The sequence below is a fragment of the Miscanthus floridulus genome, chromosome 1, assembly GCF_019320115.1.
Source record: "Miscanthus floridulus cultivar M001 chromosome 1, ASM1932011v1, whole genome shotgun sequence".
NCBI lineage: Eukaryota > Viridiplantae > Streptophyta > Magnoliopsida > Poales > Poaceae > Miscanthus > Miscanthus floridulus.
The window spans coordinates 50,286,073-50,358,161 of NC_089580.1; the positions used below are offsets into that span (position 1 = coordinate 50,286,073).

At 46.3% G+C, this 72,089-nt stretch overlaps 2 protein-coding genes, 2 long non-coding RNA genes and 1 pseudogene across 4 annotated transcripts; 2 read left to right on the forward strand and 3 right to left on the reverse strand.

Annotated features, from left to right (window-relative positions):
• Positions 1–7,569: 7,569 nt before the first annotated feature.
• Positions 7,570–10,586, reverse strand: LOC136483302 (uncharacterized). The gene is made up of 7 exons (XM_066480322.1): positions 9,891–10,586; positions 9,644–9,784; positions 9,422–9,535; positions 8,836–9,009; positions 7,976–8,091; positions 7,820–7,883; positions 7,570–7,725 (listed from the first exon to the last, which is right to left on the reverse strand). Exons 1-7 carry the CDS (start codon positions 10,353–10,355, stop codon positions 7,711–7,713), a joined length of 1,089 nt encoding a protein of 362 aa, XP_066336419.1. The 5' UTR covers positions 10,356–10,586; the 3' UTR covers positions 7,570–7,710.
• A 3,591-nt stretch (positions 10,587–14,177) lies between these two features.
• LOC136456496 (ABC transporter B family member 15-like) lies at positions 14,178–19,796 on the forward strand (annotated as a pseudogene).
• A 2,251-nt stretch (positions 19,797–22,047) lies between these two features.
• LOC136456507 (uncharacterized) lies at positions 22,048–23,214 on the reverse strand. The gene has a single exon (XM_066456411.1). The coding sequence runs from the start codon at positions 23,212–23,214 to the stop codon at positions 22,048–22,050; it is 1,167 nt and encodes a 388-aa protein (XP_066312508.1).
• A 30,167-nt stretch (positions 23,215–53,381) lies between these two features.
• LOC136483312 (uncharacterized) lies at positions 53,382–57,348 on the forward strand. Its single transcript, XR_010765407.1, has 3 exons — positions 53,382–53,536; positions 56,816–56,888; positions 57,002–57,348. It is a non-coding gene; the product is annotated as an uncharacterized lncRNA (long non-coding RNA).
• A 3,886-nt stretch (positions 57,349–61,234) lies between these two features.
• LOC136483317 (uncharacterized) lies at positions 61,235–62,403 on the reverse strand. The gene is made up of 3 exons (XR_010765408.1): positions 62,200–62,403; positions 61,849–62,089; positions 61,235–61,366 (listed from the first exon to the last, which is right to left on the reverse strand). It is a non-coding gene; the product is annotated as an uncharacterized lncRNA (long non-coding RNA).
• Between the last annotated feature and the right edge of the window lie 9,686 nt (positions 62,404–72,089).

Here is a 72,089-nt window from a genome sequence, read left to right on the forward strand (position 1 = left end):
CATGGCCTGCATGACAGCTGCATCTAATTGAGTTATTCGCAAAATGGGGTCGGCCCTATACAACCTAAGGCGCCATTCCCACGCATACTGCAAAAGGCTGAGGTTGCAATCTTCTAGGTCGACTAGAAATCATGCGCCGCGTTGCCACGCCCTGCCTGTGTCTGGGCCAATCTGCATACTGTTGTGTGAGTCTATTTGGAGACTATATGTTGTCTTCGCCACGTAGTAATAGAACGGATTGCATACGTACTGACGTGTACGTGTACAACCTGATTAAGGAGATCATTCTAAAAAAAACAGGTATGATGTGCCTAACTGCCTATATGAACTTGAAGAGAGGAAAAAGAAGTTCAAAATATACGATAAGATAGTGTAGTGATTCAGAAAAACAAGTCAAGAACTCAGTGATAACCAAAACAGACGTGTCAACATCTCATGAATCTGATTTTGTATATGTTGCAGCATATACTCGATCGATACCACAAGGTACCACATGGACATACACAAAGAAGTTGCTAGAACTCCTATAATGACTGCAGCATATGCAATGGCTACATAATTCTTCTCTTCCAATTCTGTCTTTTGTTTAGAAATTGTGTAAGACGGGAAAAATCAGAACGTGCTCTTTTGGGTATGTATCCCTATACTAAGTTTCGGAACTATGGAGATTAGAGAATAGGATAAGCATGATACAGGGAACTGCAGCAAGAGGTACTATTTTTATTTTTGCTTGTATTTTTTTTTTCAATTGTTAGTTTAGCATATTGGAAGGTTTCAATTAAATATGAAATGAGTTCCAATTGGTTAAATTTTGGTAGGTCTTGGTGCACTTTTTTTCTTATATAGAGATAAGCAATTTTAAAAAGCTTCTCTTACTGTTGCCCTATTTCTACAGCCGAGAAGGAAATTTTGGAACTGTTCACGTGGCTGGAGTTGTAGAAAACAAAAGGATCATGCCTATAGGCTATAGCAGTGGGCAGTGGCTGCAGTTCTGAAGCTTTTAAAACAAAGTAAAAAAATTAACTACACAGATTAGCCAAATCATTTACAGAAGGAGAGAGATAGTAGCCCAGCTAAAATCCAAATTAGGAGAAGTCGATGAGTTAAGAAAGTTATGTGGAGAGCTTTAGCAATCAGCACCAAATATAGCAAAAGAAAGATGGAGGTATAGTAGACTTGCCTGCCTTATAGTTCAGAGTCAGTATGTTGCAATGGAAGAGAATGTCTGAAATAGTATATAAGGCAAATATTACATGCTGTTTGAGTTTAAATTCAAAGCTTTCAGCAGAGCCAAATATGGTTGTATTAAATTGCTCAAGTAAAAGATGTTTTTTTTTTCACTGATATGACCCATTTTTCTCTGCTTTGATAGTTATTAGAGCTGAGTTGGACATGATAACTTAGGTCCCTTTAGCATGATTCAGGATAACATCTAGTACCAAATGAACTTTGCTCCTCAGGATATACATCTGCACAGATTAACCAAATCTTTGCTACACATAAGCAGTGTTAAATTGGAGTATCTACTTGTATGGATTTCAGCAGTACCTTTTTATCTTTAGAAAATAAATAGCCAACCCAAGAGGAATAGGGATAGAGAAAATTATGGTGAGCACTGTAACTGTAAAGAGATAGAAAACTAAAAGGTTTTGTTGTGATAGTCTAGGATTTACTCTCAAATAATCCTAGATGTAGCTGGCTCCGTAATCTCTTTAGAGGTATTTTGTCAAACACATGTTGTGCATAGTAAGAGAGAAGAAATAGGCAAATAACCAAAAGCGATAGGCAGAGACCGTGTGTGTGCGTCTGTGCGAGAGAGAGCTTACCAACGCCCCCGTCCTCACATGAACAACACCTGCCCAAGGGCCTGCAAAGGTAGGAGTGGCCTGAAGCCATCTCGGCGTGGTCACGCTCCTTGTTGAAAGCCCTGCGCCAGCGCTCGTACAGGGCCGACACGGCTTCGTCCGACTCGACGTCCCTATCCGTTGAGGTCTTGGCGTCGTCCGGCGAGTGTGCGTAGTCGGTGGCGCGGGCGAAGCGGCTGGGAGGATCGGCGCGTGAGTGGTGGGCCGCTGTGGCTACGGCACCGACCGCACACGCGGAGCGGGAGGCCACCGCGGCTAGGGGCGGATCCAACGGTGGGGCGGGGGCTCGAGCCCCCCTACCCATACCGCAACAGTGGAACCCCTGTGGAGCACCCATAAATTTTTAGGCAAAGTTCTATAGCGTAGGGAGGGCTGAAACTTAAGATCAAATAGCAGTGTTGTTCAGCCCCCCTGAAATATTTCCTGGATCCGCTGCTGGCTGCGGCGGCGCGAGACGCGAGTGAGGCGCCTGCAGGGCCGCGGTGGTGGGTGCATCCGGCTGCAGGGCCGCGCTCGGCTCGCCCGCGGCCGTGGGGCTACGCCGCCTCGCTGGTGGCTGGCGCCCGTGCCGCCGCTCGGTGAGATGGATGAGCCCGAGTGAGAGGAGACCAGGACTGCGGGTTGATTCAACTAAAGTTCGAGGGTTTTTTGAAAAATGACCGTGGCTGGCCTGATCTGGGCCGTCCCCGCGCCCGATCGAACGGCCAGGAAAAGCAGGCGACGTGGCCACGCTGCCTGGCCGGCCAGCTTTTGGAGGCAGGATTCATATGTAAAAGATGTGGCCTGTTCTGGAATTAGAAGTAAATAACCGAACATGTAGTGTTTGCAGGAATAAACTAAAGTGGCAGTTTTGTGAGACGTACAGTCCTAAGTACCATGAATGTGAGTATAAAGAACCAGCTGTTGTTAGCAGCAACATGTACAGGAGGATTGAGCAGTGAAGCAATTACCTAGATTGGGTGAGCTTAAGGTCTGTCCTGAGCAGCATCGTTTGCCTGATGCTTGGAGCCAGTGGATCTTTGTCGGTGATTTGTATGTACATCTTTGTGACCAATTGTATAGAAGCGAATAAATTTTCTGTATATTTCTTTTATCATTTTAGCTGGTGGGTCCTGGACCTCTTAGCTTTTGGCTGCAGCAACGTTCTGTTATCCTGTGTTTTTTTCTTAATAGGCTGTTAAATGAGCATACACATCGCTATCCATATTTCTATTGTGTTTCATCGGGCATATTTGTCTGCTAATTTTAGCTGCAATAGTGTACGGAAGCCTGAGAAGGAGGTGCTGAACCTCTGATTTCTTCCAGCACACTCATTCATTACATTGTATGTCAGAATGTACACAAAACCAAAAGCAAGTGGTTACTTTTTAATAGGCTGTTAAATGAGCATACACATCGCTATCCATATTTCTATTGTGTTTCATCGGGCATATTTGTCTGCTAATTTTAGCTGCAATAGTGTACGGAAGCCTGAGAAGGAGGTGCTGAACCTCTGATTTCTTCCAGCACACTCATTCATTACACTGTATGTCAGAATGTATACAAAACTAAAAGCAAACTCTTTAGTACACAGCAAAACCTTAGATCGATGATTCCTCCATTTCTATCCAAAGATGTTTGGTGCAACAGGTACACTGAACTATTAGACGGCTCCTGAAGTAGTTCACATACCTGACGCAGATACAATGAGGACGGAGCAATGCAGATCTCTGACAAGGACAACCGAACTGAAGAGAGAGCCTGAAACAAGACACCACCAAATAAAGTACTGAAAACAAACCAACATGGGAGAACACTCCCGGACACACCGAAGGAGGGAGAGAAAACAGGGGAGTCACCTAGACCAAATGCAGCACGGTGCCAAGTAAGCCGAGCAGGAGATAATTGCTATTATAGGACGCGAAACAACGGGCTTCGTTATTATAGGACTCCAATCGTCGACTTCGCTAAAACGACATTTGAAACGTTGGCACTTTGTTTTAGATGACATTTGGTCCTTTTAATCACTTTTCTTATTTCAAATACATGTATTTTGTCATGGGAGGACCGTATTGCCCTTGTGCGTGGGCTGCCTGGCTGCTGTCGCCGCCGCCTGGCCTGGGCAGGCTGGCTGGCTACTGCCCAGCGTGTGAGAGCGCGACGAGCACCCGCGGCGGCCTGCGCGCTAGCGGGGTGGCGCCGAGCACGCCATGCCGGACAGCGCGACGAGCACCCGCGGCGGTACGCGCTCGTTGCCGCTCTTCCTCCTCGCCGTGGCCACAAGCTCGTCTTGCTTGACTCCGATGACGATGCTTTCGATGGTGACTCCGACGAGGAGGAGGTGGCGGTGCAGCTCGCCGCACAGCGCCGGCAAGCTCTGGCTGAGAGCCTGAGCGCGGCTGAGCCGAAGCCGCCACGTGCTCCGTGCCCTGCCCTGCTGTTAGCTTGATGACAGCATCATGACATCGTGCCTATGTCATATACTTCATTTTTCCTCTTCAAATATAAAACCAAAAATACATAAATACCTTTACTCATCCTCGTCACCACGGCCAATGCTCGTCACCATGTTTCGTTTCATCTTCGTCTACGCACCGTTTCGTCTGACCGGTGGGCAAGCTGGCTGGCTGCCGCCGCCGCCGCCTGGGCTGGCTGGCTGGCTGGCTGGCAGGCTTGCCGCCGCCGCCGGGTATATCACACATTATTAAAATTCACAAAAATACAATAAAATTTCTAAAAAAAATTAGAGTAAAATTCTGGACATATAACATAATATTAAGTACACATGTGAGATGAATTTATGTGTACTTAATATTGTGTTATATGTCCAGAATTTTACTCTAATTTTTTTAGAATTTTTATTGTATTTTTGTGAATTTTAATAATGTGTGACATACCCGGCGGTGGCGGCAAGCGTGCCAGCCAGCCTGCCCAGGCAACGGCTGCAGCAAGCCTGCCAGCCGGGCGGCGGCGGTAACAGCCAGCCAGCCTGCCCACCGGTCAGACGAAACGGTGCGTCAGACGAAGATGAAACGAAACGTGGTGATGAGCATCGGCCATGGTGACGATGATGAGTAAAGGTATTCATGTATTTTTGGTTTTATATTTGAAGAGGAAAAAGGAAGTATATGACATAGGCACGATGTTATGATGCCGTCATCAAGCTAACAGTAGGCAGGGCACGGAGCACGCAGCGGCTTCGGCTCAGCTGCGCTTAGGCTCTCAGCCAGAGCTTGCCGGCGCTGTGCGGCGAGCTGCACCGCCACCTCCTCCTCGTCGGAGTCACCATCGAAAGCATCGTCGTCGGAGTCAAGCGAGACGAGCTTGTGGCCACGGCGAGGAGGAAGAGCGGCAACGAGCGCGTACCGCCGCGGGTGCTCGTCGCGCTGTCCGGCATGGCGTGCTCGGCGCCACCCCGCTAGCGCGCAGGCCGCCGCGGGTGCTCGTCACGCTCTCGCGCGTCGGGCAGCAGCCAGCCAGCCTGCCCAGGCCAGGCGGCGGTGGCAGCATTTGCCAGGCAGCCCACGCACAAGGGCAATATGGTCCTCCCATGGCAAAATATATGTATTTGAAATAAGAAAAGTGATTAAAAGGACCAAATGTCATCTAAAACAAAGTGCCAACGTTTTAAGTGTCGTTTTAGCGAAATCGACGATTGAAGTCCTATAATAACGAAGCACATTGTTTCGCGTCCTATAATAACAATTTTCTCGCCGAGCAGAGGTGGTGCAATAACGATGCAGACAGCCGCGGATGATGACCGAAACAAGCTCGGCGGGCGACGGAAAAAAAAAAAGGCACACACTGCAAAGAACAGGAAGCACAGACACATAAGATTCGACGGCCCCAAGCACACAGCAGCGCAAATCTGTTGCTCCCAAAAAAACAGGAAACGAAGACGTACCAGGCACAGGCGACCGCTGTATGACCAGAAAGATGAGGCAAACCCTAGATGTGGGCGGTCAAGACGCAACGGCGGCAGCTGGGGAGGGGGAAAGGGAAGACCGGAGGGAGAGGCGTGCGGGAGCACAGGACCAACCCCCCTCCACAGCCTCAACAACACAAGCCCAAGGCAACGAACAAAGAAAAGGACGTAAGAGGCGGGGGCAAGAAGACGAGGTACAGCACCGGCAATGTGAGCGACGACGGGGTCAGACAGGGTGCAGCGGGAGGAAATCAGGGCGTCGCTGCAAGAGCAAAGCGACGGAGCAAACACGGAGATGCGAAGACCCGGCGACGTCGCCGAGAGTCCGACGAAGGCAAACACGGAGATGCGAAGACCCGGAGGAGCAAACACGGAGAAAAATACTATTTATTAATTGAAGCGAACAGACGTATACGTGGACCAACATTCCCTGTAGAGAAGCAGAGCAGGAGCAACCGCAGTATCTGGAATTGTTTGAAGAATCTGCAGAGGTAGTTAAGCAAGTTTGGGAATCGCCACAGTACAAACGGGAGCCGTCGCTGTCAGAATCTTGGGCTCTAGAGCACAGCCACAGGATGGGAGGATCCAACGGCGTAAGCAATTTTGGCCGACGTGGCTGTGGGTTCTGGTTGAGGAGCTGACGCAGTTTATAGGAGTAAATAAATTATTATTATTATTACAAGGAGGCCGTTTACATCCTACTTCCTCTGTCAAAAAAAAAAATAGCTCTAAATTTAGACACACGTCGTGTCTAGGTTCATAGTTAGAGTTGTATTTTTTTTTCTAGACGGAGGGAGTAGCTATGCATAGGCTAGCCAAGAAGGAACTTTGGAGCAATTATGTCATCTGGATGTAATGGCCCGAGACGAATGAGACTTTATCTGGAAAAAAAAATATCTCATACTGGTGTTCAGGTGCTCGTACTGAGGTTTTTGCTGCCTGTTCAGTTGTACAGGAAAGTTTTGTTTTGGGCGAAAGGAAAGCTTGAATTAAGTGAAAGCAAACCATCATACCTCCCGAACTGTTTACCATATCAATGCTCGTCTTTCTTTTGCAAAAATCCTGCATTACTAAGGCCCTGTTTAGTTTTTAATTTTTTTTTTTTTGCCTCCTATGGTAAAAGAGCACGTTTTCACACATGCATGTAATACTAAATGTAGACGAAAAAAAACTAATTGCACAGTTCTCGACGAAATCACGAGACGAATCTTTTAAACCTAATTAGTCCATGAAAAGCCGTAAGTGCTACAGTAAGCCACATATGCTAATGACCGATTAATTAGTATCATTAGATTCGTCTCGCTGTCTTCTGATGGGTTCTATAATTTGTTTTTTTATTAGTATCCAAAAACCCCTTCCAACATCCTTCCGACACCTCCGATATCACACCCAAATATTTTTCAACTCCGCAGTTAAACACAGCCTAATGTAGCGACCAGCGCTTCAAATTTGAACAAGTCGGTGTTTGTTCCAAGGCTTCTCTGGCTCGTGCTCAAGGCCCAGCACTTTTCTGACACTGCAAACCAGCGGAGTGCAGTGTGCAGAACCAGTAAAAAATTGGACCTCGCGCCAATAATTGCTACCACCCTCATCCCAAATTATAGGTCGTGTTTGGTGTTGGCTTTTTCTAGGTGCTTAGCTTTTATCATTCACCTATAATAAAATTTAAGTATCTAGAAAAATAAAAAAAGACTTATAAATTGGAACGGAGAGAGTAGTTTGCTACACCGACCAACTCCGATTCCATCAGCTATTGTAGTTGTAGAGTAAGCTAATTTCTTCCTGACATCCTATGGCACATGCTGCACAATTCATGTTTCATGAATATATATCTACAAAAAAATTGTTACACCCGCAGAGTTGCTGCAGCTAATTGTACAATTTACATAAACCCCTGGAGTGATGGATGGGCAAAGCAGCTTTGCAAGGTCTATGGGGTTGCTATCTGGAGTTGTCCTGAAAGGAAGTCAGGAAGTTATCAGTGTTTACACGATAATACAAGAATGGCAAATGTTGAAATGGTTCGGACTTAATGCTTGATATATTTTACCTTCGAAGCAGCTGGTGTGGAGGTACTATCAGAATTCCTTGCCTCTGACTTTTCGTTTGAGTAACTGGCAAGAAGCCAACAGATTACACGTAAAGTTCGAACGATAAGTTTAGTCACAATAATTAAGGGATATTAGAAAAAGATGATGATACTCACGTCGACAGTATTGTAACCCAGACAAGCTCCACACAGTCGACCCATAGAAGTCTTTGCTCAACAGGAACCACACCATATGTAATTAAGTGCGCAAAAGGCCACAATTTCCATCCAGCCTGCAACAATCCAAACAATGTTTCAACTTTGTCGGAACAGGAAATATGACAGATAAAATAGCTAGTAGTGGTATTACAAATATTTGCAACAACATCATCAAGAGACAGGTATGTTATTGTTATGCCCTGCTGTGTATTCAGTTGAAAACCTCCATAATAATGAAGTGAGGGAGGGTAGTAGCACAGGCATAGAATGATGAAGAGTTACTAAATGTAGTGCTAAAACATTGGAAAAGCAATAAGGATGGTTCAGTACACATGGTTATGCTATTCGCACTTTATAAGCCGTACTTTTTCAGCCAACGAACAGTATTTTTCTCTCACGCCAAATCAGCCAACAGTACTTTCAGCCATGTCTTATCAGCCAAACAAGTCCAAACGAACAGGGCGATCGTTCACCATGATCTATTTAAGTTCTGTTATAGCTATGAGTTATTATGCTACATGTTATGTCTATAAAAGTCATCATTCTTTGCCTAGAGCCAGGCGCAAATATAGGAGTATACACGTACCACTATCAATGGAGCAGACTTTCAAAGGTCCGACAATTAATGCCAAGGATATGGATAGTCTCAAATGAATAATTCATGTAATTAAGACTCAAGTTGCCAATATGTATAACAGTATGCCCGTGGGTTGTTCATAATGACAGTGAAAATAAGAAGCAGAACTCTTATGTTTAATGCTTGCCCAATTCCTACCCTGCGAACTGATTAAACTTATTCAGGGAAGATGAATCCTTACGGTAAGCATAGGCCAGAACGTGGATTTGAGCTCGCTGTAGATAGTGGTAGGTGATTCCAACCGAAGGAAACCCAAGACCACAAAGTAGATACTGTTCCAGATTGCAGACCAGATGGTCTGATCGAATGCAACCTTTGCAGGGACAACCCACCAATCCTTGAATGGGAACAGTGCCTGTAAACATAACAAAATTATGTACTCCATCAGGTCTGCCTTAGACAGCATGTTAGCTCTCCAAATCTGTTAAAAAATTAAAATGATATTCATATAGATGTGCCGATTAGTTGGCCTCTATCTGGGACCCCTCTTTTATTAAGTTGTATGCATCAACTTAAGAGCTCTATCTGATGCTGCTATGTGCCGGTTAGTTTACCCCTAAAGCTAAAAGTCAGACTGATGGGAAAAGTTGGACAAATCACTTATACTTCTACACCTTAAATTAAAACCCGTTTTATTTGTTTTGTCAATTCATCAACTTAAGAATTTTATTAATTTTTTCGCGTGGTTGAAATACGCTCCACACGGACAAATTTTACTAGAATGTACAAGCACAAGATAGCTATGCAGGTCATGTAACGACGGTTACCTCACAGATATGGTAGTAGTAATGTGAAAGTGACCCATGAAGCGTGAACCCAACAAGACCAGACCGGAACATCCGAGCACGGTCGAAATCGAATATCGGCTTGCCTTCGTAGCACTGCAAGCATAAGCAGCAGCGAAAACAACGGCCGAGTCAGTAATCGCACTAATGCTTGTCTTAATGAGTAGTGGTAGAGCGGCTGCGGAAATTGAAGCGTGAAGGCACCTGTGCAATCCAGTCACCAAGGGAGTAGACGACGCCACTGATCATCATCTTGGCTAGAACCGGGTTGGCTTTGAGGGCCTCCTCGTATGCGGACCAGTTGTGCTCCGGCATGTAGCGCAGGATCTCGAAGATCGTCCACCCCTGTACCAGCAAACCAAATCAATACGACCCCCGGTACATGGCTCCGAACCAATCAGGAATTCATTAATTAAATCTGAAAGGGGATGAAGAAACAGAGGGGACTCACATGCCAGTAGTCCTGGTCGACGGTGAGCAGCTTGGTGAGCGCGTAGGTGCTGGCCCCGAGCACGATGGCCGTGTTGATGCCCCGGTCCAGCATCTTGTTGCCATCGCCACCGCCGGAGGCCCCGGACCCGGAGCCCGACCCGCCGCCGGTGAAGCCCCCGCCGACGTCGCCCTGGAAGGCGAGCCCTCCGATGTCGAGCTGGCTTCCCCCAAGCGGCGGCTCGTCCCGCTGCTCCTCCAGCCTCCCGGGCACCGCCGCCTCCCCCTCGGCCCCCGGGCCAGGCAGCACGTCCGCCTCGTCCCCCGCCGCGGCGACCCGCACCCGCAGGGCGGCGCGCCGGAGCCGCCTGGCCGGCCTCGAAGGGAGCCGAAGGAGAGACGGTGCGGCGGAGGAGGGGAGGGGGAGCAGCCGCCGCCTGGAGGCGGGGGACGGGGAGGCCACTGTCGCCACGGACGCCGACGCCATCGCCCGCGCCCGCTCCTCGGCTCGCTACCCGATCACAGGCGCGCTGACGCGCGTTCCGCCTCTCTTCCCTCACGGCCGCGCGCGCGCGCCGCTTTTAATCCGCGGCGGCTGCCTGTGGAGTGTGGATCTGGAGCGGGAGGGGCCTACTGTTGCTGGCCCTGTGGACGTGAGCCGCGCTTGCTCGCTCGCCTGAGACTGAGGGATCGGTTGCCGTCTTTGGCTCTTGCGGAGGAGAGGAGGGTGAGATATGGTGGGAGGGGAGGGTGGAATTTGGGGGAGAGACGTGAGCCACTTGTCTCAGCCGGCTGTGGGCCAGCACGGAAGATTCCAGTGGGCGAGAGAGAGAGAGAGAGAGAGAGAGAGAGAGAGAGAGAGAGATATATATATATATATATATATATATATATATATATATATATATATATATATATATATATATATATATATATATATATATATATATATATATATATATAAACTTATTTGTAGCCACTTTGAGTTACGATAATTACTATGTTAATTTACGAGATTATAGTAACTCCTTACTAAGTGGTTTACTATAATGTTATGGTAAAAATCCCCATGTGTTATAGTAACCCAACTATCGTAAATATGTATTGACATTATCGTAAATTAGTATATAAAATTATCGTAAATAGAGGTGGCTACAGAATAACTTATTTTGTAGCTGGCTATATATATATATATATATATATATATATATATATATATATATATATATATATATATATATTTGCTGTAGTCGTATAAAATCATTTCAGTTACTTTTCTGAGCTGACATTTTATTTAGGCGTGTATATTCTTCCCGTATTGTGGCTATAAACTTTTTTTAGAAGATTGACAAAATTATCAGCTAGAGACGGTAATTTCTTTAACATCAATATGCATACTCACACCTACCAACACTTAACACCGATGTTAAATTAGTCCAAGGTATTTTTCCACTCCTGTGAGTAGTTACTTCTATCTTCAGCAAACCACATTGTGTGACTGTGTGTATGAATTCAGCAATGTTATTTAAAAGATGTCTATATGAGTATATGTATGACCGTGTGTATAATTGTTTATTGTCTATGTCAAATTGTGTAAATATGTTGATGCCTCGAATTGCACTTAAAATTTATATAAAGATTATAATTTTATATGTATATTTCCTACAATAGTGCAAATAGTTTAAACCATCTAGACGCTAAACAGAGGGTGGTTGGCCATTTAGGGTTTAGTGTTTAGCGTGTAGGATAGCACTGCTTTAATCAAGATTAAAGTATGTATTATTGCATGTTAAACAAATTATCGTTCCAGGTCTCATTTGGTACGGCTCCACTTCACCAATGAAGCCGTTATTTTTTTTTGTTTCAGCTCCATAAACAACTATATCCATAGAGTTTGGAGCCGTTTTGTTAAACCGTTTGGCAAATCAGCTCTACATGTAGAGTTTTTTAAAACATGCTCTCATGAAACCCTATACAGAGCCTACCAGGGCGAGGCGAAGCTACTATTTTTTTACTCCACCCTCCACATATCCTTTCCGAGAGCATAACTTAAGGGGTTCTTTAGGTGAGAAGTCGTTTGGTTTTATCCTATTTGGCATAAAACAGCTACAAACGGCATTCAGGAGCTGATGGAGAAACCGTACCAAACGGACGTGGGGTTGCGTTTTTCCTTACCGGGTGACAACTAAACCCTTACTGGCCCATCATAACATAGCCCCCTCTACCCTACATGGCGCAGATAGAAAGTCCGGCCTGCTTGTTCTCCAAATGCATCTCCCACATGTTTTTCTCCCTCGGGAGTTCAGACTAGTGCGTTATCTATTTCTTTCATCATCCAACCCATCCTTCCGATAATGTTTTGGCCTGTCTCAGTGGTTAATCTTTCTCGAAACCACGGGCACCAGCTAGAGTGCGAAGAGGCGGCGCGGCGAGTTCAGACGCGGAGGGCGCCATCCATCTAATCTTGCGTGTCAAACAACAGCTTCTCCGCACAAGATACTCAGACAAACACAGCCCGCCGTGCATGCGAGCGACCGGAACCCCCGGTCCGACTCTGGAAGCGCACCTCCTCCACACGGATGAAAGTCGGCGGCGGCGGCGGCGGCACCCGTTCCGCTCCCATGAACCCACCCGCGACCGACTTGGCCGCCCGTGATCCACACGTCATGTGCCGGCCGATTCGCGACTTGTGGACGAGAAATCACTGCGTACGCCGTACGTCTACGTGGCTACGTCCTGCCGGCATCGGCAAAGGACTCGTCTGCTCGTTCTAGCATTGACCGGGCTGCTGCCTGGCTGCCAATGGTAAAATGCTCGCCTCTCGCGACTGAAAAAAAAAGAGAAGGCCAATGCCCGGGTTTAATTCTTTACGAGTATACGCGCGGCTGTTGCTTTCGTGGAGGTGTTGGCCGTGTTCTCTTCCTGCCGGGAGAAGAAATAGTGGCGTCCAGCTCGACACCTCCACGCCTCAATGCCATGGGGAAACCACTGGTTCTGATTTGATCCAATATATCTACCAGTCAAATAGAGGCAGTAGAACACAGCCACATCAAAATTCAACGGTAATGCTGAGGAGCGGACGTCCAGCCGACCAGACACCACGCGCCCACTTCCGCCTCGCTACTACCGTGTTTTCCACTCCGCCTTGCTGCTGCCCCCTCCACAAGACTGACCTTGATCTCCTCGCTGCGCGCAGCCGTGATACCCACACCGACTGCCGAGCCGGCGCTCCCAATGTCCTTCTTCTGTGTCCCGTCCCCGCTCCTCTCCAAGCCGCTCCCCGCGCGTCACACACTCCGCCTCCCCCGTGCCCTCAGTCCTCCCACCATGCCTATCCTTCCTCCTGCGCCCGCGTTGCGGGCCCCGAGCGCTCTCCATCTCCATCTTCGTCCTGGGCCCACTTCCTCCGTGGCGTCGCGACTCCATCCTCCTTTTGCACGGCGACCTAACGCCGGATCCGTTGTGTAACGCTTTAGTGCTCCGCCCGCCCACCCACCTGCCAGGGTTTGCTAAAAGCGTATGTTTTCAAGTGTTTCAAATGTTTCATATGAATATTGCAAGCGTTTCATATGAATGTTGCAAAAGTAGATCAAGATGTTGCATATGTTGCAATAGCTTTACACATATGTTGCGAGCGTCTGTTTCAAATGTTTTATTTCTTTTTTTAATGTATGTTGCAAGTGTGTTTATTTGGAAGTTGCATATGTTTCACACATATGTTACAAGTGCTTTATCTGGATGTTGCATATGTTTTGCAATGGCTTTTTAAGTGTTTTTAGTATTTTTTTGGAAGTGTGTCAGACGCATGTTTCAAGTGTTTCATATGTCTTCAGACATATGTTGCAAATATTTCATCTGGATGTTTCAAAAGTAGATTGAGGTGTTGCACATGTTGCAATAACGTCGGTGTCTTGTGGACAGCGACCTGCCGTAGGGCTTCGGCTCCTACCTCGCGCGGCACGCCTTGCCCTCTCCTCTCCTCTCCTCTCCCCTCCCTTCTCTTCCCTCTATCTTGCCGCGACAGTTAGAGCTTGTGCAGGGAAACAGAGGGGCGCGTACGGCCCCACATGTGGGTGGACGGGGTGAGTCATCCGAGCGCATGCATGTTCTAGCTTAAATAGAAGAGTTAAATGCACCAGAGATCCATTAACTTGTGAGGAAGTTTCAGTTGAGTCCATCAACTTTCAAAGTGGCTTTGTGGGTCCATAAACTTTTAAAATGGTTCACTGCAGTCCATACCTATTTATTTAACCTTAAATTTAAAGCATATTTGTAGAAAACCCCTTCCCACACGCATGCAGGTGCATGCATGGCTCCCAGCGCCCTCCTCCAGCCGCCGCCGTGCCCCCAAAGACCAGCGAGCAGGTGCATGCATGGCTCCCAGTGCCCGCTGGCCGAAGCCGCCCGCGTCGTGCCTTCATTCTCAGAAAAATCAGATAACTGCATGCATGCGGCTGGCCTGATACATACATGGCACTGCTCTGAGGTTTGCAGGTCCATCATGATGGCTCTGCCAAACTTGCGTTACTTCGTCGACGCCGCGACGGCGGCGGCACGGATGCGCGAGATGATCGACAAGCTGCAGCGTCTCGAGACAGAGGGCAAGAAGCACTGGTAGAGAACCGAGCTTTACTCCCGGTGGGGAACCCCCTCTAGTCCCGGTTCCCCACCCGGGAGCAAGCATCCGGGACTAAAGAGGGGGTCCTTTAGTCCCGGGTCAGGAACCGGGACTAAAGGAGGACCTTTAGTCCCGGTAGGTAACACCAACCGGGACTAAAGGTGCCTCCTGACATGCCACGATGGCCGGCACCTTTAGTCCCGGTTGGTAATACGAACCGGGACTAAAGGTTTTTTTTTCTTTTTTCTTTTCTTTTCAAAATAGGTTTTCGAAGTCGTATTATACGCTGCTAATTATACATTTATACGTGCATATAGTATGTTTCGGTTCAAGCACAATGAACGTATTAAATCACACAATTCAAGCATAGAAATATATATATATATATGCATGCATGCATCATATATATATTTACATGCATGCATGCATATGTGTATTTTACATTATATTATTTCATGTGCATATATTACAAAAGATTGCATTATAGTTGTTGTGACATAACAAGTTTCCTCTCATCCTCTAGCTTGGCTTCAATGGCAGTGTTGGGTCGAAGTAGAACTCGCCCTTGGAATCGATGACCTGCTCATTAAAAAATCCGGCTATAGACTCTTGAATTGCTTTGATTTGGTCTTGCCGTATGACCTTTTCCTCCAACCATCGAGTCTACAGGTTTGAATTAAAGGAAAATAAATTAATATATGTACATATATATATATATAAAGACATAGTAACACAATCAATAATAATAATTAAATGAATATATAGTGTATTTTTAACGTACTTTGAGTCTCTCTGTAGGAGTTCTTTGGGAGAGCACCTTGATAAACTTGCAAACATAGTAACCACAGTAGTTGTTCCCCTGTTCCTGCCTTAGACACCACTTTACGAGAAAAAGGTTTGTCATCCAATCTGGTGATCCGGTGAAAGCTATATGTTTAATTAATAAAGATGATGCGATTCAGGGGACTTACTTTCAAAGGGATTACATTCAGTGGCGCTTTGCATTTTTTCATGTGTTGCTTCTCAATAAAGGTGTTCCAAACACTGTCCAATAAAAAAATTGCCATGTCATCAGATATAGTTAATCATCATGTTTGTGTGTATATATAGTTGCTAGAGATCCTGAAATTACCTCTAGATAATATCTATCATATCTTGGTAGTCTTGTTGTGGTTTTCTCATCGAGTCATAGATTATCAAGTGACTTTTCACCAGATCGATGTCCATCAATATCCAGTGATTGCTGCATGTGTTTATAGGATATAACGCATAACACTCATTAATTAACTAGAATCAACATATGAGCCATTAAGGATATGATCGACATGATTAACACTCACTTGAAGTTATAGGGAAAGAGTATATCCTTCTTGTGGCGTTGGTTCACTAAGAAGTTCATGAGGTTACTCTCTGACTCAGACTTCTAATTAGTCTTTGGAGTAATTGGGTCTTTGAATACTATATGGGGATCAACAAAACCAATTTCATTGCAGCCTTCCTTTCTGAGCTCTGTCATTGTAAATCTGCATATATATAGTACTTGTTAGGATAATTTATATACATATACACACATATGATGAGTTTAATAATAGATCGAAAGAATTATTACTTACAGGCAATAGCAGCTAATGATAACTTTGTCCAGAGAGGTCAGGTGGCATAGTTGATGAAATTCTGCAAAGTCAACATACATAACATCATTGCCACGGAACCAATGTTCGTCTCTAATTCTGACACTAACGCAGAAGTCTCCACTGGTAGACGCCTGCATGTACCACTTGTTTAGCAGGTACATTTGCGTCCCCAGATCAAATAAGGCTTGAGGGTTGTATAGACTCTGGCCTAGTACAAATTTTTTCTTCCAAATATCAACCACCGCCGCACTCTCAATGTTTCCATCACCAAACATCTGGTAAAGATCGAGACCAGTCTCATCAAGAAATTCACCAAGGTGATCTAAATCGACATCCGGAGGTATGTTTGCCTGATGCATTAATCCTAAATTCGAACCATATTCATTACCAACAACTAGCGGGGGGATTGATTGGTGCGCTTGTTGTCCGAGTTGGGCAACTCCTTTCCCTGCCCGCTTCTTTTTCTGTGCCGCCTCAATTGACTTGGTGAGAGTGCGGTCATAGTCTGATAACGTTGATTTGGACGGCTTACGAGATTCCCGCTGTTGTTGCTGGTAAGAAGTCACCTTTTTTCTTAGAATATCTGGAGCTACAAAGAAGTACGGTTTCTCCGGGTTTCTCCTTGCTTCTTGATTCATTTTAAGTTTGTCATAGAATCTAGACATGTCTTTTTTATATGCATCAGTTCCTTCTTCCTTCTTTTCAGATATTATTTTGGGAATAGTCCTTGATTTTACGGTGGCTTTCTTTGCAGGCGGGGACTAGTTCTTCATTTGAGGAGCTGGCCTCTTGCTAGGCTTCTTGGTAGGCGGGGGCGGGGGAGGCGTTGGAGACCTCCTTGGAGGTGTTGGCAACGGCGTTGGAGACCTCCTTGGAGGTGGCGGCTGCGGCGTTGGAGACCTCCTTGGAGATGGTGTGGATGCAGCCTCGTCTTCCAACACAATGTCATCGTCTTCCAACCTTCTTTCATGTAAATATGCAAGCTTGAAGTGATTTTGAGCTCAAATTGCTTACAAATGAAAAAAACCACAATAAAGAACCATAAATATATATAGTGAACAAAATGGCATAAGAAAATGGTGAAAAATGAGAGTATGAGATTGGTAACCTTTACAACTAAAGAATCGACGGAGGAATCGAAAAAATCGATGGAGGAATCGAAGAATGGATGGAGGAATAATGGAGGGAAGGAGGAAGCAAGAACACTACTGCAGTGAGCTTCAAAATGTGCTGAGCTCGGGCTCGGGGAGGAAGGAGGAGATAGCCGATTTATAAAGGGAGAATATTTAGTCCCGGTTGATGGATTCAACCGGGACTAAAGGTAACTTTCCAACCCCGGGCGCAGCCACGGCCTGGGAGTAGACCTTTACTTCCGGTTGGAGCCACCAACCGGGAGTAAAAATATACCTTTAGTCCCGGTTGGTGGCTCCAACCGGGACTAAAGGTCCCTGCCACCTCTGTCTGGCGCAGTAGCCGTTGGGCAGGGACCTTTAGTCCTGGTTGGAGCCACCAACCGGGACTAAAGGTATCTCTAGTCCCGGGCGCAAAAAATTCCGGGACTAGAGCCCATTTTGACCGAGGATCAAAGGTCTGTTCTCTACTAGTGAAGGGCGCCACCAAGGAGGACATCAGGGGCCAGATCACATTCAGGGACGTGCATTTCTCGTACCCGTCCAGGCCTGACACGCGGGTGCTCGACGGCGTGAGCCTCACCATCTCTGAGAGCGCCACCGTCGGCCTCGTCGGCGGGAGCGGGTCCGGGAAGTCCACCATCATCTCCTTGCTGTAGAGGTTGTACATCCAGGACTCGGGCGAGATACTGCTGGACGACAGTGACATTGGCACGCTCAACGTGGAGTGGCTCAGGAGCCAGATCGGCCTAGTGAGCCAGGAGCCTGTGCTGTTCGCCACGTCCATCAGGGAGAACATTCTGTTCGGCAACGAGGCGGCCTCGCTGAAGCAAATCATCGTGGATACGAAACCAATGTATGCAGACATTTCAAATTCTGGCAACAAAATGAACTAGCCGTTTGATCACACTTCAGTAAATGAATATGCTTACACTTGCAGGTCGGGCAGTTCGGGACGCAGCTATCGGGAGGGCAGAAGCAGCGCATCGCCATCGCCTACGCGCTCATCCGGGACCCCAAGATCCTGCTCCTCGACGAGGCGACCAGCGCGCTGGACTCTGAGTCGGAGCGCGCGGTGCAGGACGCGCTGGACCAGGCGTCCGTGGGCCGGACGACCGTAGTCGTGGCACACCGCCTCTCCACGATCCGCAAGGCAGACATGATCGCCGTGCTCGACGCGGGCCGCGTGGTGGAGTGCGGCACGCACGACAAGCTCCTCCTCGGCACGGAGGCCGGCGAAGGCGGCGGCGTCTACGCACGGATGGCACTGCTGCAGAAGGCGCCCGTGGCGAGGGAGGAAAGCGAGCGAGTGGTGGAAGTAGAGCTGGAGAGCAGCAGGGTGTCGTTCCGTAGCGTTGAGATCATGTAAGTGCCCAGCGACTTCCACCAAAGCCCGGTGCCGTCGTTCAGGTCGGTCGAATGCTCCGTGGAAATGGTAGACCATGGGCGCGACGGCCACGACCCGGTGCGCGACAGAAAGCCTTCGCAGCTCCGCCTGCTCAAGATGAATCGGCCGAAATGGAAGCAAGCTCTGCTCGAGTGCGCCGGCGCCATCGTTTTCGGCGCGGTGCTGCCGCTCTACTCTTACAGCCTCGGAGCTTTGCCGGAGGTGTATTTTCTTGGCGACGATCACCTCATCCGTTCAAAGACCAGGTACCGTGCGATGTGTCCGTCTGTGCTCGCTGATACAGATTGTAGAGTGACATGGCGATGTCAGTGACGTTTGTCTGAACTCTGTTCTGAACAGGCTGTACTCCCTCGTCTTCGTCGGCATTGCCATCATCTGCATCACGGCGAACATCGTGCAATACTACAACTTCGCCGTCATGGGCGAGCGCCTTACAGAGCGCGTCCGTGGACAGATGTTCGCCAAGATACTCTCCTTCGAGGTCGGGTGGTTCGACAAGGACGAGAACTCGAGCGCCACGGTGTGCGCGCGGCTGGCCACGCAGGCCACCAAGGTCCGATCCCTCGTCGGCGACAGCATGTGCCTCCTGGTGCAGGCGGCTGCCAATGTGGCGCTAGGTTTCTCTCTGGCCCTCGCCGTGTCGTGGCGGCTCGCGGTGGTCATGATGGCGATGCAGCCACTGATAATCGCGAGCTTCTACTTCAAGAAGGTGCTCATGACCGCCATGTCCAAGAAGGCCAAGAAGGCGCAGGTGCAATGGAGCCAGCTCGCCAGCGAGGCTGTCGTGAACCACCGGACGATCACCGCGTTCTCGTCGCAGCGTCGGATGCTCCGCCTCTACGAGGCCGCGCAGGAGGCGCCGCGGAAGGACAACAGGGTGGAGTCGTGGTACTCCGGCTTCTGCCTGTCCCTGTGCCAGTTCAGCAACACGGGTAGCATGGCGCTTGCGCTGTGGTACGGAGGCAGGCCGCGGGCGGGCGGCTTCGGCCAGCGGGCACTGGGAGCCATGCATGCACCTGCTCGCCGGTCTCTGGGGGCACGGCGGCGGCTGGAGGAGGGCGCTGGGAGCCATGCATGCACCTGCATGCGTGTGGGAAGGGGTTTTCTACAAATATGTTTTAAATTTAAGGTTAAATAAATAGGTATGGACTGCAGTGAATAATTTTAAAAGTTTATGGACCCAAAAAGCCACTTTGAAAGTTGATGGACTCAACTAAAACTTCCTTACAAGTTAATGGATCTCTGGTGCATTTAACTCTAAATAGAAAATGTGATACCTTCATCATAAAACAATGTTCTTACTCGATTAATTATTTGAACTCAAATAAAAACATTCCCATTTCATGAGAAAAATTACCGGCTTCATAAGGACACTGTTCCATATTAAAACACTTGCTCCAAATTTATGTAAAAAAATGTTCTGGGTTCACAAGAATAATATTCTAGCGTCACAGGAAAAAATCTTGTTTCAGGAGAAAAACGTTCTATATTAAATAAATAAAGTTCTAGCTTTATGAGAGGAAACATCCTAGGTTAGTGGAAAAAAATATTATAGCTTAAATATTCTTTTATGAAATGTGGATCCATGTTTTTGCAAATTGCTTATTTGACCTTTTTAAATGCCGAATGTATTTGAAATGAAACACAACAAATACTAGTTAGTAAGGACAAAAACACAAATGTCTAGATCTTTCTAGGTTGTCCTGCAGCTGGGCCTTTGCATGTTCGATGCCAAGCCAGTGCAAACTATCGGACGGAAGAGCCTGGCCTAACCTTTGGTATCGTGGCCGTTTATTAGATGGGCCTGGATGCAATGATCTGGGCTTGAAGCAGACCGGGCTTTTTAGGCCGGCGAAATGCTTAGGTCCAGATAAAAAGGCATTTCATTCTCTCTCTCAAAAAAGATAAAAGGCATTTCAAAATTGTGGCCCTCTCCAGTCTGCAGTATGCCAGTGTATACCCATGGGCCCCATGGGGTGCGTTCGGCTGGCTGACCGGTTCGGGCTGGTCTGGCCAGCACAGTGTTTTTTTAGATAGAATAATATTTTTTTTTATAATAATTAATTAGAATAGTATTTTAATTTATTTTTTAGTCCTATCGAACAGTCTCATGAAATTCAGTGTGGTTTGCCTTGCCGTACACGAAACATAGTCGACGTGATGCGACCCGGCAGCAGCAGCATTTGTTGCATATATATATACAGTACTACCGAAATGTACCCTTGTGGCCTTGGTCCTCCAGTCACCTTACATGTGCGGGGGCCAAGGCCATGTTCATACATTCTTCTGTATCTCACAAGTATCATCTGGGTCACGAGACGTCTGTACCAGCAGCGTCCGAAACCTCAAGTTGGAGTCTGTTACACGCTGGTCAAAGATGCACGTCAGGTGTACACACTATGCAAATTATTGAATTACGTACCGTATGCAGCAACTCCTAATTAACAGAAAAAAAAAGAAGAAGAAGAATCACGTATGCAGCAACTTGCTAGCGCCAAGAATTGCACCCATCTGCTAACCACCGATCGTGCACTCCAGCCTTGCGGATTAAGCCAAGTGGTAGGTTTCGATCAGTTGGACGACGCTGTATCATCATGCAAGCTGCAATGCAAGCAAGACGCTGTCAGATCTTTATAATCCTCGGCTGGGAGTGGGACGTGACATCGGTCTATTCGTTTGATCGTAAACGATCATAAATTTCTAACTAAAATAGTATTTTTCTCGAACACCAAACCAATCCGCAGTAATAACCCATGTTTGCATACGATCGTTCCCGCCCCCATCGAACATGCTGTTTGAAACTCTTAGGCAAACTGAGTACATGAACCACAAATCCACAAGGCTGGCGACAAGCCGACCCAGCAGACAATCGCGGTAGTGTCGTACAATCCTCCCTCAGGCCTCATCCAATGAGAATGTGTAGTCGTGGTAGTGTGGTCATTCATGACTCGTCTCGTCTCGTCGTCAGCGACTCAGCGGTCCTCGCCTGCACTGCCCTAGGGGATCTATTTACTCTGGGACTGTTCGCTTGAGCATAAACAATAGTAAATTTTCAACTATTTTTTTCTCACATTACTGTTACAGCGTTACTGCTCTGCTCGACGGCCGGTCGTCAGCGAACGTTCGTACAACGCATTGGCGGCACGGAGCTCCGCCGCCGCCGGAAATGGCCGGCCGTGCGCTGGCCCGATCTGTCCGTCTCTACTCTAGCCGTAGCTCTGAGAACGGGCCGGGGAAACCAAGAACAGAGGTGGTAACAAGTGAGCGGCAATGGCCAGTAGTGCCATCGATGATGGATGGCACGATAATGTCCAACAGGTTACTGAGCAAGTAACAAGAGAGCGATTAGCGAGAGTGGAACAAGACATGGATGATCACGAGCTCAAGTTCTAGAGGAAGATGAAGCACTCCATGGCCACCGAGGGATTCTGTCCCAGCGCGCCCTCCGCCAGCTTCTTCTGCTCGCCTCCTACTCCTACGCCCAACGCCGCCGCCCGCTCGTCGCCGACGCCAAGTCCGCAGTCCCTGACGACCCGCGGCGGCCTGGCTCGCTCGGGGGTGCCGTGCTCCTTCGCCGCCGCCTTGCGCATGGGGCTCGCGGGCCGGTGGATCGCGCCGCTGGGACTGGTAGAGGCGGGCGCGCGCCTACTGCCCGTCGGGGAGTCCGACCGCCGGCCGGACCGCTCGCCGGGGTCCCCGTCCCGTCTGGACAGCGCGCTGGCGCTGCCTCCCCCGTGGCCGGCGGCGACATTGCCGTTGCCGTTGATGGCGGCGGCGGCGGTGAGGGAGAGGAGGGACCGCTTCGACGACGACGACGGCAGCGCCATGTCGGCCTCCCTGGCGGAGTGCGTCCGCCGGACGGCGGCGCTCTCGGCGGCGCGCCGCGCCGCGGACGGCGAGAACCGGCCGCTGCGGCACCCGATGCCGGACACCACCGCGGGCTGCTCCCGCCGCGGCCGCGGCGCTAGCGGATGATGCTGCTGGCCCTGGCCGCCGCTCTGCTGCTGCCTCCTGTGCGCCGACGAGGGTGACGGCGACCGCGCCCGGCCGTGCCCGTTAACGCCGCCCGCGGCGCCTCCCTTGTGCTTGCGGGTCTCCCTCTCTCTCTCCCTGTCCTCCGGTGCCGCCGTCCTCCTGGCCGTAGTCTTCGCTTTCTCCGGCGCGTCCACCGCCCTCTTATCCACCTCCCGCTCCCGCTCCCATCCGGCCTCGTGCAGCTTCGGCTTCTCCTTCTCCTTGGCAGCCGACGCCACCGACGCAGCGCTGTCGCTGGCGCTGCACGTCTCGGACGCCGCCGCCTCATCATCCGCCTCCGGCTGCTGTTGCCTCCTCTTGACCGGCTCTGGCGGCGGCGGCGGCCTGGGCAGCCGCGGCACCGGCGTCTCGGACAGCACCACCTCCTTGACCTCCTCCTCCTCGACCTCCAGCACCGGCGGCAGCTGAGCATTGGCGCTTTCCTTCTCCACGACCGGGAGCTGGGCAGCCACCTTGCCCTTGGCGCCAGCGCCCGCGCCGGCGCCGGTGCGGGCGGCCTTCTTGCTCACGCAGCTGCCCATGACGCGCCACCCAGGCACCCACCCAGCCCCGCCGCCGGCAGCGCGAACGGAAGCAGTGGAGAGGAAACGGAGAGTGGAATGCCGTCGCTAGGAAAGCAATGGTGGTGGCCTGGCCCTGCTGGCTGGGATGGGCGGATGGGTTGGGAGGTCCGGGTCAATGAGGTGGCGCTCAGCGATCAGCTGAGTACAACTGCAGCTGCATATGCATGTTCGTCGTGAGGTGGAGGGAATCGGAGCGCGAATTGAAGAAGGCCTATTAATCTCGGGGTCAACCACCTCGATTCCTGCCTTCTCTCTCCTCTCGATGCACAGCTACTACGAACGACACAGTGATGCTCGGCTGCTCCTGCTCGGGCTCATTAAACTGGAGTCAATTCGCCGGCCACTGACTGATAGTATGTCGAGCTGGCGCCATCACTGCGCTAACTCCCAGCAGCCGCGGCCCGCTATCGCCACACTAGTGGCCTTGCTGCTGGGCCTCGCTTGGACGGCTGCTGCTGTGCTGTTCCCTCACCCTGCCACGAGAGGTTGGACCCGTAGCTCCCCGAGGGGACTCATCTACTAGGGTAGTGTTTAGATGGCGAAGTTTTTTTTTTTCAAAATGTCACTGTAGCATTTTCATTGTTATTTGATAATTAGTGTTCAATCATAAACTAATTAGGCTTAAAAGATTCGTCTCGTGAATTTCGTCTAAACTGTGTAATTAGTTTTATTTTTTATCTATATTTAATGTTTCATGCATGTGTCCAAAGATTCGATGTGACGGAGAATCTTGAAAAATTTTGCAAAATTTTTTGGAACTAAACTGGACCTAGGATTTAATGGTTAGAGATATAGGTCTGTTTCATCCGTACGTGAAAAGATACAATTAGTTTTGTCTCTAGACAAAGTATCCAAGTTTAAAATTTTAGACATTTTTTTGTCTATCTTTTTTTTTTGTCCGTCTCCATCTAACTACCGAATAATAGAGAGTTTCTTCCGTTCGGACTTATATATATAACCCGTACTCATACGAGTTGGAATAGCACTTGTCTAGCACAACGAAATCCGACTCCAAAACATATTGGGTAAGAGCTAAAAAATTTTTGTGCAACGTAATTATGATAAGTTCAATCCTTGGTTCCTTTATTTTCCCTCCATGTCCCTTTTTTTTCATTTCCATCTTTTTTTCTCACGCTCGTGGTATTGGATACGTTAAGGAAAGTGTCGCATGTTCTCTCCTGTGCTTTTGTGTGATTGTTTCTATTTTTCTTTTCCTAATAAAGTATCTCCGTTTATCTTTAGAATAAAAATAAAAAATAAATAATAATAATATATTACGGATTTTTTAAAATTTGACATTTTACCTATATAATATTAAACAAATATACTTATCACTAAATTGTTGGTGTAGTTTTAATTAGAAATAAAAAATATTATTATTAGAACCAGAATTAGCCGATGGTTCAACTAATTAAATCGTAAAATCAAATTTTGAGAAGTTTGTCATCCAATATAATCAAAATAAATGTATTCCCAAATTATTCACATATACCAGTGCAATCATTGACTAGGGTTACCATGTACAAATCTAGAGTCTCGGTCATAATCATCAATGGACATACCAGTTCTTGATACGATGACAATTAACCTCATACAGACTTTAATCATATATTACCATTACATATTTTTATAGGTTCTCAAAGAAGTCATGGACCTTAATACTAACTCTATCAACGGATGGATAAGTTTTGATATATTTTGCGACTAAATATTTTTGTGCCTTATAGCCGCGAAGGAGCGGGTGAGGCGAAGGAGCGGGCACAGCGATATACGTCTTGTGGAGCTCGATATCGAGACTTCGGAAGATTAACCTTATTATGGATGTCATGATCATCATAAAATAAATTATAGCCAGATATATATTATTTTTGTCCTTTATTTCCTATTAATGTCTGATAGTTTTTTTTCTTCTCCTGTTGCAACGCACGAGTATATTTGCTAGTACGAAATAAAGTACTAAAATTTATGACAAACTGGTATACTATATGAAAATACTTTCGAAAAAAATCTAACGACGCTTATTTGTTATTTAAAATAGTGATATTCTTTTATATAAAAATTTGCTCAAAATCATAATGGTTAGAGGTACGGCAGGTAGATAATTAGATATCATATTATAGATGATATAGTAAATTGTAATTGCATTTGATAGCGGATTGCTGAGATGGACAATTTTCATGTTGAGATAGAACCTCTAGTGGGGTTTAAGATTATAAGATATATAGATATAGATAGATACGATATATAGATATAGATATAGATATAGATATTGATATATATATAGATATAGATAGCTAGAGTAGATCCAAACATGCAACTTTCGTCAATATATGTGCTAACTATTAGAGTAGCACCTTTTAGTTGGTTGAAGGTTGCTTGTAGATACTCTAGTAGCAATTCTAAATGGGGATCGCTGGCGCCTGGACGTTCGATGGGATAGGATTTCGTCGGACGGTAACCTGGGCACACTCCCACCGAACGATCTAGCAGAACGACCCATCAAAAAGTGCCATCACATGAACTCGGCTTCGGTCGGTAGCTCGCCTGCCCTCGTCTGCCGCTGCGTCGGCTGCTACACGTGCATGTCCGTCCCCCGTCCACCTCGTCCCGCCCCGCACGCATACCTCGTCCCCTGCCTGCCTCGCCCCGCGCCCGCACCCATCACTCCTTCCCCTAACCCTCTCCTCTCTCTTTGCACGGGCGGGACCCGAGAGCCGGGATGAGGATGAGCGCACCTCGTCCGCCGACACTAGGCTCACCGCGCCCCTTCCCCCGGTGTCCGAGCCGTGCCCCATGACTCTTTGAACATACCTCTGAAACACAAAACACTTGCAACATGAAAACACTTGAATGCAACATACATCTAAAGTAGATAAAACATTTGGAACATACACTTGCAACATGTGTGTGAACATATGCAACATACAGATAAAACACTTACAACTTGCAACATGAAAATACTTATTCCAACATAAAACTAAAACAACTGAAACATTTCGAACATACTTTTGCAACATATGTGTGAAACATATGCAACATCAAGATAAAAACGCCTGCAACATATGTCTAAAACAGATGAAATATTTTGAATAAACGCTTGCAACATGCCTCTAAAACACTTGCAATATATACAACATCCCGATCTACTTTTGCAATATCCATATGAAACACTTGTAACTTGAAACATACATTTGAACATAGGGGGAGGGAGAGGCTAGGGCCGATTGATTCCGGCCTCGAAGTGGGAGCCGGCGCCGAGCGGCAGCGCGTGAGCACCACCAGCACGCCCACGCTCATGGGTGTCCTGGGCTCGGTGGGGACCGACCTAAGGCGCGCGACGACACCACACTACTACATAAATCTTTTGCGTGACGGGTGAAACGGATTTTTGGAGGCGGGCCATCCAACCGCCTCCAACCAAATATCACCATAAATCATAGAACTATCGAGGTGGTTGATATGCCAACCTCGGTGAATCAATAACAAACAAAAAAATCTAGTGAGCCCATCGATGGAGCCTGCTGAGCCCATCGACAAAACCTGCCAAGCCCATCTGAGCGCCGCCATCGCCGCCACTCGTCGAATCCAGACAGCTATGAGAGCTGCTGCCACACCACCATGAGCATGGGTGACCGCGAGCCCTTGCCACCGCGAGCACGGGTGGCCGGATCTACGCCACCGCCATCGGTCCACTTGCTCCGAGATCTAGATCCATCTGCCTACCGTATCGTCGAGCCACCCACCGTCGTATCTAGATCTATGCCACCGTAGCTCGTCGTGGCCGCTGTTGTGGTGGAGGGAGCTCGGCGCCGAAGGAGGAGGAGCTCGCCCGCTGACTCATCCACGCCACCGGCCCGCCCGCCGCAAGGAGGTGGCGCCTGCTTGCCTCTAGGAGGAGCTGGCCGCACCGCCAACCCGCTCGCCTGTAGGAGCCACCCACGCTGCCACCGGGACACCGCCTGCAGGGCCCGCGCATCTGTGACTCCACGTCGGGACGCCGCCGTAGAGACCCCACGAGCCGCTAGAGGTAGGAGAGAGAGGGAGAGAAGAGGGAGGGGCACTGCGGTGTGAGGCAGAGGAGAGGGAGTGGTGCTATGTGGGAGAGAAGAGGGAGTGGCGCTGTGAGGGAGAGGAGCGCCGTGCCCGGGTCAGGAATCGGGAGGGAGGAGCGTCGTGCTCGGGTCGACTCGGGAAGGGAGCGGCGCTGGGGAGGAGCGATGTGCGGCTAGGGTTCAGGTAAGTGTTGCTTATATACGAGCCTGGTAGAATGGTTGAGATGGGCATTTTCTAGGCTAGGAGCTGGGCCACTATTTTTGGAGGCAGGTGTTAGTGTGCCCGCCTCCGGAAATGTATTTACGGAGACGGTTGCCTTAAGATGACCGCCTCCGGAAATAGAGGATTTTTTGATGTGGTTGTCTTAACATGTCCGCCTCCGTAAATTGATTTTACGAGACGGGCAAATGTGATCGCCTCGGTAAATGAAAAATGCACGCCTCCGTTAATCGCAGGCATTAACCGAGACGGTTGGATTTTGTGACCGCCTTCATTAATAAAAGGGCACTGTTTTGTACAATCATTTGTGTAGTAATGCCACCAGCACCAGCAGAGGCGGGCAAACGCCCGACGGCGCGGGTGGAACTGCGGGAGCAAGGAGCGAGAGGCGCGAGTGGGATGCATGATGAGGAGGAGCAAGGAGCGAGCAACGCAGGATAAGGGCGTGCGGGGGAGATGGCCGCTGCTGCAAATGTGGAGTGGGACGGGCTGATGGCCGCACACTGTGAAGCGTGTGATGGGCAAGTGTGTAGCAAGATGTTTTTGAGAGAGGCGGGGGAGACGTACAGAGAAGAAGGCAGACTTGTTGGACCGGTAGCATGCGCACAGGCCCAAAAAGCGGCGTCCGATCGGACTGATCGGACGGACACCTGACCTGACCATTTCCAATTCTAAATTTATTAAATCAAACAGGCCCATAGTTTGATTGTCCGGCTCCCTTGCCATTTTTCGTCCAAGATAAATCATCTCGGTGCCTTAGTGTAGAGTTTGTTTTCTATTCATGTCTCAATAGAGTGCTTGTTTTTTGAAAACAAACCTGCTCTATTATACATTTATACTTTATCCATTCTAAAATAATAAAACATATTTTATACAAAAAAATACCAAGTTTTACAAACTTTGACTAACAATTAGTCCATTTATATACAAGTTTAGAAATTAAAACAAACAACTTACATCGAAAAATTTGTATTTAAAGTGGCTTTGAGATGATGTTGATTTTTTTAGCAAATGTAACATATTTTAAGGGAAATTATAGGTGTTATATATCATGTATGAATTTCCTGTTTAAGATAAGCTTATAATTGGGAGGGACAAAGGGAGTATTAAGACAACAGGCAAGTTGAAAAGAAACCCTAAGAGCAAGTATAATTATAGGTCGTAAGCTAGCTAAATATTGAGGTAGAAGAGAGAAGAGATGAGAGAGAGGAGATGCGGGCTGTAAGCTTATGACCAGCTTTGGCACAAGAACTAAGAAACCATGTGAGAGAGATAAGTGTGCCATGTATTAACAGTGATGAACTGAAAGAAGGCTATAAAAAACCTTACAGCTAGCAAATCGACTGTATTATTAACCTTGCTCTAAACATAGGACCATATTACAAGTGCAAAGCCCGAAGGAAGCTATGGCAGTCGCACTGAAAAGGAGGCCCAGGTTCACGTGTTGAGGATCAGTATAGGAGATGTGATGGAAGCTCATAGTAGAACGTGGAAACAAAGATTTTTTTTTAATTTTAATATTTTTTAAAACTAATTTTAAATCTAACACCGTCTGTTTTTTTTAAAACTAACACTTTTGACCGTGTCTATTGCCCTGGCGCGGCCAAATGTCTATGCCGCGTCATGCATGGTGGCGCGGTAGCGGGCTGACGTGGCGATGACCGGAATCACGACCGATGACGTGGCAGGGCTCTGTCGCGCCCTGATCCGTGGCACGGCAGAGCCGAATAAAACCCCACCGTTGCCCGCATTCGCCAGTGCCCGAGCAGCTGCCGTTTTCCGAGCAGTGCAGCAAGGCCGCCTGGCCGCTGCGCTCGCGCCAGCCCGCCGCCAAGCACGCCAGCCAGCCGCGTCCGCCCGCGCCACCGCCGAGCACGGCATGGCCGCTGACCGCCCGGTGCGGCTGCCGCGCCCGCACGCCGGCGCGCCACCCCCTCCGGCCACGCACGGCGGCTGCCCGCCGTGGCCTGCGCCCGCGCCTCCCGGCCCGGTCTAGCGCGCTGCAACGAGGTACTCCCCTAATGCAGTTAATATAGTTAATAAAATTAGTAAAATTATTAAAGTATAGTTAGTAAAGTTAGTTTGTTTAGTTAGTATAGGTAATATAGTAAGTTAGTATTGGCAGTAAAGTTAGGTAGTTTAGTTAGTACAATTATTGAGTCTAGTCATACATTGGATTTAGTCTAATTAGTTGTTGTAGTTAGCCTTGTATTGATGTTAATATTAGATTAGTTAGTATAGTTATAGTTAGAATATGTATTAATATTACTACCTATAGTTATAGTTTGACGATTTCGACGACCTAATGAAGTTTGTTGAAATGTTTTTGCAGATGGATTGTTGTGTTAGAGTTTTGTACGGAGGAAGTGTTAGGAGAAAAGATGGTATATTGGTATGTTTGAGGATATGGAAGAAGAATTGGAATGGTTTGATAAACCTCCTAGCTTCAACGACCTCTGTGTCCGTTTGAATGCAAAGTTTGGCGGTGATTTCACACTAAAAGGGAGGTTTGATACTGGGAAGACTAGGGCACACTATGTCCTCATGCCCTTACGTGACCCTGCTCACTGGTCCCGCTACACTAGGGTTCTCCAAGATTCCAATGTGCCCATGGCTGAGGTGGTGGTGGAGAATGGGTACATGATGCATGATGTTAAGGACGGCCCGTCCATTGATGGTTTTGGAGGTAATAAACAAGAATTAGGGGTCGAAGGGAAAGCAACTCAGGATAACATGGATTTGGACGGTCAATTGACGTAGGAGCAGTTTCATTTAACTGCAGTAGGCTATATAAGCAATGACTTCGATGTGAATGAGTTTGAATGGGAAGAGGAGGAGCAGGAGGAGGAGGATAGGATCGGTGATGTAGTTAGCAGTGATTTAGATGATTCTGATGATGACCAAGGAGGTACAGATGCTATGTCAACACCGGCTGATGCCATGTCAGTACCAGTTCATACTATGCCATTACTAGTACCAACTGAGGTTTTGCATGGTGTCCAGGCTCAGGGTAGACTAGTCATAGATTTGGCTGTAGATGATACCCCCTATGTTTTATGGGCCAAAATTAGCGAAGCGCAGCAGTATGTTCCACCACCACCTTACACAGCGACTGAGCTTGAGCAACTAAGGTCTAAGAACGTACCTTTCAGGGGCATTCCAAACTATAGGGATGCCAGCATGACAGATATGGCAGTTTGTGACACCGGTCTCTAGATGTGTAGGAATTCATTGTATGACCATGAGAAAAAAAACTCTTAGGAAGGGGATGATATTCCACACAATGTCATAGATAAAACTCTTCCTTCAGGACTATGTTGTGTACCACCATAGGCCGTACACCGTCACTCATTCGGACCAGGAGTTGAGGTACCACATGATATGCAAAAATGGTTGTATGTGGAGGTTAAATGCACGAAAGAGACAGAGTGATGGCAAGTGGAGGATAACTAAAGTTGTCGAACCCCACACTTGCCTAGACAATAGAGGGAAGGAAAATCATCAGCAGCTCACTGTATGTTACCTTGCCCGTTGTATATTGGGGCTCGTTGATGACAATAACAACATCTTGGTGTCTTCTTTACAACAGTCCATATCTAGATTCGTTAAGTACGATGTGACATACGGAAATGTTTGACGTGCTAAGCAAATTGCTCTGGCGATTCGATGGGGTAGTTGGGAGGAAGCGTACAACAGGGTGCCCCACATCTTGTGTGCAATGCATTACTATAACCCTGGCTTGAAATGGTTTGTGGACACCGAAGGGAGGTGTTTTCGGGACCTATTGAGGCATGTCCTCTATCGTGTGTTCTGGTCGTTCAGTCGTACTTGTTGATGGCACTTTCCTAACAAGAAAGTACAGGGGCATGTTGATGATAGCTATTGCTATTGATCCTAAGGACTAGATAGTACCCATGGCTTTTGTTTTGGCAGAGGGAGAGAATAATGAATCATGGTCATGGTTCATGCGGCTTCTACGTGTGCAAGTGCTTGGCCCAACTCGCACTATATGTTTGATCTCGGACCATCACATAGGGCTTCTTAATGCTACAGCTAAGCATATAGATGGGTTCTTGCCTCTAGTACATAGATGGTGCATGAGACACTTTGCCGCTAATTTTTGGCGATGTTGACAGAAGCAGGAGTCCTTCAACCGTGTATTCACCGGAGTTCGATCATTGCCTGTGTCTGGAATTGTTGAGTTCTCCTTTCATAAGTGCAACGAATATTTTGTAAAGAGGTGGGAACTTGCGCAGAGGAATATAGCTGAGCAGGGGCATTTTGGAAAGGCCGGAGCTAAACATTTGAAGGAGGCTGAGGAATTGGCCAAGCAGCACACCGCCGAGCCATATGGACCCCGCCGCCATATCTTTAGTGTACGGGGCAAGGGTGGCACAAGCTTGGGTGGCTAATGTTATGGTGGATGAAACTACCGAGTTGATCTTGAAAAGGTAGAGTGTAGTTGCAATGTCCCTCAGATCATGCATGCCCCTTGCTCTCATATGATCACGGCCTGTAGGGTTCGTGGGTACAACTATGAGGATCTACCATATATGTCACACTTCTATCTTCGTTCAAACACCGTTAGTATTTGGGAGATGAGCTTTGAGCCATACCTTGACCCGACACAGTGGCCACCTTATAATGGTTATGACTACATGCCGCATCCAGATCTAATGAAGGTAGGGAAGGGTAGGAGGAAGAAGAAGTGACTCAAAGGGGACATGGATGCTATGAGAGGGTACGACGAAGACATGTACGGCGGGGGAGACTTCAACAAGACCCGTGGTAGGAATCTTTGCTCCGTTTGTAAACAATCTGGTCATAAGGCTAGCAGGCATAGAAGACGAGGGCAGCAGGTGATTTCATATTGTGTTCATATTGCATAATAAGGAGTTCAAATTTTGCAATGCTACATAATGTTAATCTGAATATTGTTAATTTGAATACTCCAACCCTTTGTTTATCAATTTGTAACAGGATGGCCCCTCCCACGCTGCACCAGCTGTACCCCCTTCTTGAGGTGGAGTACGACGACCCCTTCTTCCATTGGACGACAAGGTTTCCAAGAGGCGTTCGAGGGATCCTTATATTCCTAGGACTTAATTCATTATGTCAAACTTATGTCAAACGAATATTGTCGTCGAAAACTTGCAAACTCATAAACCAATGAAAATGTTATGTGGCAACTTGTTGGCCATTTATTTGCTTCATATTCGTTTCAACTTGTGCATGGTCACGACATCACTTGAAGTTTTTATAGCACCGACAACAACTCAATTGAGGCTGGCCGTTGTCTGGCCGCGTCACTACCGCGCCGCGGTATATGGCGCGGCACTTGACTCGCCATGGACTATGGCGCGACAGAGCCTAGGCTATGGCGTGACTGAACTAGTGGGCTACAACGTTGTATTCGAGATAACTTAACGCGATTATGTTCATTTTAGAAATTCTCAACGCATGATACAAACAGATGTGATCACTTAAGATCGATCATTGGTAATCCGAGTACATGAGACATGGGTACAATACATCAATAGTTTAAATGGAATATAAGACAACACATTGTAATTTCTACTACATAGCTACATTGATCATTAATAAAGCATGAAACTAAGAGACGACGCAATCAAAAACCCTCAGTCAGAAACATACTGAGTAAGCAACTCGTCGTCCGAGTACCAATCCTCAACCATAACCCTGTTGCTATGGCTAGGCTCACCTGCATTGCCATGATCTTCCTTTCGCCTATAGTAAGCAGCTTCTGTGGCCTGAGTGAAGAACGCGTCGTCATCCTCCTCCGCCTGCAAGCCCGCCTTTGCTAGAGCGATGAGCTTGCTCAGTCTGGCAGTGTCACCCTCAACCTCGTCCGCCTGCAAGCCTACCTCTACTAGAGCGATGAGCTCGCTCAGTCTACTAGTGTCGTCTTCAGCCTTCTCCGCCTACAACCCCACCTCTACTAGAGTGATGAGCTCACTGAGTCTGGCAGTGTCGTCCTCATCCTCGTCCCCCTCATCAGACAACACAATCGGTGATTCAACGGTGCGACCAGCTCGCTTTCTATGCTCATCTAACTTTTTTCCTCGTACCTTGCACGAGCCACCTCTACAGCATGTTCCTCGCTGCATCCAATCTCTTCATGTATAAAATGTAATCAGTTAGCAACCTGATTGTATTACATTTAAAATCAAGCAACAAAAAAAGGTTTTTGAGCACTCACTGGCACATAATGCAACAACATGCTTGTTCAAGACCTATATCTGTACTCTTGTCTCCTCCCTTGCCTCCTTCCTTGCCCTCTCCTCCACTAACGTCATCCATCTCTCCAATCCCCATTTATCAAGCCCAACATCAATCGGGTTACAAATACCATATTGTCTAGCAAACTCACGCATCTTGTCTTTGTGATGTTTAACAAAAAGGTTGACGTAGTCAGGTCCATATCCCCTCTTCTGTGCAATTATTTGCTTCCCCTTCAGTTCATCCAAGAACTTAGCTTGACCATCATAACAATCCCACCTGCATTTCCTAGTGCTCTGTTCAAACGAAAAATTATATCATATATGTCTTAGCAAAAGAAACAAAGTACGATTTTATGGTTACCACAATAATAACCAACCTCATCATAGTCAATCATATGGCTGTAATAATGTCCTATTCCAAGCTCAGAAGGGACTAGACCGTAGTTGAATTTAACACCACATTCGCACTTGACTGGCGGTGCTTTGTAAATTAACCTTTCTTTCTTCTTTTGCTTTGCCTTTGGAGGTTCTTTGGGCTATTTGTTCTTAGGACCATACAACCACTCCTTGAAATGACACTTCGCCATTGAGTACACCTAAATAATGTGACATTAGTACATGACACATATAGCTCAACATTTTAACATATACACTTTGCACTTACTTCATGCTTGTTTGGACACACAAACTCCAACATATTGTTAGGGTTTATCATGGCTCGGTCTCTGCAATGGCACAGAGGAGGTTCCTCGAGTCATCTAACTACAGCTAAGTGCTTCTCCTTAGCCATCATTGGAGGGGGGTTAGGGGGAGGTGGAACCCACCGCTCGAAGTGCTCTCGTGGATGTCGCCCTCTCCACCAATCGTCGAAAAGGAGGTACCTAGGGTCAAACTTGTCTGCACCATCGATCCACTGAAAGAAAAAATACCTCTCATGGGCCTACACAACAAAAATTCAACAAAATATTAGTAACCTAGTAATACAAATGAAGAAGAAAAATATACGGAAACAATTACTTACATTAAAACGACTGCACGTGTAGAAGCAACGAGCCGCTGTGTCCGGATGTCTTGATTGAAACACGTCGGTCGGACGACCACATTCATAGTTAGGGACATGGAGTTTAGGGGGACGGGGGCATCTTTGCTAGACTCATCGGGGTACAATTCTCTAGGACAACCCTGTTTTTGTCATAACTGCTCCCGAAACATGTCTTCCATCTAATAAAATGGTTTAAATTAAACATAAATCAAAACAACGCAAATTAATGTAAAATATATTCATTTGCAATGCAACTAAAATAATATAACCAACACTTATAGCAACAAAAATATACTTGGTAAACATACTTCTAACTAAATAATTAACCTTAACATTGACAAAATCAAACTAATATCTTCCTTCAAACCGTAGCTCATAGTTTTCAAACATAATTTTCCTCCTAAGCTTAACTCTCATTCATAATATCATATCCACCATTCAAACAAAAATAAAATGTGCGTCATTACCTTGAACGAGGACAAGGAGGGAGGGAGGCGATCGGGGAATGGAATGGAAGGGAGGGAGGCGGCAATGGAGGGCCGAGCGGGGGGGGGGGGGGGGGGGGGGGGGTTGCCGGCGTTCGTGGTGCGGTGGTCGGCGTGCTCAGCGGCGGGCTTGCTCGGGTGGACAAGGGCGCGGCGGCTAGGCGGCCTTGCTGCTCGGGCAACGGGACAGGCGGCGAAGGTTTTATTTGGCTCTGTCGCGCCACAGATCAAGGCGTGGCACTGCCGTGCCAAGATCAGTGGCGTGGTAGAGCCCTGTCATGTCACCGGTCGCGATTCCGGTCGTCGCCACGTGAAAGGTCCTTGTGTGGCTTTGGTAATTGAGTGACAACCTAGGTGGACTAATTGTGTTTATATGAGATACACAGGTGATTAGTCCATAGATACATGTGTGGGAGCAACATATGCCATGAAGGTGAAAATGGCTTGGAGATGTTGCAAAGCTCACACATGTGATGATGAAGGAGCTCATTGCACATGAGACATGACATTGAGTCATGTGATCAAAGGTGGAGAAGATCAAGACATGACTTGGCTTGATGGACCAGTTGTAGCGTGAAGGGCAAGTTAGAGGCTTTGGAGCGATGGGCCACGTGGCGGTGAAGCTTGAGCAAGACTTGGCGCCGATGGATGAAGGCAACGGTGAAAAGCAAGTGAAGTCAAGATCGATGAACCAATATGATCACGTGATGATATGAAGTGGATCATATCATTATTGATCATGTTGGTGCATGTGTTGCATCGACATTGGAGGAGATGGAATGGAATGCGCAAGGCAAAGATATAACCTAGGGCATTTTATTTCATTGGTCATAGGTGTGTAGAGAAGTTTATGACTAGGTTTAGGATAGATGGCCGTACTATCAAAAGGAGCAAACTTGTTTGCATATCGGTCATCTATGTGCCACTCGAGTGATCTAACTTTGCATCGTCGCTAGGATTGAGTGGCATGACAAGTTGAGTGGCTAACCCTTTGGGAAATGATTGTGAAAAGCTAACACACATACACATGGTGGTGTACACTTGGTGGTGTTGGCACATTTACAAAGGAGATGAAGTTGGAGTTGATGTGGATCAACTCGGTGAAGAAATGGAGATGAGAAAGGTCCCACAGGGTGGACCGGACACTGAGGCTCAGCGTCCGGTCAGTGGTAGTAGTCAGCGTGCAGCGTCGGTTGGTCGACCGAACGCTGGCTCTAAAAGTGATCGAACATTGGAGGCAGTGTCCAGTCCTGTTGTCGGACGAAGCAGTGTCACTAGAGAGTGATCGGACACTGGGGTTGTGTCCGATCATGTCCGACCGGACGCGTCCGGTCAGGGTCGGTACCTTACTGTAAATGACCGGACGCTGAGGGTCCAGCGTTCGATCAGTTAAAGCTGCTGTGTCTAGTCAGAAGATGACCGTTGAGATCAGAAGAATGCCATTGAACATAGATGACACGTGGCTATCATCGAGCGACCGGACGCTGAGGTCCAGCGTCCGGTCAACACGACCGGAGCGTCCGGTCGGCCCGATTTTTGCCCAGTGAAGGGTTAACGGCTAGTTTAGCCCTTGGGGCTATAAATAGAAGTGGCCTTCAGCCATGGCTGGTGCTGAGCACCTTAGGGGACTTTGTGTCCATGCTTGAGAGTGCTTAGGAGCCCTCTATCTCACACATACTTGATAGTGATCATCCGATTATGTGAGAGAGCGATTCTAGTGCGATTGCATCGTGAGATTGCATCGAGTGGCACTTGGTGATCGAGTTGCAAGCCGGTGGTGCTTGTTACTCTTAGAGGTTGCCACCTCCTAGATGGCTTGGTGGTGGTCTCTGTCAAAGCCCGCAAGAAGCTTGTGCGGCACTTTAGAGAAGAGCTTGTGAGGGTCATTGTGCTCACCCCGCGGGAGCCACGAAGAGCAACTTTAGTAAAGCATGTCATTGAGCTACCCTCACTTCTGGGGTAGATTCTTGTGGCACCTGACGTGCGGGCTTGGTGGGTGATGCCAATTAGCCGCTGAACCACTAAGTGAGCGGTCGACACAATGGGGACTAGCGTATTGGCAAACACGTGAACCTCGAGAGAAAAATCATCGTATCAACCTTGTTCTTCCCGTTGGTTTGTATCCCGTTACACAAGCTTGCAATTACTTTCTTATACATTGAGCTTGTGTTGTTGCTTTTATAATTAGTTAGCTTGTGTAGCTTGCTAGTTACCTTCTTGCTTGTGTAGCATAGAAGTAGCTCCCTTGCATGGCTAATTTGGTTTGTGTAACCTTGTTAGTCACATTGCTTAGTTTGTGTAGCTAAGTAATTGCGGTCTCTAATTTGGCATTTGTTGCCTTGTTAGTGAGCATTAGGTGGCTTTGTGCTTTTGCTTACTAGCATGTGTAGGAGCTCCCTTGTCGCTTAAAGTACTAGTGGCATAGGTTTGTGTGACCTTGCTCCTAGAATTGGTTAGGTGATCTCTAGCTAGCCCGGCGCCTTTGTTGCTTGATTAGTATCTTTGGAAGGTGCTAGAGAATATAGATAGTGGGGTATAGTCTTGGCTAGACCAATCGTTTTAATTCCGCACTTGTTTCGGTTAGTCGATGTGATTAATTTTAGAAAAAACTATTCACCCCCCTCTAGTCCGCCATCTCGACCCTAACATGTGGTATCAGAGCTAGATCTCTCATTTGTGGTCTTCACTGACCCGAGAGGATGGCGGCTTATGGGCTAGATCTCGACATCCAAGCTACTAACATCATGTATAGATCTTTGCATGATTGTATATTTGGAGAGATCATTGACATGAAGACTGCCCATGAGATTTGGAGTTATCTCAATTAGAAATATGGGACGGTCTCCGATGATGATGATGAGTCCAAGATGGAGGCACATGAGTGTGTTGAGCATAACCACAATTTGGTGATTGTGAAAGATTGCTCCACCTCATGGTCAAGTTATGATGATGATGATCGATCTACCACAAGTTCACTTGACAAGGTTGATGATGATGCCACAAGTGTTGCAAGTGATGATGCTACCCCATGCACACTTGATGGTGATGATGGTTCATGCTCAAGCCTTGATGAAGATGCTACTACAAGCTCTCCAACTACATCACCACATTGCTTCATGTCACAAGGTGATACCAAGGTAACAAATGATAATGTGGTTGATCATGTTGATTCATATGATGAGGTTGTTAGTGGACTTGCTAGCTTGACCATGTCTTTAGAAAATGAGAAAGCTAAAACATTGAAATTAGAAAATGAAAACTCATTTCTAAAGAACTCTTGTGAAGAACATAAGAAATTACTTGATGCTTATAAATCCTCATATGATGAGCTAAAATTGAATCATAAGACACTACTTGCATCTCATGATGAATTATTAGAACAACATGCTTCTCTCATTAAAATGTTTACAAAGAAACTTAAAAATAATGAGAGCTCATCACATGGATCAAATGATAAATCACAAATTGTTGCTAACCCTTGTGATGTAGGCAAGAAGCATATATCCACCTCTTGTGATGATTTATTAGATATGCCATGCTCTTCACAATTAGATGCTTGTTCTACTTCTATGTCTTGTGAGACTAACCTTTTGAAGGAGAACAATGAGCTCAAAAATGAAGTAAAGAAATTGAGCAACAAGCTAGAGAGGTGCTACAACTCAAAAGTTACCTTTGAGCACATGTTGAAGACTCAAAGAAACTATGGTGACAAGTGTGGCCTTGGCTTCAAGAAGAAGATAACAAAGGGTGAAAGAAAGAGAAAGAGAAAGGTGAAGAAGCTACAACAAAGAAAGCTCTCTCATACCATGTGCTACCGATGTCATGAAGCAGGACACCTTGCAAATGGTTGCCCTAACATTGAGAAGCTCAAGAATATAAAAGAAGAAGAAAGGCTAAAGCATGTCAAGTGCTTTAAGTGCCACACTTGGGGTCATCTTACCTTAATGTGCCCAACCAAGCAATTGGTGAAGCAACAAGTGAAGCCTCAACCAAAGCCACAAGTTGAGCAAGAGAAGACACCCCAAGTTCAAATCAAGATCAACCATGAAGATGATGGTAATTTGATGATAAAGAAGAAGAAAACAAGAAGGGGTGGAAAGGCAAGGCATCCAATGCAAACTCAAGATGCCAAGATGATGAGCAAGAATGAAGATGAGAAGAAAGATTGTGCTCACATCAAGTGCTTCAAGTGTGGAAGTACGGGACACTTTGCCTCTAAGTGTCCTACCAAGCTTGAGAAGAAGGCTCAAGCAATCCATGAGAGGCAAGGCAATGAGAAGCACCACATGAGCAAAGAAGAGAAGGCTCAAGCAAAAAGAAAGTGCTACTCATGCCAGGAAAGGGGACATATGGCACATTCATGTCTCCTAGGTGACATTTCTAAGCCTATTTCAATTATTGATAATATTGTGCTTAGAAAGGATGGTAATGGTACCTCATTGGTTGCAATTGCAAAATATCCCGCTACTCATACTAAGGCTATGCCTAAGTATGTTGCACCTAACTTGAGAGGACCCAAACTTGTTTGGGTACCATAAAAAAGTGGATGATTGTTTGTAGGTACCATCAGCATTGGAGATTTGATTTAATTGATCTCACATTGTTTATCATATGTTGAATCAAGTTATGAAGCTTAGTGCACATCCTAACCCAATGCCAAGAGAAAATTGAGTGAAGTCCAAGTGCTATCAACATACAAGTGCTATAATTCAAGTTGTTGATAATTCATTGGATATATTTGATGACTTGCAAATAATTGAGTTGAAGCTTGCTAGTTGGATGATCAAGATCTAACCAAGGTATATCTCTAGTTGATCATTTCATTTGGGTGCATATGAGTTGATTGAATTGGATAAATATGCAAAGTTGCTTGCTATAAGTTGATTGAATGGATAATTGCTTAGTAATCAAGTTTGGATTGATTTGTGTTGGATAAGTTCATAAGATGACATTTAGTAAGTGGTTTGAATGGATATATGTCTTATGGAAGTATTCAAACAAGTTAGCTTCAAGTTTGATTCATATTTGATGAAGTATAGCTCAATTGTTGAAATCTGTCCTATATTGCAAAATCTGAGCTAGCTGTGATCTTAGCCATGTTTGAGTGACAAAACTTATTGAAGTGGCATAAAAATTGGTGTACATGCTCTAGACTTATGGTATAAGATGCTGTACAACTTTCATGAGATTTGGATAAGAAATGCTTCGGTTTTGGAGTGAATCTTGTCAGCAATAGTGCAGCAGTTTTCAGCATGTAGCAGTGGTGGAAGAATTGATATGTGTCAGCAATCTAGAAGTCAAATGAAGCTCAAATATTTACAGCTGCTAGATAACTTAGTAAAGAACATCTCCACCAAATTTCATGGTATTTGGATTTGTACTTTGGGAAATATGCATATTTCTTTGAAGGGTACAGAATCTGCTAGAAAAGTAACAAATATTGGATTGATCTAGAGTCACTTTGTTTCAAAGGTCCTCAAGTTGGAAACATGTTTATAAGTGTTTGAGGTACCTAAGTTTGGTTTTGATATGATCTAGAAGCACGACAAGATATGAGTACAAGGCTATTTGACTATGGAGTGCACTTTGCACATATTTGGTACTCAAATTGAAAGATCAAGATCAAACTCAAGATGAAGTTGAAGTTTAAGTTCTAGTGACTATTGGAGATCATTTGGTAGAAATAAAAGGACTTAAACAAGTAGAAAGAAAAGGACTTAAAGAAGGAATCAAGGTTACTCATCAAGTTAAGTCCATCACTTGGATCAATCAATCAAGTTATTTCAAGTGAGTATCAAGAATGATTCTTGGAGAGAGGTCACTTCTCCCTAGTGTAGGGGCTTGCCGCCTATGTGTAGGTGAACCAAGTGTGGTACATAGAAGGCTAACATATGAAGGGACCGTGACGCCTAAGAGGGGGGGTGAATTAGGCAAATAGAAGTGGCCTTCGGCCATGGCTAGTGCCGAGCACCTTGGGGGACTTTGTGTCCATGCTTGAGAGTGCTTAGGAGCCCTCTATCTCACACATACTTGATAGTGATCATCCGATTGTGTGAGAGAGCGATTCTAGTGCGATTGCATCGAGTGGCACTAGGTGATCGAGTTGCAAGCCGGTGGTGCTTGTTACTCTTGAAGGTTGCCACCTCCTAGATGGCTTGGTGGTGGTCTCCGTCGAAGCCCGCAAGAAGCTTGTGCGGCGCTCCGGAGAAGAGCTTGTGAGGGGCATTGTGCTCGCCCCGCGGGAGCCACGAAGAGCAACTTTAGTAAAGCGTGTCATTGAGCTACCCTCACTTCCGGGGTACGTTCTTGCGGCGCCCGACGTGCGGGCTTGGCGGGTGATGCCAATTAGCCGCCGAACCACCAAGTGAGCGGTCGACACAACGGGGACTAGCGTGTTGGCAAACACGTGAACCTCGGGAGAAAAATCATCGTGTCAACCTTGTTCTTCCCGTTGGTTTGCATCCCCGTTACACAAGCTTGCAATTACTTTCATATACATTGAGCTTGTGTTGTTGCTTTTGTAATTAGTTAGCTTGTGTAGCTTGCTAGTTACCTTCTTGCTTGTGTAGCATAGAAGTAGCTCCCTTACGTGGCTAATTTGGTTTGTGTAACCTTGTTAGTCACATTGCTTAGTTTGTGTAGCTAAGTAATTGCGCTCTCTAATTTGGCATTTGTTGCCTTGTTATTGAGCATTGTTAGTGAGCATTAGGTGGCTTTGTGTTTTTGCTTACTAGCATGTGTAGGAGCTCCCTTGTCGCTTAAAGTACTAGTGGCATAGGTTTGTATGACCTTGCTCCTAGAATTGGTTAGGTGAGCTCTAGCTAGCCCGACACCTTTGTTGCTTGATTAGTATCTTTGGAAGGTGCTAGAGAACATAGATAGAGGGGTGTAGTCTTGGCTAGACCTAATTCCGCACTTGTTTCGGTTAGCCGACGCGATTAATTTTAGAAAAGACTATTCACCCCCCTCTAGTCCGCCATCTCGACCCTAACACCACGTCAGCCCGCTACCGCGCCACCATGCATGGCGCAGCACAGACATTTGGCCGCGCCAGGGCAATAGGCGCGGCCAAAAGTGTTAGTTTAAAAAAAACCGACAATGTTAGATTTAAAATTAGTTTTAAAAAAGTGTTAAAATCAAAAAAAAAAAAATCGAAACAAAGAGGCCATGGTTGCATGATGCCTAGATGGAAGGGCCTTACTGACACTGAGCGTAGGGGTTGAAGAGCATGGTAGCAGTCAATGAAGAACGTTTCCGACCAACCAATGATGTGGATGGAGAAATCGACAGAGGGCAAATAACCTCTCATCTATCAAGGTATTTTTTTTCCTGAGAGCGTGCCTTAGCACGTTTCCCATTAAGAAGAAAGGTGTGTTACAACAACATATGCGATCGTTGATGGAACAGGTAGCGAGTAGGAACCCATCGATCACTGAAACGCATACCCATACCAAGAGAGCTACAATGTAATTTATGGAAGAACAATCTCGCGATTAAGGAGCACACACACAAATGCACGGACAACAGTTTGAACCCCCCCCCCCCTCATGCCTATGGGCGCCCCTGCCCTGACTAGCCCGGCCGCCTCCACGATGGCCGAAGCCCTAAGCGGCTAAGCCGTCCCCACCGCCTGACATCCTGCCTCCCCCGAGTCCCTTCTAAGTCCGCCGAAGTCAGGGAAGAAGGGGGGAGAGGCCGAAGATGAAGAAGAATGAGAGGGAGAGAAACACTCAAGTATCATTTAGCATTACTCTGTGTGGATATGATTTTTAATTGTTTTTTTTCTAAAAAGTATGGACAATAAAAACTCACTTGTCTTTTTGGTGATTGGCTTGTGGATTTTTTTGTTCTGTCGAGGAGGATTTGGAAATTTGTACTATGTGAAGAAGTTGAGTCGATCGCCAAATCAAAATAAACAATGAATAAATGCTCCTATTTGTAGAAGGCATCGATCTACTTGGTTGTCACCTGCACATGACTAGTACTGGAGCGAATGCTTGCCCGGTGACACACGGCGAGGTACAGTAAATACAATGGTGGGCAGAGACAGAGAGGCAGGGATACGAATTAGGCGAATTTTTTTAACATTTTTTATAAACTAATTTTAAATCTAGCACTATTTATTTTTTTCTCCAAAACTAACACTTTAGGCCGCGCCTATTTTTCTGGCGTGGCGAAACGCCTGTGCCGCGCCATGCATGGCGGCACGGCGAGAGGGATGACGTGGCGCTGAGCGGGGCGCTGACCGGGGATGTGGCAGGGTCTGCTACGCCACCAATCTTGGCGCGGTTCTACCGTGCCCTGATCGGTGGCGTGGTAGAGCCAGATAAATACCGCCATGCCCACCCGCGCCTGACCGCCTATCTGTCGCGCTCACCGTGCCCGCCCGCATGCCCGCCGCCGCGCCTGCCGCCGACCGTGGCCGCGGCCGCCCGCCGCCCGCCGCGCCGGCCTCGCCATGCACTGCGGCGCGCCACTCCCACCGCGTCCACACATGCCCGCCGGCCGCTCGCTGCTCCCGCCGCGCCCGCACGCCGGTGCGCAACCCCCTCTGGCCATCCGCCGCGCCCGCCACCGCCCTCACTGCCGTGCCTACGCCTCCCGGCCCGGTCTAGCGCGCCGCCACCGTGAGGAAGAGCGCCGCTGCCACGAGGTACTCTCCTAGTGTATTTATTGATTGAATCAACACTGTTAGTATAGTAAGTTAGTAAAATAAATAAAGTTAGTATAATTAGTAAAGTATAGTTAGTATAATTAGTAAAGTTAGTTAGTTTAGTTAGTATATGCAATATAGTAAGTTAGTATAGATAGTAAATTTAGTTAGTTTAGTCAGTACAATTAGTGAATCTAGTTATATATTGTATTTAGTATAATTAATTGTTGTAGTTAGCCTTGTATAGATGTTAATATTAGATTAGTTAGTATAGTTATAGTTAGAATAGGTATTAATATTACTATGGACATTACGTATGATGATTTCGATGACTTGATGAAGTTTCTTGAATTACTTTTGTAGATGGATTGTTGTGTTAGAGTTTTTACGGAGGAAGTGTTAGGAGAGAAGATAGTATGTTTGAGGATATGGAAGAAGAATTGGAATGGTTTGATGAACCTTCTAGCTTCAACGACCTTTGTGTCCGTTTGAATGCAAAGTTTGACGGTGATTTCACACTGAAGGGGAGGTTTGATACTGGGAAGACTAGGGCACACTATGTCCTCATGCCCTTGCACGATCCTGCTCACTGATCCCGCTACACTAGGGTGCTCCAAGGTTCCAATGTGCCCATGGCTGAGGTGGTGGTGGAGAATGGGTACAGGATGCAAGGTGTCCTGGATGGGCCGTCCATTGACGATGTTGGAGGCAATGAGCAAGAATTGGGGGTCGAAGGGGAAGCAACTCAGGGTAACATGGATTTGGATGGTTAGTTGAAATGGTTTGTGGACACCAGAGGGATGTGTTTTCGGGACCCGTTGAAGCATGTCCTCTATCATGTGTTCTGGTCGTTCACGCAAACAAAACATGCATTCTAGTTTTGTCGGCCAGTCATACTTGTTGATGGCACTTTCCTGACATGAAAGTACAGGGGCACCTTGATGATGGTTACTGTTGTTGATCCTGAGGACCAGATAGTACCCATGGCATTTGCTTTGGCAGAGGGAGAGAACAATGAATCGTGGTCATGGTTCATGTGGCTTCTACATGTACAAGTGCTTGGCCCATCTCGCACTATATGTTTGATTTCGGACCGTCACCCAGGGCTTCTTAATGCTGCAGCTGAGCATATAGATGGATTCCCACCTCTAGTGCATAGATGGTGCATGAGACACTTTGCCGCTAATTTCTGGCGGTGTCAGAGGAAGCAGGAGGTATGTGACAAGGTAAAGGCTCTATGTTGTGTACGTACAGAGCATGAGTTCAAGGAGACAAGGAGAGAACTAGACAAGATGATAAATGAAGTGGGAAAGGCCTGGTTAGAGGCACAGATGGAACAGAAGGCTTAGTGGGCGTTAGCAATGATGAGGGGGGTTTCAGGTATGGCATCATGACCACTAACTCCTCGGATTCCTTCAACCATGTATTCACCAGAGTTCGATCGTTGCCTGTGTCTGGAATTATTGAGTTCTCCTTTCATAAGTGCAATGAATATTTTGTCAAGAGGTGAGAACTTGCGCAAAGGAATATAGCTAAGTAGGGGCGTTTTGAAAAGGCTGGAGCAGAACATTTGAAGGAGGTTGAGAAATTGGCCAAGTAGCACACCTCCGTGCCGTATGAACCCCGCCGCCATATCTTTAGTGTACGGGGCAAGGATGGCACAAGCTTCGGCGGTGAACATTATGGTGGACGAAACTACCGAGTTGATCTTGAAAAGGTAGAGTACGTTCCTCAGATCATGCATGCCCCTTGCTCTCATATGATCACGGCCAGCAGGGTTCACGGGTACAACTATGAGGATCTGCCATATATGTCCCCCTTGCATCTACGTTCAAACACTGTTAGTATCTAGGAGATGAGCTTCAAGCCATACCTTGACCCGACATAGTGGCCACCTTATAATGGTTATGACTACATGTCGCATCTAGATCTAATGAAGGTAGGGAAGGGTAGGAGGAAGAAGAAGTGACTCAAGGGGGACATGGACGCTATGAGAGGGTACAACGATGACATGTACGGAGGGAGAGACTTCAATGAGACCCATGGCAGAAATCTTTGCTCCGTTTGCAAAGACCATGGTCACGAGGCTAGCAGGCATAGAAGACGAGGGCAGTAGGTCTATAAATAGAAGTTGGTTATTTTCCTAGTGAAGTTGTTTAATATGTCTGTTAATTTTACTTTGATTATGTACATGTGCTTTCATTTTGTGTTCGTATTGCATAACAAGTAGTTCAAATTTTACAATGCTACATACTGTTAATTTGAATACTATAACCCTTTGTTTATCAATTTGTAACAGGATGGCCGCTCCCATGTAGCACTAGTTGTACCCTCTTCTTGAGATGGAGTACGATGACCTGCACTGAGCACACTTCTTGACTGACACCGACGCAGAGGTGCCCTTGCCCCACACCAACATTGGCTACACTCCCACTGTGTTGCCTACATATTCGAAGAGACAGAGGTGTCCGAGGGATCCTTACACTCCTAGGACTTAGTTGGTCATGTCGAACTTATGTCGAATGCATATTGTCGTCTGAAACTTGTAGACTCATGAACCAATAAAAATGTTATGTGGTAACTTGTCAACTTGTGCATAGACTCTATTTATTTGTTTTATATTCATTTCAATGCGTCGTGGTAGCACTTGTAGTTGTTTACAACACCGACAGTAGCTCCCGTTCAATTAGAATTAAGGCTGGTCGGCTGCTGTCTGCATCCAGGTCCTACCGTGCCGTGGGCCTTAGCACGTCACTGTCGCGTCGTGGGCTCTGGCGCGGTAGAACCTGGGCTTAGGGTTGCATGCCAAGCGAGAACATCAATCTGCCAAACGTGCCACGCCATGGGCCTTGTTATTTTACATTGATCTGATGCTAATAACATAAATTACACGATACTATTTTAAAATACATGGGAAACATATAAGATATATATGCCAGCCAACCGTATTAGAAATAATTTCACTCAATTTTGTTCATTTTAGAAATTCTCAACGCATTCGCTATTATTAAAAAAACTTGGATGCATCGGAGAGCGACAAACGGATGGGTCGGAGGGTGTTAAAAGGATGGGATCACTTAGGATCGACCATGGGTAATCCGAGTACATGATATATGGGACAATACATCAATAGTTCAAAAGGAAAATAAGACAACACAATGAAAGTTTTAGTACATAGCTACATTGATCATTAATAAAGCATGAAACTAATAGCCGGCGCAATAAAAACCCTCAGTCAGAAACATACTGAGTAAGCAACTCGTCGTCCGAGTACCAATCCTCTACCACAACCCTGTTGCTGTGGCTAGGGTCACCTGTATTGCCTTGATCTGCCTTTTGCCTATAGTAAGTGGCCTCCGCTTCATCTGCGGCCTCAGCGTCCTGAGTGAAGAACGCATCATCATCCTCCTCCATCTGCAAGCCCGTCTCTGCTAGAGCGATGAGCTCGCTCAGTCTGTCAGTGTTGTCCTCAGTCTCCTCCTCCTGCAAGCCCACCTCTGCTAGAGCGATGAGCTCGCTAAGTCTGTCAGTGTTGTCCTCAGCCTCCTCCGCCTGCAAGCCCACCTCTGCTAGAGCAATGAGCTCGCTCAGTATGGCAGTGTCGTCCTCATCTTCGTCCCCCTCATCAGACAACACAATCGGTGATTGAACGGTGCGACCAGCTCGAGTTCTGTGCTCATCTAACTTCTTTTTCTCATACCTTGCACGAGCCACCTCTTTGTCATGGTCCTCGTTGCATCTAATCCCTTCATGTATAAAATACAATCAGTTAGCAACGCGATTACATTACATTTAAAATCAGGCAACGAAAAAATGGCTTTCAAGCACTCACTGGCACACAATGCAACAACATGCTCGTTCAATACCTGCATCTGTACTCTTGTCTCCTCCCTTGCCTCCTTGCTTGCTCTCTCCTCCTCTAACATCCTCCGTCTCTCCAATCCCCATTTGTCAAGCCCAACATCGATCGGGTTACGTATACCGCGCTGTCTAGCAAACTCACGTATCTTGTCTTTGTGATGTTTAACGAATAGGTTGACGTAGTTAGATCCATATCCCCTCCTCCATGCAATTACTTGTCTCCCCTTCAGTTCATCCAAGAACTTAGCTTGACCATCGTAACATTCCCACCTGTATTTCCTAGTGCTCTGTTCAAATAAAAAATTATATTATATATGTCTTAGCAAAAGAAACAAAATACGATTTCATGTTTACCACAAAAATAACCAACCTCATCATAGTCAACCATATGGCCGCAATAATGGCCTATTCCAAGCTCCGAAGGGATTAGGCCATAGTTGAATTTAACACCACATTCGCACATGACAGGATGTGCTTTATAAATTACCCTTTCTTTCTTCTTTTCCTTAACCTTTGGCGGTTCTTCCGACCATTGGTTCTTAGGACCATACAACCACTCCTTGAAACGACACTTCACCATTGAAAACACCTAAATAAGGTGACATTAGTACATGAACACATATAGCTCAACATTTCAATACATACACTTTACACTTACTTCATGCTTATTTGGACACACAAACTCCAACGTATTCTCAGGGTTTATCATAGCTCGATCTCCGCAATCACACACAGGAGGTTCTTCGAGTCGTCTAACTACGGCTAAGTACTTCTCCTTAGCTGTCATTGGAGGGAGGTTAGGAGGAGGTGGAACCCACCGCTCGAAGTGCTCTCGTGGATGTCGCCCTCTCCACCAATCGTCGAAAAGGAGGTACCTGGGGTCAAACTTCTCTGCACCGTTGATCCATTGAAAGAAAAAGCACCTCTCATGGGCCTACACAACAAAATTTCAATAAAATATTAGTAACCTAGTAATACAAATGAAGAAAAAAAACACACGGAAACAATTACTTACATTAAAACGACTGCATGTGTAGAAGCAACGAGCCGCTGTGTCCGGATGTCTCGATTGAAACACGTCGGCCGGACGACCACAGTTATAGTTAGGGATATGGAGGTTAGGAGGGATCTTTGGTAGACTCGTCGGGGTACAATTCTCTAGGACGACCCGTTTTCGCCATAACTGCTCCCGAAACATGTCTTCCATCTAATAAAACGGTTCAAATTAAATATCAATCAAAACAACGCAAATTAATGTAAAATATAATCATTTGCATTGCAACTCAAATAATATAACCAACACTTATAGCAACAAAAATATACATGGTAAACATACTTCTAACTGAATAATTAACCTTAACATCAACAAAATCAAACTAATATCTTCCTCCAAACCATAGTCCATAGTTCCCAAACATAATTTTTCTCCTAACCTTAACTCCCATTCATAATATTTCAATCCACCATTCAAACAAAAATAAAAAGTGTGTCATTACCTTGAACGAGGCCGAAAAGGGAGGGAGGCGGCCAAGGAATGGAAGGGAAGGGAGGGAGGGAGGCGGCAACAGAGGGCCGGGAGCTGACAGCACTCGGGAGTGTCGGGCAGGCAGGCGGCCCGGCGGGGCGGCGGGCACGAAGGCACGGCGGACAGGCGGGATTGGGCCACGGGCCTTTATCCGGGTCTGCCGCGCCACCGATCAGGGCCCCGGTCGTCGCCACATCATCCCTCTCACCGCGCCACCATGCATGACGCGGCACGGGCGTTTCGCCGCGCCAGGAAAATAGACATGGCCAAAAGTGTTAGTTTTGAGAAAAAAAATTAAATAGTGTTAGATTTAAAATTAGTTCAAAAAAGTGTTAAAAATAAAAAAAACCAATCAGGCGAAGTACAAGTTTTCGAGGGCCGGCATTGCTTCGGTTTTGGGTTGAAATTTGAATGGCATCAGGGCCCGCCCAGCGAACAGGAACCGCCCGGACATGGTCGATCAGTTCAGTGGGGGCCCGGCCCAGCCCGACCCAACCCAACGTCGCCGTGATAGTTGAGACTTGAGACATGCATGCGCATGGCTGGCTTGGTCTGGCCATGGCCGCCGGTCAATTCTCGCGCGCAAGAGCCGCTTGGCGCTTGGTCATCATGCAACCGCAAACCGCGGCCAGCAGGTACGTGCCGTCTCGTCTCATCTCGTCTCGGTTCAAAGTTCAAACAGAGTACTATACGCGCGAGTACTAGCAGCAGTTGACCTATCCTCGCTTGATATGCGAGTCAAAGGGCACCCACGCTCGCGCGGGAGAGAGCAGAGTGGCGCGAGACTTCGGACTGCGTTAGACCGTAAGATGCTTCGTCATAGCCGCCGTCGCATTGGCGGTGTACGACGGAGTTTTGGCTCAACGGATCGGACGGCGGCGGGTGGTGGGGGGGGGGGGGGGGGGGGGGGGGGGGGGCGTCGTGTGGCAGTGGCACTACGAGGACGTTTTGTGAAGTTGCATGGGCGGTGAAACAAAATTGAAATGCTACTTGGCTCCCCCACATGAGTAGATACAACAAAACTGACATGAAAGGCTAACACGTGGGACCACACAGAACATCTTGCATCCACGGCCCACGGGGCTAGGCTCATCAGCGAAGGCCAATTTGGCCACACCGTTGGAGCCAACTGCATGTGCACATTATAGTAAGGGGCTATTGCGTTCTTGTCCCTATTTTAAACCTCAATTGTGATTTTACTCCTGTTTTCTTTTCACTTTGTGTTTTTACTCCTGCTTTTCTAAAACGAAGGTTCAGTTTACCCCTACTCCGTGAACAGCAGGTAACAGTGTTAGAAAAGTTAAAAGATGACGAGTTTGCCCTTCCGAATATTGCGTTTTTGCCCCTATTTCAAACCCCAATTGTGATTTTACCCTCACTTTCTTCCACTTTGTGTTTTTACCCCTACTTTTCCAAAACAAAGGCAACGTCGGGCCGTCGGGCGGGCGCGTGCGGCCAAGCGAAGGAAGCGGCGCGGGCGCGCGCGGCTTAGCCTGACGTGGGCGCGTAGCCAGGCATGCAACACTGCTTGGCGCGGGCGCGCGTGGCTTGGCCGGCGTCGCGAGCGCGCGTCTCGTGAAAGCAGACGACCATGGAGATCTTGTCGGTGAGAGGCGACGGATCCCTGCTCACGAACTCCTTGCATATGTTCTCGAACGCCACCTGCAAGCGCATGCGTTAGTTATTCAATTTATGGCTTCAAATAAACGCATTAGCATGCATCACTGTGCGTCGGAATATATAGCTAATTAAGGAGCATGCATGCGTACTTTCTTGATCTCAGTGGCGGCGGAGATGGTGCCCTTGTCCGCCCATGACCGCAGCGCCGCCACGAGACGCGGCTGGACGACCTCGGCGATGGCCCGGAGCGAGCTGGGGCAGTTGATGGCGGCGAGGATGAACCCGCGGAGCCTGGCGTGCTGGCTGCCCTCGACGTTGACCACGCAAGAGAGGCCCACGAGCTCCAACGTGGGCCAGCGGATGCCGAAGGTGCCATCCTGGGAGGACTTGAGGACGAACTAGTTGGCCGCTGGCGAGCAGACGAGGACGGTCGGCGAGCCAAAGAGGGGCGTCCGGTACATGCCCACGTCGCCCGCGCGGCCCCCGGCGTAGTAGCGCCTCCTCCTGGAGTGGACGAAGCCATCGAGGCGGCGCGTGAGCTTTGTAGTACCAGAGCAGCTAGAGGCTCTCGCCCACAAATGGGAGGCCCATGTGGCCCGACGGGAGCCTCGCACGATGGCGCCAACGCTTCAGCGCGAAGAAGGCGCAGTGGCAGACGTCGTTGCTGTGCCACACAGCGAGCGCGAGCAGCGGAACGGCGCCGAGGAGGAGGCCGATCCACCACGTCCAGTCCACCGCCGTCACCTGTGCGTGCATCGACATTAAGTGGACTCTACCACTCAGCACACTCCATGGTCGGCTGCTTTCACGAGACGCGCACTCGCGACGCCGGCCAAGCCGCGCGCGCCCGCGCCAAGCAAAACCGCGTGCCTGGCGGCGCGCCCACGTCAGGCTAAGCCGCGCGCGCCCGCGCCGTTTCCTTCGCCTAGCCGCACGCGCCCACTCGCCGCGCCCACCCGATGGCCTGACGCTGCTCTTCCGCCGCTGCCTGCTAGCTTTGAGAGGGATGACCCTGAGAGAGACGACCGAGAGATAATGGGTAAGTTTGTCTTTTCACAGGGCTTTGTTATTTTTTAATTGCTTTGATCCGGATGTAGATAACTGAGTTAAGAATTGGGGTAAACGGAGCCTTTGTTTTGGAAAAGTAGGGGTAAAAACACAAAGTGGAAGAAAGTGGGGGTAAAATCATAATTGGGGTTTGAAATAGGGGCAAAAAACGCAATATTCGGAAGGGCAAACTCGTCATCTTTCAACTTTTTTAACACTATTGCCTGCTGTTCACGGAGTAGGGGTAAACTGAACCTTCATTTTGGAAAAGCAGGGGCAAAAACACAAAGTGAAAGAAAATGAGGGTAAAATCACAATTGGGGTTTAAAATAGGGGCAAAAACGCAATAGCCCCTTATAGTAAAGTTTTGACTTCCATCAAAACAAGCTGCTCTACTATTTTATAATAAGCATGTTAGTGTTGGTTTAAATCTTTCAAGATACCGAATGATAGCACCCACAAATTGCACAAAGATCATCGTCGCGAACTGAACCCCGCACAATCTAGTCTAGCCGTTTTGTGTAGTAGACCTCCGGATAAGGATTTTGGCACAGATCGAGATGCACCTAGAGTTGTTCTATGTCAACATGTCACTTAAAATGCCCTCAACTACGTTAAGATGAACGGAGAACAATAGTTCATGGAGTTGAAAAGGTTAGGTTTCGGTGAGATAATAATAAATTTATTTGTGTTTGTTCAATCAGATATCCCTCAATCCGCCAGCTACAAAATAAGTTATTCCGTAGCCATCTTCATTTACGATAATTTTATATACTAATTTACGATAATGCCAATACATATTTATCATAGTTGGGTTACTATAACACATGAAGATATTTACCATAACGTTATAGTAAACCACTTAGTATGGAGTTACTATAATCTCGTAAATTAACATAGTAATTATCGTGACTCAAAGTAGCTACAGAATAAGTTATTTTGTAGGCAGCTACATAATAATAGTTATATATATATATAACTCCTAATTTTCGTATTTTTGTCTCTTTTGAAAACAATTTTTAGAAAAATACCAACGCCAAAACAATTTCTAAAAATAGACCATTTTTAGGCGTCTTAGCACATGACGCCGAGATATGAGGCTCGGCGTCGTGTCACTCCACGCCGAGGTACTGCCACGTCACGGGAGACCGGGGTCGTCGTCGACACGTTGGCGCGTGGGTCCGAGACGTCGGCGTCGTGTCAGCCGACGCCAAGTACCCAACATCGGCGCGGTCAGACTCAGCGCCGAGCTCTGGCCCCATCCGAAGCGCGGCCCAGGCGGCCCAACAAAGAACGGTGGCCCAGAAGCTCAGCGTTGGGTCACTTAACGCCGAGCCTCCAGACCTCGGCGTGACCCGACTCAACGCCGAGTCCTGGACCCTTTAGGCCGCGCCGAGGCCCCTTCTTCTTCCTCCCTTCATTCTGAAACCGCCGGCCTCCCTCTCTTTCTCTTCTCCCCCGCGCCGCCACCAAACCCTAACCCCCAAAATCGACCCCCGGTGCCACGATCTCGGCTCCCGAAGGTTCCTCGAGGTAATGGTCCCTCCCCTCCTCCATTCTATCCGCGTAGATGTGCTTACATTGTCCCTAATCATTTGGAATCATGGTTGTTTGGTGATTTGGTATATTTGTGTTTGCATTTGCAAAATGTATAGCTTAGGATGATTGAGTGTATTGTTGTTTAACTGTTATATGTGATGAACATGTTAGGTTAGTTTGATTTCTAGTTATTTTAGTCATTAGGGTTATTTGTTTATTGTAGGTGTCATTAGGGTTAGTTATTTGTTGGTCATTAGGGTTACTATATATTTTATTAATTTGTTGGTCATTACATTTCAATTTGTTATGACTAGAAATGATTATGTTGTTGGGGTTGAAAAACGATGAAATGATATATTTTAGTTTCTACTTATTGGATTGAAATATATTCATATGTTACACTACTTGTTGTGTGATGGCTGTAGATGGATAAATTAGTGAGGTTGCATCATGGAGGCCGTATTGTTAGGACAAGAGATGATAGTTTGGAATTTCTGGACATGTGTGAGGAGTTGTTGATTTTTTCTGAAACACCATCTTTGACCCAGTTAGTGGAGCGAGTGAAGGTTAAGTTAGGCTGGAATGAAGGAGACGTGCATGTTCAGTTTGAAGGTGTCATAGATGTTGGGTCGTCGAAGGGTCCTCGGATCAAGCGGTTGCTCAAAATTACAAACGAGTCTGAATGGAATGATTACAAGGCAGTTGTATTGGCCTCAGAAGTGCGATCTTTGGATTTAGTAGTAAGTAAGGAGTCCGGCTTAGGAAATGATAACTTCGAAGCATGGCCATCTTCCCCCGCTCACATAGGTTATGGTCCTTTGCCTGAAGAAGAAATACTTGTCACACAACTAGGCTACGGTGGAGATGAGGAAGAGAATCCGGTTGCCGATGGTGAGGGCAATCATGATAGTGATGAAGAGGATGATGATTATGTAATTGTTGATGCAGAAGAAGGTTTGGACGACGCTAGCAGAGACTTTTCTATTGAGGATGAGCTTAGCGACGAAGATGATCTTAGTAGTGAAGAAGACTTTGGTGATGCTAGGGCTACGAACCGTTTTGACATGGAGATAGCTGGAGATGATGAGTCCTTCGTAGAGGAGATAGCCGAAGACTCTGATGACGATCGCCCTGTTGGTCGTCTAAATTTAAGGGAAATAGAGATATTGTCTAGCGTCTTGCCTTGGAGAGATCCACTAGTTGGTGATTTCGAGGACCTTAGCCATGGTCATAGGGCAGTAGCTGATGGTGGGCCAAGTGATACAACTGTGCCTGATGTTAGCGGTTGCCTCATCATACGGAAGGGCATATTGTTTGCTACCATGGATGAGTTGAAATCATGGTTGCAACAGTACTCCATTGTACACAACCGACCTTTTAGGGTCATCAATTCATTCAAGGAGAAGAGGTACACTGTTGCTTGTGAAGAACAACAGTGTGGTTGGAGAGTATGTGCTAGGAAGACGAAGGCAGGCAAATGGAAGATTACCTCAGTGAAGCAACCACATGTTTGTGCCACTGCTGAGGCAGAAGAGAACCATCTGCAGCTCAATTCTAGGTTCATTACAAGGCAATTATGCCCCGTGGTGAAGCATATGCCAACCATTACGGTGTCTGCATTGGTTGAGATCATCTTCCAACGGTATAATTACTATGTCAAGTATGGGAAAGCATGGAGGGCAAAGCAGCGTGCACTGGAAATAATATTTGGAAATTGGGAAGAAGCTTATGAGTGCCTCCCTGTAATGTTGAACGCAATGAGGGCCGTAAATCCTGGGATGCACTTCGAGTATTTACCTAAGGAGGGTGAAACAAGGAATGGTAGCCAGGTATTTGGAAGGGCGTTTTGGGCGTTCGGGCAGAGCATCGAAGCATTCAAGCATTGCAGGCCCGTCGTCTCAATTGACGGGACCTTTCTTACAGGGAAATTTGAAGGCATAATGCTTATTTGTATTGGGACAGATGCAGAGGACCAGCTTGTGTCATTGGCCTTTGCGATTGTTCGAAAGGAGGACACGGATAGTTGGTGTTGGTTTCTCAGGCTAGTAAGACAAGTGGTAATTGGTCTGGGACGTGATGTTTGTGTGATATCCGATAGGCATGCTGGCATTCTGAATGCCGTAGAACAAGAGATTCCTGGTTACGGCCAAATACATCACCGGTGGTGCACCAGACACCTTGCTCAGAATCTTATAAGGCGTGATCACACAAAGGACAACTTCAAATTATTTGAGGAGGTTTCCAGGCAGCAAGAGGTTCAATTATTCAAAGACAAGTTAGATGCCCTGAAGTTAGCCACAAATGTTGATGGCAGGCAATTCTTGAGCGAGTTGATGGCGTCGAAGGATAAGTGGTCACTTGCATATGACACGGGTGGTTGGAGATGGGGCTTCATGACTAGTAACATGGCAGAGATGTTCAACAGCCTTCTACGAGGTTGTCGTGGTCTGCCTGTGACTGCTATTGCCTCATTCACCTTCTACAAGTTGAATTCTTGGTTCGTTTCGAGGAAGAAGCATGCGAGGTCTCTATGGACAGCAGGCAAAGCTTGGCCACTTTTAGCATCTCAGGAACTAGCTTTCTCAAAGAAAAAGTCTAAACAACAGAAGGGTTCATGTTTCGATCTGATCAACCATGGATATGAGATTCTAGAGGGTGGCGGAACTAACATTGGTGGTGAAGACCGTGGTGCTCGAAAACATAAAGTAGTGATCAATGAGAACAAGTGTACGTGTGGAAAACCAATCATATACCATAGGCCTTGCTCCCACATGATTACAGCCTGTCGCCTTAGACGTGTTGACCCTGAGGTCCCTCCCCGTATGGCCGTGGAGTTCTCTTTGAGGAACCTAATGAGCACCTGGAATCCTCAGTTTGAGCCATTTCTTGATGAGAGTCAATGGCCTACTTATGATGGCCCCAAGTATGTGGCTGATCTTGGTTTACTCTGGAAGAGTAGAGGACCTAGGCGGCGGAAGCGGTTCAGGATGGACATGGACCGAGCCACGAAAGGTAGATCAACCACGAGTAAGGTTGGGAGACATTTTGTAGAGGACACCCAAAAGAGCCGTTGCTCTGGTTGCCATAAGCCGGGCCACAATAAGAGAAAATGTCCTGAACTACTTAGACAACAGGTATCCATCAAGCTAGCTACTAGAATTGCTTTGTGTAATGGTACATTGGTTTACTTTTGTTTTTTTATTTTTATGTTACTTCGTACCACATACACATGCTTTAACTTACACTAATGGTTTGGCATTGCTTATGTTGCAGGATGGATCGGTTCCCCCTTCTTGATCCAAGGTTCGATGAGCACCACCGGGCTCGGAGGATCGAGAACGGAGAGGTATATTCAACAATTCGTATGAAAACACTACATTGTTCATGTTTTGCTCTATAGTCCATGCTCTTTATAAAGTGACATGAACTAATACTTTTTCATGCTTGTTTTTTTTGCAGGTTTTGAATGTGCTGAGGCCAATGACACATGAGGCCTCTACGACCATGGTCTACGACGAGAGGTACACGCCCCTCCTGAAGGTGGCGAACCTTGCTACCGTTGCTCATGTTTGTCGTCGAGGCACGCCACCTTTCAACCCAGCGGCGCTGACGGCGTTGATAGATCGGTGGCGTCCAGAGACACACAGCTTTCACCTACCATGCGGGGAGATGACGGTCACTCTCGAGGACGTTGCCATGATCCTTGGAGTCAAAATCCGAGGATTCCCAGTGACAGGAGACACGGAGTCTGAAGGATGGCAGCAGCGGGTTGAGCACTTCTTGGGACGGCCCCTAGCGGCAGTTGAGGCTGGCAAGAAATGGCACAGCAGTGGGGTGTCCCTGAGGTGGCTTCGTCAGCAGTTTCGGTAGTGCCCACCCAACGTAGACGCCGAGACCGTGACATACTACTGTCGGGCCTACGTCCTCCACATGTTAGGTACGGTTCTCTTCCCTGACGGCACTGGAGACACGGCGTCCTGGATGTACATCCCGTGCCTTTTGAACTGGGAGGATGCCGGCAATAGGAGTTGGGGCTCGGCTATACTTGCCTTCCTGTACCGTCAGCTTTGCGAGGCTTGCCGCCGTCCTAGAGGCTCGCACGCTACAATGTCAGGCTGCATCACACTGTTGTAGGTAATAAAGCAAAGTTGTACAAGTTACAACTACAATTCAATGTATTTTCTTAACAAAAGTGATTAACATTCATGTTTCCACTCTTTTTTTGCAGATTTGGATGTGGGAGAGGCTTCCAGTTGGGAGACCGCATCAGCTTGATCCCCCACAACCTTGGTTTCCTCAAGGAGACGCAGTTGTCGCCCCTACCATGGCACACCTCTACGAGCGAGCCCATGGAACATACCACGTGTCACGCCACGCGTACATCAGCTTCACCAACGAGCTGGACACCCTTTTGCCACAGCATGTAAGTTTCCCACCCTTTTGCCCTAATCGAGGATATGTGCATAAATTGAGCGTCGACTAGTTGATGACGACGTTGTGTACAGGTTCAATGGAGCCCATATCGGTGGAGGCAAGTAACGGATCTCAACTTGAGCGCCTTGTGCATGGCAGACGAGGACGTCTGGACGATGAGGACCCCCCTTATTTGTTTCTATGCAGTTGAGTACCATCTCCCTCACCGTGTAGCACGGCAGTTTGGTAGGCTGTAGCCTTCTCCGCCCGATGATTTCTCCACCGGTTGGCAGCTCCACAAGTACGTAACATACAATATTTTGTTCGTTTCACATGAAAGAATCATTGAGTAGGCCTTCATATTGCCGATTTGGTGTAAAATTTGCAGGTTCAACAGACAAAAAAATAAGAAGATCACCAACTGACAGCTGGAGCACCAGCGCTACATTGATGAGTGGATGTTGATGGAGCAGAACAACATGGGCATCCACGCCGTTCATCATGACAAGGCATTCCATGATTACCTTGTTTGGTTTGGTCAACGAACAAGGCTTCAATTGAGGCCTGCTTGGACGGAGCAAGACATTGCTGACATTGCGAGCGAGGATGAGGGCAACAACCCATATGACCAAGCTACCCGAGAAGGCAGGCAAGTTGAGATCGCCCCTGCGTTAGCCATATGACGGAGCAAGACATTGCTATAAGGGATTTGCCCTCTGGCGACCATAGCTACAATTGAAAGAATTTAGTCATATTAACGGAGAACCAAACCTAAACCTAGGGTTTTCTATTTGTTGCACAGATAATGAATAAACATTGTGATTACCTTGGAATACGAGCTTTACCATGCCTTGGCATCCTAACGTTACGAAGAAAACGCCTTGGTCATAACAAATTGAAATGTAATGACCAACAAATTAATAAAATACGTAGTAACCCTAATGACCAACAAATAACTAACCCTAATGACACCTACAATAAACAAATAACCCTAATGACCAAAATAACTAGAAACCAAACTAACCTAACATGTTCATCACATATAACAGTTAAACAACAATGCACTCAATCATCCTAAGCCATACATTTTGCAAATGCAAACACAAATATACCAAATCACCAAACAACCATGATTCCAAATGATTAGGGACAATGTAAGCACATCTACGCGGATAGAATAGAGGAGGGGAGGGACCATTACCTCGAGAAAGCTTCGGGAGACGAGATCCGGGCACCGGGGGTCGATTTTGGAGGTTAGAGTTTCGTGGGGGCCGTGGGGGATTTGGGAGCCGTGGGGGAATGGAGGAGGGGAGGGAAGAAGAAGAAGGGGCCTCGGCGCGGCCTAAAGGGTCCAGGCCTCGGCGTTGAGTCGGGTCACGCCGAGGTCTGGAGGCTCGGCGTTAAGTGACCCAACGCCGAGCTTCTGGGCCACCGTTCTTTGTTGGGCCGCCTGGGCCGCGCTCCGGATGGGGCCAGAGCTCGGCGCTGAGTCCGACCGCGCCGATGTTGGGTACTTGGCGTCGGCTGACACGACGCCGACGTCTCGGACCCACGCGCCAACGTGTCGACGACGACCCCGGTCTCCCGTGACGTGGCAGTACCTCGGCGTGGAGTGACACGACGCCAAGCCTCATATCTCGGCGTCATGTGCTAAGACGCCTAAAAATGATCTATTTTTAGAAATTGTTTTGGCGTTGGTATTTTTCTAAAAATTGTTTTAAAAAAAGACCAAAATACGAAAATTTCACTCCCATGTACACACCGTACAGCCTCGGGTCAACCAGGAGAAGCTAAGGGGTTCTAGCTAACGGGTTGAGAAATATCAGGTGACGCATGCTGATAACTTGCGTGAAAAACGGATCAGGTTTGCTTTTGACGTTGCGTTGGCAATTTTTTTGAAATGTGTGCATTAAATAATAGTATGTGCATATACCTAATTTTTTAGAAGTATGCATGGATACTTCTTGCGGCAATGGGTATGTATTCATACTTTGTTTAATCTATAACAACAAGCTGTCCAGGTTTGGTTAGCGACGCTCATTAGCATATTTCTTAGAAAATATCGCACAGAAAAGCATAAACAAATACTAGTCCAACATAATAGTATGGACCAATACTTTAAAATAAAAATAGTATGTACAGATACTGCTTCAAAAAACAAGCACACATACTTTATACCGTAAGTACGTACACATACTTCATACTCTGAGTATGTACACGTACTTTATATTGTAAGTATGTACACATACTTCATACTCTGAGTATGTAGCCATACTAAGCAAGTTCACTTCGTAAGGTATTCAGCTGCTATCTTAACCATCGTCTAGACGACAGAGGGGCGGCGGCGGTGCATCAGAACAGGCACATGGCCCATCTTGCCTGCGGCGTCATCTCGGCATATATCTAAGGTTGAAAACGGTCGGAAACGGTCAAAAAAAAAAAAACTCCTAATTGTTTTCTACTTTTATATTTAAAATATGAAAACGAAAGCGAAAACGGTAAAACCGGACACGAAAATGAACGCGAACTTACGAATTATCGAGAATTTCGAAAACGAACCGATTCGAGCGGATGTATGTCGAACACGGTCGATATACGAAAACTCAATACGGAATACCGACCCGTAGACCAAGTGCATGACTAAGTGCATACATAATCAAGTTCAAGTGCATATAATAATTAACAAGTGCATATTATAGAAACATGAACTTGAACTGAGTCAGAATAATTTTATTAATCTTTTTAGAATAGATGTAGTATTTTATTTTAAAAATTTATTCAGATTTTTCTTTTGAGTAACAAAGATTTATTCGGCTGATGCAAAAACTATCAAATGATTGACTTTGCAGGTGGGGGTTAAACCGATGAGCTTGATAGGCTATGGCCCAAGTGGGCTTTCCTGTAGATGTTGCTGGTTTCCTGACATTTAGCACCATCTCGTGAGGTGAAGAGAGATGAGGCTGGGTGCCGTCTATAAGAGAGGGCAGCTGGCCACCAGTAGAAAGAACGGAGCTACGTGGTGAACAACCTGTAATTGGGCTGTATGACCTGTGCAGTTGGTCAAATTCGGTTTAAACCGAATTTTCAATTCGAAATATTTCAAATTAAAAGTAGAAAAATAGAAAATGGTCGAAAAATGTCTAAACCGTTTTCTACTTTTACATTTGAAATACGAAACATCTGAAATGCGAAAGCGAAAACGGTAAAGTCGGACAAGAAAATGCGGATTCGATCGGATTAAATATAGAAAACGATGCGGTTCGGTTCAGGATATTTCTGTTCCGTTTTCATCCTTACATATATCCTCGTGATTAATTTTAGTACAAAGCAAGAGCCACTAATAGACCTAGATTGTAGAAGTGGATGCTTCTAGAAGTCGCCAATCCAGTATCAAGTGATACGTACTCCAATCTGAAAAAAAAAATCTAGATGAAGTGATATTATATTGAAAAAGTATCTAAGTGATACTCTAGTCGTTAGTATCGCTGCTGTATCAAGTGATACTCCGATCGATCTGAAAAATAAGGATCAAGTGATCCTGATTCCTGAACATAAAAAGAGTATCATGTACGTGGTACTTCAGCCTGTAAAAATGAAACCAAGGCATCAGATCTAGGTAGGAGGGAGAGGAAGGAAAAGGCAATAAAAGCAGCTTTGAATCCACCGATGTGCTAGCCTTCAGTGACGCGTCCGATGGGAAGCAAGCAGCACATGTAGACACGGATCGATCTTGACCTTCGCCCTGTTCGCTCGTACTTTTATAGCTAATGAATAATATTTTTTTCATAATAAATTAACCAATAGTATTTTCAGCTATGTCTTATCAGCAAGCGCACTTTTACCGATGGGGCACCAAGCAGCGTGGACGATGGGGAAGTGGATGTAGGGGCTACCTGGATGAGGAGGAGGCGACGAGGAGAGTCCGGCGTGTCTGGCCCGGCGGAGTTGCAGCAGAGGTGCAGGACCTCGGAAGCTTACGTCACGGCGTCGACGCTGAATGCCGAATCCCTGTGTGCGGCTGCGGCCTCCATCTCCCAGGTGCGCAGCACACATTCCCGCTTCGCTGATCTCGCAATCAATGAACCGATCTGCGGAAGTGAGATAACAAGATGTTGGAATCAACCATCTCCCGATCTGCATGCCACGAGGAGAATAAGATTAGGGATAAACAAATTGATCATATTAGGAACAACGACATGGGTTTCAATCTACTGTTCCTAGACTGCATCAACGAACCGCGTTACCAAAATCTCAGATCGAAGCACAGCATCGTGGCCGGCGGGCGGCGGCAGGCTATTGGAGCGAGAAAAGCCGCCGCCGCCGCACGGGCTGTAGCCGCTGGACGCCCGCAAATGACGACTGAATCTCCTTAGAGAGACTGACTGAGGAGGTCCAGTGCCCCGGTTTGGAGATCGTTTACATACCCAAATTCCGCATGAATTTTGACATTCTACACGGATTCACTAAAGCAGTCTGCCCAATTTGCTTGACAAACATGTACTATCAATTTTGATTGCCAACATATGTCTCATATTTTTTAAGCCCACCACTATAATAATTTATATTCAGAGCCCTAGGCAATCGCTCATCTTGTAGCGTCTCAACCATATAAATATTTTTAATAATATCCTTGATTACCTTGAGTCCTCCCCAACTTAAAACCACTTAACAAACTTATTACTCCCTCTATTTCAAACTGTAAGTTGATACATAGCTTTTACTATACATCTAGATATAACATTCATAAATATCTAGGTGTACTATAGCAAAAGCCATGTACAAAGAAAAGCTAGAATGCCTTACAATTTAGAATGGAGGGAGTGTTTTTTTAATCCAAGAGATAGAATTGACCTCCGAACTAGATTATTCACCTGGAATGTTTTTTCTTTCACCTTCTTATTGTAAGTCCTGTCAACTTAAGATTTGTCCTTTTCAATCCTCTCCAATGCTCTTAATTGTGTGTCGATGAACTTATCAATATTATCCATCATTAAATCATGATAAACTTGATAAATTATTTTGCTTGTCCAAGCTATAAGTGTCCAGAATCACCTCAATAGCTAAAACACCATCTTGAGTCTTAACCATAAACAAGCTCCAAAAGAGTAACTTCAGTAGCACAATGCATGTCTAGATACGACGAGCCTATAAATCCTCTAACAAAATCCCATCCATCTCCTATGGTTATCTTCTATCATCTACTTAATGAGTTTAATGAAAATTTTATTGCTATAATTGACTTGACCTAATATGGAGATGAATTGAGCAACTAGATGTATAAGACTCAACAAACTCATGTACTTCTTTAGAAATACATGATATCCTTTGTCTGTAGTTAAAGTTTGAGGAATGCCAAATCTATGTATATCATGCTTAGTGGAAAGTCCTTACCTCTTTATGTGTCATATATATTCTTCAGAGAAATGGCTTTGATCCGTTTTGTGGAGTAATTTATGGCACCAACATGAAGCGATTTGCTTTGATGAACGAGGATGTATTTTCCCAGTAAATCCAATCTGTGTCCTCGAAATGACCATGGACAAATGTTAGTGATGGCAAATTGGTGTCATTCCAGACAGTGCTATGGTCAAGATTTTGAATGTATTTGACAAAGTTAGTGATGGCAAATTGGTGTCATTCCAGGGATGGAAACAATACTTTGGACTGGATGATCCAGTGGTGAAACAAATGTGATCACTAGAAAATCATCGGACAACCAATCCTAAGGCTATATTTCTTGGCCTGAAATTTTATGAACACCATATGGTTTGGTACCCTTTTTCAATTGTTTGGTGGTTCAAATTGTAGGTATTTTTATATAATCTTGTAGATACTTTCATAATATTTCCATGGATCATAATATCATCAAAGTAGGAGTTTGGAGCATGGAATTATGGCCAAAATATGGAGTACACTCATTGAAATTTTTTGAACATAGTGCAGTTCAATGCCCTTTATCAGTTGTATGTTGGTTCAAATTGGAGATATTTTTTCTTTGCAAAATCTTGTAAATAATTTAATATATTTGCACCAAGTATAAAATCATCAAAATTAGAGTTTATGTCAAAGAGTTATGGCCAAAATAGGGAATGATGACCATACTAAAAATGTGAAGATAGGACGAAACAATGCTTGTTATTTTCCAATCTTGTTATTGCACTGTACAATGTGTACAATAATGATTATTTTTTCCAATATGACTATATACTTATCTATCCAATCATTTGAGGTTGTTGGACACTAGAATAGACTCTAGACACACTTGAAAAGAATTCCAACCCACATCAGAGCATTAAGTTTTCATCCAAGTGAGATTAAGGTTATATGAAAAATTTAGAGTGAGGTTAGCTAATGTTTAGGCCTTAGTTGATAGAGAGTTGAGTTGGTCTCTTATGAATTTGGTTGTCAGAACCTTGGGCCTTTGTGGCTCACTGCCAACATTGATGATCCTCTGATTTGGTGTGGAGCGGCTTTGACAACTTGTACAGGGGATGAGGACTCTCCCCCTTGGTTGAAAAGCTTCATAGTGGACAGCTCCAAGGTGACCAGAAGAGTCACGAGGCGAATGGCATGCCTTGGTGGCTTGTGCATTGATGGTGAGTTTAAGACTGTGACCATGGGAAGACAATGTGAGCGGGTGTGCATCCTTTGTACGTGGATATCCAACATCGACTAGAGGTATCCCTTTGCCTACTTATACCACAAGATACATTGTGTTGGTGTTTTGTAAATCGGACTAGTAAATTTATATGATTATCGCGCTGCTCTATGAAGATGATGGTAGCATCCAAAAGACACAAGGATTTATACTGGTTTAGGCTGGAGCCCTATGTCCAGTCTCAAAGATGATCGAGTGCATGTTCCTCGCTTGAATGCTCTAAAGTTCTTACAATAGGGGGTGCAAGAATGGTGGAAGAGGTAGGAGACCTAGAGCTAGAAGACGGACTGCCCGAAGGGAAGCTTTAGGTGCCCTTCTACGGTGTAAGAATGAGTGAATGAGAGAAGGATCCCTAAGACGGGTGCCCTGACTGCCCTTATATAGAGTTCAGGGCAAGGGCTTGTACAAAGCAGTAGGTTCTCCCGACCGAAGGGTCGTGAGCTTGAGGGTGGTCTTAGCTAACTTGGCTTGCAAGCTACGCTGTCTTATGGAGTACGTCTAGGCGTGGTTGTCGTCATGGTCTTGTGGCCACATCGCGACATGGTGTGATGTGGTGCCATTGTGCTGGCCGTGGCGGCACTATAGGCACGGTAGTGGTTCGCCAGCCGTCCTGTGCGACGTGGTCTCCGCCGTGGTCTTCATCATCGTCTCCTAGTTTTCTAGGGCATCATACGGGAGTTGGTAGTTGCCCCCAGGTTGTCGATCATCTGGCTGGCATGTAAAGCTGAGGGCCACGATCCCGATCGTTGGGGTCATGGCTCCCGCCAGTCTGGTTGGCGTCTAAGTCAGGGCCCTTGTCGTGGATCCCATCCCATAGTGGGTAGGATTGTTCATGCATCTTGTCGGGCCGTATCTGGCCTATGGTTATCGTACCTATCGTCACAGCCTTGGGTGGCGTTGTCTTGTCAGAGTTGTGTGGTGCAGGGATGGCATCTGACTGGACCAAGGTGACTGTTGTCCCCTTGGTCCTTGTGGCGTCAGTGCGGCATGCTTATCCTTGTCAGGGCAGGTATGCTTGGCTGGGCTTGACCTCTTCCCGTTCCTCCCGAGGGTCGGGATGGTGAAGAGGTCGCGAGTCTTCTGTTCGTCGTGTGGCGAAGGTAGAAGGAAGGTGTCATGACTGACCCTGGCCTTGGCGTCTGGCCTGGTTCGCTGGGCTTAGCTGGGCCTCGGTCGTTCGGGCCTTCGCTAGCGGATGTGTCATGGGTCGCTCGGCCTGCTAACTAATCGGTGCCTTGAGACACCCCGAGGTTATAACCCCGACACATTGCCATGTCTAATCTTGGGAGTTTGTCTTCCTCTCTTGATCTTTACTTGCCACACTTGTGCGTTTGTGTACTTTTGTCTTTTCTAGAGCAGCCTAGGATAGCTAATAAGATTGTCTATATATGTTGTAAAGTGTTTTTTGGTAGGTAAGTAGAAAAATTAGATAAACTCTAAATGAACATCTTGTTAATTTTCTTGTCTATGTTTATTTAGTGTAGCATCCAGTTTGAGCCTTATGTTACACAAGTTTTTAGCAACCCTATTCACCCCTTGCCCTTTTTGGGTCACGTATTTAGATGATGGCAAGGAACTCACATTCCCTACATGTGGCAATTCCATGCAAAACAATGGATATAATATTTCAATTTGATTCTAATAAAGTAATAATCAAGAAACAAACCATGTTTTTCTTTTAAAAACTATTTTTCATCTCAGTAAAAACATTCATCCTCTTATTTAACAGACACCCACTTCAGAGGTCAAATATATGAACACCGATTTTAGCTACTATGAACCATTCATTAGGACTATAATCCAACTTTGCTCTTCCCTTCTTAATACAAATGCAAGGGGAAAATGTTGATGAATTAAAAGAAGAAAACATTCAATTAACCAAAACTGATATAGCAATGGCATCACTATTTCAATATAAATTGATTTGTTATATATTGACTTATAGTAGCTGTCTTGAGGTTGTACCAATCATTTGCCATTTTAAATCACAAGACATGGTAAATATTAATGATTCTCTAAGCAATATAGTCATCTTTAGGAGTATTCGTATTTACCTCTTATCGCCATTGTTATTGTCTTTTCCCACTATTGGTCTTTTTTTCACAAGCAATGTGTTTGGGTGTTGTACGATAGGAGAAACTAGATGGTAGCACATGGGAACACAAAGTTTAGATAGGTTGGGGCCTTCTTGAGGAGATAATACCCTATGCCATGTTTTTGTAGTTCTATTGCTTGTTCGCCGTATGCGAGATATGATAAAATGTCTAAGGTGGGATGTTGCTTGAGGCTATACAGGATGTTTGTTGGGATGCCCCATTCTAGGGACCCCTTTCCTCCTTATATAGTCCAAGGGTATTAGGGTTACAAGTTAGTTTCCTTTCTTACTAGGATTTGTTTCCTAGTATTATTACAATAAGGATCCCAACTGACCAGGGTAGGTGTATGCCTATACCTTGTGTAGCATGTCGGTGGAGATACCACGTGTAGTTGTATTGTAGGACTCTAAGTTGTTGGCCTGGTGCCCTACCCTATGTTTAGGGGACCAGATATGTCCTCCATGATGATACTTGGGGGTCAATATCATCGACACCCACCATATATATAGTCGATAGTGTCATGGTGATAGAAGCACCTAAAAATGCTCCACATCAGGTTTTGTAGCCTATCTTGTAGCGTTAAAATTTAATTATGACCATCGTTGTCTTCTATGGGTGGGTGGATGTCCAGACACGTGGTGACATTGAAGATTCAGATGGGACACATGCAAGATAATCACTTAAACACCCATGTCCAAAACTAAACTGAGGATAGATCATACCACCAATTGTATAAGCACAATGCATATAGACTTCACTAATAGGCATATGATTTTTACAATCACATCCCATAGTTTCAGGGGTGATTCATATAGAAAACCACCTTTAGATAGGCTAGAACCATTGCCCTATAAAGCCTTTCTTCCTCCTAGATATTCTTGATCTCACTTGGAGGCAAACAAAAACAAAATAGAGGTGGAGGTATTGTCATTTGAACCTTTGAAGGAGTTGGCTTTAGGAGGTAATATTATGCCATCCTTAATGTCTTTATGAAGTTTGCTCATAAATATCTTGCTTAATTAGGGGTTCCATATGGAGAGATTGTCACACCCAATTTTAAGGATAAAATTGAATGCGCAATACTCATGTGTGCCCAGGAAACAGTCACACACACAAGTCGACAAATCATAAAAAGTATCATCACGGTGTCCCTTACATCATATCCATAATACAACTTAGTCTTACATCACACAGCGGAAAATAAAAAAATATTAAACTCTCGTGGGCTTCATCATAGGGAAGGTCAACAGGTTGACCATAGGCCTAAAAATCCTCCGGGAATTCCTCATACCCGTTGTCATCTGTTACCCATCCGGGATTTTTATCCAGATAAAGAAAATAAACAAGTGTAAGTACATCCCATACTTAACAAGCTAACATGGGGTTATGAAGCTTAAAAGGTTGACACTGGTTTACTGCAGTTAGCATTTTTAGTAGGTCAAGCTTTTATTCACAGGTATTATCAAGTTATACTTAAGCTCCCTTTTAAACCCATATGAACAATTATCAGAGTCAAGTGTATCATATATCCATCATATACCATCATAAATGATCATCGACAAGTATCCAATTATTCTATGAGTTTTCTGGGACGCTCGTAACCATGAGCACGGCTGTTATAACAGTTTGTTACCCTCTGCAGAGGTGGTGCACATTCACCGCGAGTCGTGATCCCCATATGCCCGGGTTAATTACTCCCATGTCACTACCAAGGTGAGCGGGCAGGGTACACTATGAAGCCATTTCATAGGTTTCCCTAACAAGTTAGGGCCGCTAGGTTTCCTTGGCAGGCAGATGTAGGAACCCCCTTTCCTATGGCACATATCCATCGCGGCTATACTCATAGAAACAAAGGCAGCCCTATACCCAACGTGGTAAGCCCCATTTGCGTCAAAATGGTAACCTCTAACTAGCTAGAAAAGATCCTATTACTGAGCTAAAGTCAGAGCCATATGACTCTCCTGGTTGCACTGTCAATCCCAGCTTTTGCCGACAGATAAGTCCTTATGGAGAGCTGGGAGCAACATGAACAAAGGTCATTTGCACCTTCGCCCTATGGAACAGTTGTTATAAATCATGTTAAACTCTTAGTTCCATAGTATCATTCATCATCATGTATATCAAGTTCAGTTAGAGCACTAGCAATTTACCCATATGCATTTAACCCATAGGAGACAAGGCACAGGATAAACAATCACTAGGTTGTCCTTACGGGTATCAAAATTAGACACATGCAAATGAGTAATTGATTAAAGTGAAATAGGACATCAAGGTAGGCCCATGCTATACTTGCCTTGGTTCACAAACTCGTGCTGGTCCTGCTGGTCGTCGAAGAGTTCTTGGTCCCCAACGTTTTCCTCACTGTCTGAACGCGACCAACACGACAACATACAACATTCCAAAAGCATTCATGCAAAGCAAACATTTCTATCATTAGAACAATACACCAACAGTATTGAAATCAAGATAAAATGTTTGTAAAGATAATCTACGTCTCGCTACGATCACGTCAACGCGAAGTTCACGAAAAACGAAGCTAAAATGTGAAAGTTATGATTTAAACGGATTTTCCTATAGCCATATATTTAATTAAATCTAATCATGAAATTAAAAAGTTCCAAACTTGACTAACAGTAGTTCCAACATGTAACTTATGAAATTACGAAGCTAACGCGATTTGAATGGATCAATTCAGAGCTAAAACGACAATTTTATAAGCGAAACAGTTCAAATGGCATTTCTGTAAATACTGAAAACGTATTTTTGACTTAAGCCGTGAAGTTTACGTTTTCCAAACGAAAATGCATATTTGGGAAACTACGCCTTGGACTGCGGGTTAGGACTTAGAAAAGTCCAGGGTCTCTTTAGCAAAACTGCCACGCGAAGGGGTACAGGACGTTCTCGGCCGTCGGATCATGGATGGAGGGCTCGGATTAGACCTGGGGAGGGAGAGAGAAGGATTTCGGCCGGGCACAGTAGCAGCCGCGGCGGCGCTCCATTGCCGGCGACGAGAAACACGTCGGCGAGCTCGGTTACTGGCCTACGGTCCACGGTTTTCCCAACCGAGGGCACCGGGGGTTAGAGGGGAAACAGGGGATCTCGTCCAGGCCTATGCGGAGGCCGAAGGACGTGGCTGGCGAGGTGGCGGCCATGGCCGGCGGCGAGAGCACACAGGCGCACGCGGCTAAGGCCCTAGAGGCCACGGTTCGTCAAATTGAAGGCACCTAGAGAGAGGGAAACAAGGAGAAGCTCACCACGACTTCAATCGGGGACAAACGTGGCTCGGGGACGGCTGTCCGCACGGAGGAGAGGACGGCGGATCCCAGTGACCTTCGGCTGCGGCTGTTGTGGCCTCTGCTGCGCTCGGCGAATGCGAAGAAGAGGCGGGGAGGCAGCAGGGTGCGCGCGGGGGGTCGGCTTCGTTTTGTAGAGGCCGGGGCGCGGGCGACGCGGGACGTGCGGGAGGTGGAGGATGGCGCCGACAGGTGGGGTCGGGCTGGCAGCGGCTGAGCACGGGGAAGGCACGGCGGTTGCTGGCGCGTAGTTGGGCCGGCGGGTCTTGCTGGGCCGAGCGGCCGGGGCGCGCGGCCGGGCTGGCGGTTGGCGCGGAGGAGAAGGCCAGCGGGCCGAAGGAGCTGGGCCAAACAGGCCGAAATGAGAGAGGAGGATGGAGTGAGAAGGATTTTCCCTTTTTTCCAAATAGATTTCCAAAATCACTTTCAAATAGATTTTGAATTCATTTGAACTTTGAATCAAGACCAATCATTACAAAAATAAATATGTAGCGGCATGAATGCACATACATGTTGCTACTTTATGATAAATTTTAAATTCATAAGAAATTTATTTATTTATTTATTTATTTCTACATTTCATGAGCACAAAATACAGAATTAAATCATTTAAACCTATTTTCCAAAAGAGACAAATTTTAGAGTGTTACAGAGATGCATTATGACGATTAATTTTATGCAAAATCTTTTCCCAATTCACTTGCATGAACTAGGCCCACATGATTCTCTAGTTATTTTGTCATGATTCCTTGCTTCTTATAGGATTTATCGGAGGTTCTCCATAAACGTGGATATTCCTAGATCTAGATGAAGATCTAGCCATGCGTGGAGAGAGAGGTATTTTTTTGAACAGTGAAAAAGAAATTGTAATAAATAAGGATTTTATCAATGATTTCTGTAAAATTATATATAGTATATATTGTAATTAATTGTAGGTTAGCATTTTGATACTAATTTATGAGCTGATTTTTCCATTCCCCTTACTTGCATGGAGTAGGCTCGTATGATTCTTTAGTTAATTGTTTGTTACCAACATTGTCTCTTATGTTTGTTGTTTAATTAGGCAGGTCCTTTGTGAATGTTTTTAATCCACTCATTAGAAATAGTTGCCATGTTATCTTGTGTTTTGTGCATCGTGAGAGAGAGAGAGAGAGAGAGAGAGAGAGAGAGAGAGAGAGAGAGAGAGAGAGAGGGGGGAGAGATAAGTGAGGAAGAGAGGAGGCTGCATCAAGTTGTAGGAGCTAGTGCTCTCCTCCGGCTGCTAGAACCGTGCATCCCAGCCACTCATGGATCCTGGTGGCACGAGGTTGAAGGAGGAAGAATATCCATAGATCCTTACAATGCAACTCGAGGTTAGGAGGTCTCTACTTGAGCCATGCATCCAAAGTCGCTCGCAGATCCTAATGGCATGTGTACCTAAGGAACCCGATCAATAGCTTGTGGATCCTAATGGCTCAAGGTCGGAAGAGGTCACAAGCCCACGAGGTCGAAGGAGGCCACACACCCACTATTGGAGCCACTCGAAGGAGAGGAGCAACATGGGGCGACAAATAAAGCACTGGATTTGAGAAGCCTATGTGTGGGAGGGTGAGTTGATGGGGTAGTGCATGGGATATGAGAGCCTAACTAGGAAAGAGCGGGGTGAGGGGTGAGACTGAAGTGAGGGGGAGAGAGTGAAGTTATCCTTTTAGGCTTTTCTATTGGGCATGTGCCTTATTTACATAGAGACGGGCCTCATAAGAGGGCCACCACTGAAAGTGTGGCCTTATTTTCAAAGGCAATCCTCTTAAGAAGCCCATCTTTGTTAATTGATTTTTAGCCACAAACTTTGCTCAATTGTCCTCTAGATGATTCTAGAGGTAGTAATCAATATTTCTACCTATGTAAATCAGATCCCAAGTCTATTGAAATCATTTTTGTAGTAGTGAGCTTATCGCATCTAGAAATTCATTTCTAGAAGCGGTTACCTTAAGCCAATTGCCCCTTCAAAAAAAATTCAGAGGTGGTTGGCTTAAGACAACCGGTTGGAAGGCCGCCCCTACAAATGCCACATCTTTACAATTGATGGCTTAATAGTGTTCGTTTTT

Excerpts from the sequence above, each read along its gene's own strand:
- LOC136483302 (XM_066480322.1), bottom strand. The coding sequence starts at position 10,355 with ATGGCGTCGGCGTCCGTGGCGACAGTGGCCTCCCCGTCCCCCGCCTCC. Across the intron at positions 8,092-8,835 it reads CGTTCTGGCCTATGCTTACC|GCTGGATGGAAATTGTGGCC; the intron begins GTAAGGATTCAT and ends GGATTGTTGCAG. Across the intron at positions 7,884-7,975 it reads TGGGTTACAATACTGTCGAC|TTACTCAAACGAAAAGTCAG; the intron begins GTGAGTATCATC and ends GCTTCTTGCCAG.
- LOC136456507 (XM_066456411.1), bottom strand. The coding sequence starts at position 23,214 with ATGGGCAGCTGCGTGAGCAAGAAGGCCGCCCGCACCGGCGCCGGCGCG.